This window comes from Topomyia yanbarensis, chromosome 2, assembly GCF_030247195.1.
Source record: "Topomyia yanbarensis strain Yona2022 chromosome 2, ASM3024719v1, whole genome shotgun sequence".
Lineage (NCBI taxonomy): Eukaryota > Metazoa > Arthropoda > Insecta > Diptera > Culicidae > Topomyia > Topomyia yanbarensis.
The window spans coordinates 350557982-350630070 of record NC_080671.1 but is presented as its reverse complement, the minus strand read 5'-3'; the positions used below and the strand labels follow the sequence as shown (position 1 = coordinate 350630070).

The 72089-nt window shown below is 37.4% G+C and overlaps 3 protein-coding genes, 2 long non-coding RNA genes and 1 pseudogene across 6 annotated transcripts; 5 read left to right on the top strand and 1 right to left on the bottom strand.

Moving 5' to 3' along the window:
• Positions 1–15944: 15944 nt before the first annotated feature.
• On the top strand, positions 15945–17853 carry LOC131684233 (splicing factor ESS-2 homolog). The gene is made up of 3 exons (XM_058966925.1): positions 15945–16166; positions 16226–16379; positions 16434–17853. The coding sequence occupies exons 1-3, from the start codon at positions 16035–16037 to the stop codon at positions 17606–17608; spliced, it is 1461 nt and encodes a 486-aa protein (XP_058822908.1). The 5' UTR covers positions 15945–16034; the 3' UTR covers positions 17609–17853.
• Positions 17854–22801: 4948 nt separating this feature from the next.
• Positions 22802–23496, top strand: LOC131681447 (uncharacterized). The gene is made up of 3 exons (XR_009303929.1): positions 22802–23029; positions 23101–23178; positions 23271–23496. It is a non-coding gene; the product is annotated as an uncharacterized LOC131681447 (long non-coding RNA).
• Positions 23497–23749: 253 nt separating this feature from the next.
• Positions 23750–25618, top strand: LOC131680678 (uncharacterized; annotated as a pseudogene).
• Positions 25619–26033: 415 nt separating this feature from the next.
• Positions 26034–27491, bottom strand: LOC131681446 (uncharacterized). The gene is made up of 3 exons (XR_009303928.1): positions 27384–27491; positions 26605–27292; positions 26034–26541 (listed from the first exon to the last, which is right to left on the bottom strand). It is a non-coding gene; the product is annotated as an uncharacterized LOC131681446 (long non-coding RNA).
• Positions 27492–32062: 4571 nt separating this feature from the next.
• LOC131681445 (uncharacterized) lies at positions 32063–51346 on the top strand. The gene is made up of 2 exons (XM_058962240.1): positions 32063–32388; positions 50624–51346. The coding sequence occupies exons 1-2, from the start codon at positions 32063–32065 to the stop codon at positions 51231–51233; spliced, it is 936 nt and encodes a 311-aa protein (XP_058818223.1). The 3' UTR covers positions 51234–51346.
• Positions 51347–60872: 9526 nt separating this feature from the next.
• LOC131681444 (uncharacterized) lies at positions 60873–62857 on the top strand. Of its 2 annotated transcripts, XM_058962239.1 has the most exons (5): positions 60873–61093; positions 61168–61400; positions 61456–61607; positions 61665–61686; positions 62610–62857. In XM_058962239.1, exons 1-5 carry the CDS (start codon positions 61028–61030, stop codon positions 62614–62616), a joined length of 480 nt encoding a protein of 159 aa, XP_058818222.1. In that variant the 5' UTR covers positions 60873–61027; the 3' UTR covers positions 62617–62857. The 2 variants fall into 2 exon arrangements, with proteins under 2 accessions (XP_058818222.1, XP_058818221.1); XM_058962238.1 differs by having other exon boundaries at positions 61665–62857.
• Positions 62858–72089: the final 9232 nt, after the last annotated feature.

The window sequence follows — 72089 nt, the reverse complement described above, 5'->3', positions numbered from 1 at the left end:
GTATCTTTCATTTGAAATCAAGTTTGTAAAAATCGGTAGAGAATTCATTGGGGAATGGGTGTGATATTAGCTTAGGAACTTGGCGGGTTCCCCGGGGGCGTCATGAACTGTCATAGGTGACCAATGTGGTCAAAGCTGCTTTGATTGATCATTAGTGATCCAGACCCGCAAACTAGAGTAATGTTACATCAATTTTAATATGTTTTACATCATTTGAACATCATGGTGGTACCAGTTTGTATGGGAATTTGCTGGGTGACCGCACTCTTCAACCCGTAATTCCGGAACCGGAAGTCGGATCAACTAAAAATTCAATAGCAGCTTATGGGAGCGTTATACCTTTCATATGAAACTAAGTTTGCGAAAATCGGTTCAGCCATCTCTGAGAAAATTGTGTGAGTTTAAATGACACACACACATACACACACACACATACACACACATACATACACACACACAGACATTTGCCGATCTCGACGAACTGAATCGAATGGTGTATGACACTCGGCCCTCCGGGCCTCCGTTAAAAAGTCGATTTTTACAGTGATTGCATAGCCTTTCTTTATATGAGAAAGGCAAAAAGGTGCAAAATCGGCAAAGTCCCAAAAAGTCGATTTTTATAAAAAAAAATTTTTCGAGATAACATAAAATCTCGACGTTTCATGCATTTTAAAGATGTTTGGCATCAAAAATACGAATTCGATTTCTGAAATTTCATGAGGTCCCCCCTTTGAAAAAAAATTTGAGTTCCGGCTTATATGGGAATTTCATATGTGACCGGACGGTTTAGTCTATATTTCCGGAACCATATAAGCGATCCGTACGAAATTTTATAGACATCTATGGGGATATTATAGCTATCATTTGGGACTAAGTTTGTGAAAATTGGCCCAACCATTTCCGGGAAACTGATGTGAGTTCGTAAATTTTGAAAGATGGCCGCTTTTCCCGGGCACTTCCGGAACCGTCTATGGTGGTTAATGTAGTCAACGAAAGTTTGGTTGGCCGTCGGTGACCTAGAACAGCAAATTTAAGTTGTTTGAGAGACATTTTAGCGAAATTTTTACCTTTTTTGCTTTCATCGGAGTATCGGTTTGAATCACAATTTGATATGTGATCGCACGCCACAACCTGTAACTCCGGAACCGGAAGTCGGATCGGGATGAAATTAAATAGCCATCTACGGGGACGCAATACCTTTCATTTGAGGCCAAGTTTAGTCGAATCGGTCTAGCCATCTCCGAGAAACCGATGTGACTGTTATTCTGAATTTAGATACTTCCGCCGGGGCTTCCGGAACCGAGGATGGTGGCCAATGTGGCCAAATAGACTTTGAATGGATGTTAGTGACCTAATACTACAAATCGAAGCAGTTGTGGTCATATTTTGGAAATTTTTTCACCTTTATACATTCATTGCAGAATTTATTAAAATCGACATTTTCTGCGTGTTCGTACTCATCACCCTGTAATTCCGGAACCGGAAGTCGGATCCATTAGAAATTCAATAGCAGCCTATGGGAACATTGTACCTTTCATTTGGGACTAAGTTTGTAAAAATCGGTTCATCCATCTCTGAGAAAAGTGAGTGAGATTGTGTTCGCGTACACACACAGACGCACATACACACACACATACATACACACACAGACATTTGCCGAACTCGACGAACTGAATCGAATGGTATATGTCACTCGGCCCTCCGGGCCTCCGTTAAAAAGTCGGTTTTCAGAGCAATTGCAATACCTTTCTATTGAGAAAGGTAAAAAAAGTGCAAAATCGGCAGTCCCAAAAAGTCGATTTTTATAAAAAAAAATTTTTCGAGATAACATGAAATCTCGACGTTTCATGCATTTTAAAGATGTTTGGCATCAAAAATACGAATTCGATTTCTGAAATTTCATGGGGTCCCCCCTTTGAAAAAAATTGAGTTCCGGCTTTTATGGGAATTTCATATGTGACCGGACGGTTTAGTCTATATTTCCGGACCCATATAAGCGATCCGTACGAAATTTTATAGACATCTGTGGGGATATTATAGCTATCATTTGGGACTAAGTTTGTGAAAATCGGCCTAACCATTTCCGGGAAACTGATGCGAGTTCGTAAATTTTGAAAGATGGCCGCTTTTCCCGGGCACTTCCGGAACCGTCTATGGTGGTCAATGTAGTCAACGAAAGTTTGGTTGGCCGTCGGTGACCTAGAACAGCAAATTTAAGTTGTTTGAGAGACATTTTAGCGAAATTTTTACCTTTTTTGCTTTCATCGGAGTATCGGTTTGAATCACAATTTGCTATGTGATCGCACGCCACAACCTGTAACTCCGGAACCGGAAGTCGGATCGGGATGAAATTAAATAGCCATTTACGGGGACGCAATACCTTTCATTTGAGGCCAAGTTTAGTCGAATCGGTCTAGCCATCTCCGAGAAACCGATGTGACTGTTATTCTGAATTTAGATACTTCCGCCGGGGCTTCCGGAACCGAGGATGGTGGCCAATGTGGCCAAATAGACTTTAAATGGATGTTAGTGACCCAATACTGCCAATCGAAGCAGTTGTGGTCATATTTTGGAAAAATTTTCACCTTTATACATTCATTGCAGAATTTATTAAAATCGACATTTTCTGCGTGTTCGTACTCATCACCCTGTAATTCCGGAACCGGAAGTCGGATCCATTAGAAATTCAATAGCAGCCTATGGGAACGTTGCACCTTTCATTTGAGACTAAGTTTGTCAAAATCGGTTCAGCCATCTCTGAGAAAAACGAGTGACATTTTTGGTCACATACACACACACATACACACACACATACATACATACACACATACATACACACACAGACATTTGCCGAACTCGACGAACTGAATCGAATGGTATATGTCACTCGGCCCTCCGGGCCTCCGTTAAAAAGTCGGTTTTCAGAGCAATTGCAATACCTTTCTATTGAGAAAGGCAAAAAGGTGCGAAATCGGCAGTCCCAAAAAGTCGATTTTTATAAAAAAAAATTTTTTCGAGATAACATAAAATCTCGACGTTTCATGCATTTTAAAGATGTTTGGCATCAAAAATACGAATTCGATTTCTGAAATTTCATGAGGTCCCCCCTTTGAAAAAAAATTTGAGTTCCGGCTTATATGGGAATATCATATGTGACCGGACGGTTTAGTCTATATTTCCGGAACCATATAAGCGATCCGTACGAAATTTTATAGACATCTATGGGGATATTATAGCTATCATTTGGGACTAAGTTTGTGAAAATTGGCCCAACCATTTCCGGGAAACTGATGTGAGTTCGTAAATTTTGAAAGATGGCCGCTTTTCCCGGGCACTTCCGGAACCGTCTATGGTGGTTAATGTAGTCAACGAAAGTTTGGTTGGCCGTCGGTGACCTAGAACAGCAAATTTAAGTTGTTTGAGAGACATTTTAGCGAAATTTTTACCTTTTTTGCTTTCATCGGAGTATCGGTTTGAATCACAATTTGCTATGTGATCGCACGCCACAACCTGTAACTCCGGAACCGGAAGTCGCCATTTACGGGGACGCAATACCTTTCATTTGAGGCCAAGTTTAGTCGAATCGGTATAGCCATCTCCGAGAAACCGATGTGACTGTTATTCTGAATTTAGATACTTCCGCCGGGGCTTCCGGAACCGAGGATGGTGGCCAATGTGGCCAAATAGACTTTGAATGGATGTTAGTGACCTAATACTACAAATCGAAGCAGTTGTGGTCATATTTTGGAAAATTTTTCACCTTTATACATTCATTGCAGAATTTATTAAAATCGACATTTTCTGCGTGTTCGTACTCATCACCCTGTAATTCCGGAACCGGAAGTCGGATCCATTAGAAATTCAATAGCAGCCTATGGGAACGTTGTATCTTTCATTTGGGACTAAGTTTGTAAAAATCGGTTCATCCATCTCTGAGAAAAGTGAGTGAGATTGTGTTCGCGTACACACACACACAGACGCACATACACACACATACATACACACACACATACATACACACACACAGACATTTGCCGAACTCGACGAACTGAATCGAATGGTATATGTCACTCGGCCCTCCGGGCCTCCGTTAAAAAGTCGGTTTTCAGAGCAATTGCAATACCTTTCTATTGAGAAAGGCAAAAAGGTAGTTTCGAAGCTTCAAGTTTTTTTTTTCTGAGGCCCGAAGGGCCGATTCTTATGTACCTATCGACTCAGCTCGATGATTTGGGACAATGCCTGTATGTACCTGTGTGTGTGTATGAAATGGACGCGAATGAGAGCGCGTTTCTCCACAATGGCTGAACCGATCTTATCCAAACCAATTTCAAATGGAAGGCCCAGAACCAAGACAGAATTCTATTAATTAGTTTTTGATTCTTATGTTTAGTTTCCAAGATATAAATGTTTGAATGCGTAAAAATGGTGTTTTGTCCATTATTTTTGCAGTTGAATGTCGAAATTGACGACACAGACAAACACTTTACAGATCTTTAAACAGCTTATACCTTTCTAACGAGCTATAGTGTGTTGAAATCTAACTATTATCAAAAGAGATATTTGACATTAAATACGAATGAAATTTTTTTTATCATGTCCCATAACTAGAAAACATGTAGATTGCTTAATATCTTCGCAGAATTTGATGGATGCTATACACCCTTTGTTTTAATATTGTATTTTTGATGATTAATCCCTCTAAAAGTGAGATATTTTCATAAATATTGTTTTACTGATTGTATTGAAACGTTCCAGATGAAGAGTTCAATAAATAAACTGCGATATATAGTATCGTTTAATTTGATTCGACGTAGTTTATTTACTATTTTCAGCATTTAGTTCACTTTTATCAGTACCCTCCAATACTTTTATAATGCTTGGTATTACGTATATGCGTGGCCTACCTGAGGAACAGTTTTACTATTTATAAAGACGCAGTACTACGATTGGGATCACAGTAGCCGTACGCTTCGGGGGCGACTTTTTTCGTTTCCGTCAATTTTTCTAAAAACGTTAAATTAAGAAGTGATACCTAATGTTAGGTTTTATGAAAGAATTAGCTTACAATCAAGCGAAATTATTGTATATAGTGAGTGAGATTGATGAGATTGAGTCTTTGCGTGCCGCTGAATTGAAGAGTATTTAGACTATATGAATAGGATGATGGGTAGCTGCCAATTTGGTGAATGCTGGTTAAGATGCCTTACGTAGTTTGCAATGAAAAGTCACTGTTCCTGGATGCAGAGCCCTGAGGATGGATTGGCGGACTCTTCAGCACAAGAAGAATGTCAGGCAGTAGTTTTAAACAAGTACTGGAATACAGCTAATAAGTTGATATTTGGAGTTCCCGGTGAGATTTTTCCATTTTTTATTACCAAATTCATCATAAGATAATCTCCCATCGATGATCGTGCTAATAGCGTGGAAATACGATGGCTATTTCGCATCATATTTGCTGTTTCTGTTGACGATCAGTAGATAAGAAATAAAGTAGAACGTGGTAAGATGAGCACCCCTCTATTAAGCATCTCAAATAATATTTTGCCTAAATATAAATAAACATATCCTTGATCAAAGGCCAGTTTTTTAAATTATTAAATTGAAAAATTGCGTTTCGATGCAATTTGTGGCATTTATTAGAAGATATCGATGCCACGAAATAAGGATCAAATAATTAGTTTGCTTGTTTTTCAGTTGAACAAAATTCATCCGTAGTATTGATTTCACTTATGATAAATTCGATTGTGTGCAAACTATGTAATTACAATAAATCAGAGCGAGTAAAGGCGCTATAACCTCGGCTTATTAGCCAGGGCAAGGTGTAAATACCTCTGTCCCATACCAAAAGACCAAAGGAGTGACATTAACCTTCTTAGCCAAGTCACTCCCAACGAATTATTATATCCCTTTTAACTGAAACGATCGGTACGGTTGTCCTCGTTTCTTCCTCTTCTAAGATTCAAAACAATTCGTTAATTAAATTATTCATTAAATGATTAATTTAATTGCCGTCTAATTTTAAAACATCTTCAAACCCAACTCTGCGCAGTAGGCCTGACCGTTTTAATATTTGCGACATATCAAAATACGCTTCAAATATTAACCCTTTCATGCTCAACTTTTTTCTAGTGCATGTAGGATTTCATAACTATTTTTCCTTTAAGGTGGGGAAAAGAAAGACGAAAAGCCATTTTTCATAAAGATAGGTGCTTCCCTCGCAGTGCTAGAAGCCGCTCAATTTTTACCTTCAAATGCTCAATACAATTCTCCTAGAATATTTACAATAGCCCACTAGCGTAGAAAACGTAGCCAAAGACACTCTTAATGGATAACTTTTATCAGTTTTCAATAATATTGCAACATAACGATAATATATGAAAAATTCATTTTTCGTCGTCAACATAAACTGTCCCTGGCAGCACAGCTTCATTGGAATCCAATCAGAATAACTGCAATAACTTCAGTTCTAGAACTGATCCTTGTAACTGTTAGTACAATAGTCACATTTATTAGCCTTACTTGTTTTTGTCAGCAAATCTTGCTTCAATCAAAAGTTATATTTGTTTAAAAAATGTTGTTGTCCACAAAAAATATGAGCATGAATGGGTTAATATTGACAAGAAAAACACTGCAGAATTACTGCAGTGTTTTCCAGGTTGCTTTTCAATACTGGCTGTGTAAGGGTTAGAATAGAATAAAATTATAAAGACGCAGTACTACTCGTAGCTAACTGGCACCACACAAATTACGACACTTTATTCACGAACCGAGAAGAGGTTTTTTCCCCGCGAATCTACATACAGTACGGAGTCTCAAGCCGATAATAACCGGGCGAAATGCTCATCAGACTCCTCCATAGGTGTCGCGGAGTTGGTAGTTTGGACGGGTATCAGGTCTAGGATTCGCTCCAAGCAAGCGATGCGACCTGTAAAGCATATTTTATTAGGTAGTTGTTTAGTTCGTCTTCTAGTGCACGATGACTCGAAAAAGAAAAAATCTTGTTTAGTTTTTGGTTCTTTTTAAACTTTGAGCAGCCGGCTACCGAGAGTATCCTATGTTCCCTAAACAAAAGCAATTTGATCTCCACACAGCCGATCGTAGGAGTATTGCCTAGGTAAGCTAATCTTATCTGCGTAATAGGCCGAATCACTATTTATTGAAACAGTATTTAGACGGAATTTGTTACTTCTTCTCTACGATATATTTATTGGCTTGAAAACTACCGAGTGATAACACATTATACAGGCAAAGATAGCGCGAGATGTTATAAATTATGGAAAGTATTTCTTATTTTTTCATATCGGATTGTTTGTGGAATACAAGTATACGAGCGATAATAACGAACACTGAAGGGAAATATAAAGGATTGTTAACCTGATGCACGGGCTTGTTAGCAATAACGGAGCTTGAAATTAGGCTCATTAAAACAGACGCGGCGAATTTTCAATACGTATTGATCCGTGATCATCGATACTAGTCAGATTAGTCGCCTTGGGGCTAATTTCCGATCAACTATTCATTGTTACGGCAATGTTTTCTCGACTAGATCTGTTCGCACCCTCTCATTCTGCTACTATCGGCAGAAGGCTGATAGCACCCAGTCGTCGCCGGTCTAAGGACCAAATGTCATCAATAGACTTAGACTCGCGTGGAGGCATGAGATAGGAAACTTGTGAGAATTTTATTATCCCACCATTTGGCGACCGTCGCGCCGGTTGCGCTTGCGAACACCAATTAACTTCTGACGACTGACTTGACCGAAAAGACTTTTTAACAATGCGGGTTTAGATCACTTTCACGTACCTCTGAGCGAAAAACCCGCAGCTATTGAAAGCATTTCTAATGCTCTCACTAGAACTGTCGGTCGCTAACCGATTCATTTAAAAACAATGGACCGTTTCACGAGGTAATATCATGCCCCTGCAGCGGTAGGGTCGCAGCGTAAACAAACAATTTTGTTATCATTAAACATTACTTTCGCGTATACAAAGCGCAGCGTCAATGAAATTTGCTTAGCTTAAGGCTAAATCTTTGTTATGTAACTAACTCATGGAATCGAGCATCCATGGTTTTGGGAAAATGATAGAAATTTTCCCAGGATTGGGACTGAAAAATTTGGGGCGCTTCACTGAAGAAGACACTAAATATCTATCCTGAATACTTTAAAAGTTATGACCTGTTGTAAGTTGTTTTCGCCTATTTATTTTCAATAGAGCAATAATCCATTTAAATAAGCCAAATATTATATCGATAAAACGAATTTCGTATTTCATTTTTCTACCTACAGTCACTAGAAATAATCACCGAACAATTCTAAGTTGTCTGGATGGAACTTGATCACTTATCACTTAAAATTTCTTTGCGCGAATCCTCTGGCTGCAAATTTATATCCATCGATCGATCTAGAACATATCTCGGAAAATAAAAAGCCAAATAAATTACTCCAAGCAGCGGCGTAGCCAAGAAGCGGCTTGGGGGGTTTACCATCCCCTCCTTAATTTAATTGTTTTTGAAAAGAAAATTTGTTTGATGCTGATAATAATTATCTGATCAGTACATTGATAACACTAGTTTACAGTATTTCTGAACTCAATAAGCTGGTGGTCATTTTCAATGTAAAATCATGTGCTGAATCCGAAAATCCAAAAAAAAGTTACAGTAGAACAGTTTTACCATTTTTTTTGTTAACCATTTTTGTTAACGACCAATTGAGTCAATTTGTCGGTTCCGACAGCATGAAGTAACAAGTTACTTTAGGCTTGTTCGGACATGCCGTAGACTCAGGTGATTCGCATTTCTAATGCCAAAAGACCCTGACTCCTACGGTAGCAGACAAAAGGTTAAGTCGCCGGTGAGCTCTAAGCTTGCATATATGATCATTCCACGCTTTTCTAAACTTTCTCCTTTCAACACCTTGCTCTCCCTTGAGTACTATGGCTCTAAATATTGAAAAATATACTTCACCTTCCAGTCCCTTGCTAATTAAATGCCGAAAAAACTGTTGACAAAGTAGAACAGTTTTTGAGTTAAACTGAAAAAATAAATTTCACGTTTAAAATAAAAAGTACGTTTAGTAAAATCCGTTAGTTACGAGTTTGGGGATCTTTTTTCCTCATTTTTAAAGATGTATACCTGTTTGGTCAAGATTTTGGGCAAGATAAAGCAATTCTAAAAATCATATTTTAGTGGACCTAAAATCAATGAAATTAAGCCTTTTTCAGTTTAAATCGGATAAAAATTGCAAAAGTTATTCAATTTTTAGTGGAATGGAAATTGTTGAGTCTCTCCTGGTCAACTTATTACACCGTCTCGATCTCAATTTTTTCTAGGTTTTGTTTCATAATATATGAAGAATTCTGTGTTAGAACTCTGTAAAACAAATGAAATGAGGAATTTTGAGAGAATTTAATCTGGGGTAATATTCGACCTGGTTTATCCAAATGATTCAAGTCTTTTGATAATAATAATTTCAGGCTCAGTAAAGTGATAAGTCAACAAAAAATTGGTATTAAACAATATGCGTAATATTTACATGTGTCGTACACAATCGTATATGTTCGAAATTTGGTGTAAACAACACTCTCCAAAATGCCCTGATATAGCGGTAAAAGTTCACTAAAGCTGCCAAAGGTAAGTCCAAAAAGGTTAAAAAGACTAAAAAGTGAAGAGTGGATTTTATTTTCCTTACCTATATACGAAAAAACGATTTTTTTTAATTAAAAGTTTTCTACTGATACATTTGACATGTTTAACTTATTTTACCAAACTCGGCCAACCTACCCCAGCCCTGGGGTTGGTTGGCAATTTTTTCTTTCCGCATTTGTTTGCTAATATCTTTTTTTCCTGATTTTTTTCATGAATGAAAAAAATTACAAATGTACTCAAGGGTTGTATCTTCATGACAGCGCAAACCGGTTTTCAAAAAGTCTAACCAGAATAAGTACAGAAATTCCGAAAGCAAAACTCGGCCAACCAGCCCAGGTCTCCCCTATGTATAAACTCATGACGGCGTAAAATATTAAATGCTCTCACTAGTTTCACAAATGGTGACTTAACCCCTTTTTCATCACGTTTTGTTCTACTAACAATTTATTTTACGCTTTTAAAACGCCTTGAAGTTTGTATTTTGATTTTTTTTTGATGCACATAGGCTTCTACGACGCACAGTGTTTCCAAATAGGCAGAAACGTGATCGAAACTGTTTTGACCACGAAAAAACGATTTTCGAGCTATAGTATCTTCAGCAATGTTTGTCTATAAAATAGTCGCCATCTAATTAAAGTATTAGTTTGGTAATAAGGCTGTATTAGTTTGGTAATAAAGCTGAGAAGCAAATTTTTGTTTGGTCATTTATGAAAGTATTAAAAAAATTAATTCAGCAAAGTTGTAGGGAATATGATAAGAAACAATTTTGCTGAAGAGACTATGTATCTATCTTTTGATTTTAATAAACATTTGCGGAGTTGTTTATGATGCACCCTGTGATAATCACTTTTTTCAAAATTACTTTTCTGCGTGATTTTTTAGAATTTAAAAATGTTCTAAGATTTTGTTCGGCATAAGAAAATACACAATTTTTGTTGTACAAGTTTATTTCTATCTCTTATATCAGTTGAGTTATCATAGTTTTAGTGCCAAAAAAGCAACATTTTGGTATGAAATAACACTTCAATCCGCAACTCATATTCATTCCACAGTCAAAACCATATTCATTCGAATCTGTAAAGCAAACGCTCTCAAATCCAGGGATAACCATGTGTCTTATGCTGTCTCTTGCATGTAAAAACATATATTCAAAAAAGCAACTATAAAACCCTTTTGTAAGCCCATTCAAAAATTATATCACACATTTAAGGGTAAAAGGAAGAAGTATGAAGCATTTTGTTACATGGTGGAGGTAGAAGGGGGAGGGGGTTAACATAGTTTACCAAGTTTTTTGCTGTTGGAAAATATGTTAATATTATTAATGCGATTTTTTGTTTTCAAGATGTGACATCGACCGTAAAAATTACGATGAATATGCGTTTAAAGCCTCACAAATTGTCGTTGACCTGTATGATTGCCAGCGTAGGTACATAAAATCATAATTCAGGGGGCCAAAGTGATGTCGTCTTTCCTAATTTGTTTTGGTCAATTGTCAGAAGCAACCCCGCAATCCATGAACGAAGGCTCACGAAATTACAGAGAGGATCATACTCAACAGTCCTCCAGGGTCAAAACCAATACAGATCTAGTACGCCGATTGTTGGAGAATCAGTTCCCCCAATTCCATAAATCAGAGAATTTCCGCCGAAGAACAATGCTCCGTTATCGGAGCATGCGAAAAATCTTTTGGTCGGGCCATGTGAAAACACAATCACTGAAAGCGATACAAGTGGAGATGAAGACATTTATAATTTCAATCCAAACTAAAAGATTTAAGAATTGAAAACATAGTATTGGTATATTTCCAAGATTTGATTCCATTTTGTAGTTGGTATGCTTTGTTAACCCCTTCCCCTTCTTCTTCTCTACCATGCAACAACATGCTTCATACTTCCTCCTTTTACCCTTAAATGTGTGATGTAATTTTTGAATGGCCTTAAAAAAAGGTTTTATAGACGTTTTTTGATTACATGTTTCTGCATGCAAGAGACAGGATGCGACAAATGGTCATCCCTGGATTTGATAGCGTTTGCTTCACAGATTCAAATGATCATGACTTTGTCCGTGGAAATTTGCGGATTGAAGTGTTATTTCATACCAAAATGTTGCTTTTTTGGCACTAAAACTTTCGATAACTCCACAGATATAAGAGATAGAAATAAACTTGTATAACAAAAATTGTGTATTTTCTTATGCCAAACAAAATCTTAGAACAAATTCTAAAAAATCCCCCAGAAAAGTTATTTTGAAAAAAGTGATTTTCAGGGGTGTATCATGGAAAACTCCACAAATGTGTATTAAAATCAAAAGATAGATACATATTCTGTTCAGCAAAGTTGTTTCTTAGCATATTCCCTACTTTGCTAACTTTGCTGAATACAGTTTTTTATTATTTTCATAAATGACCAAACAAAAATTTGCTTCTCAGCTTTAGAGGGATTAATCACCAAATAAGATAGGGAACATTTTATAGACAAACTTTCCTGAAAACACTATAGCTCGAAAATCATTTATTCGTGGTCAAAACAATTTCGATCACGTTTTTGCCTATTTGGAAACACTGTGCGGCTTACCGATTTTACTGTCCTGGCCCACAAAACTTCAATATACTAGAGTTGAGACATCTAAGTGTAATTGCAAAATATTCTAAGCCGTTCAAATCATTCTGAAGTTCAGACTTTGAGGTTTTAATTCTAAAATAAGTCGTGTTCGGTATCCTACATAATTTCAAAATACAAACTCAAATAGAAAATAAATTATTAATTTTACAATACTTGACGTAAGTATTGGTATGTAGTATCACATATAAGTAGTGATTCGTAAAGTTTGTATTCACATTGTACAAACATAGTTGAGCACTTATACAGTTACAAGATATGAACTTTATGACTCGTGAGGATTTATTTTACAAAGTATTTTGTATCAGAAGATAGTTATTTTCTGTATGATACTTGACACATGTAAATATTACACGCAGTATTGCATACTAATCACTCGATGATTTATCCTTTCATTGCGCCTGAAACTATTATTATCAAAAGACTGAAATCATTTAGATGAACGAGGTCGAATATTACTCCAGATCAAATTTTCTCAAATCCTTCATTCTATTTGTTCAACAGAGTTCTAACAGAGAATCTCTAACATTTTATGAAATGAGCCTTAGAAAACAAGGGTTTGAGACGGTTCAAAAGTTAAGCCAGAGAAACTCAAAAATTCTCATTCTATAAAAAATTGAAGGGGCTTTTTTCATATTGGCAGGCTATAAGCTTCACGAAAAATATAATTTTCAAACTTGCTTCATTTTGCCCAAAACCTTGACTAAAAACGCTAAATTTTCTTTAAAAAAAATAAGAAAAAATTCAACAAACTCGTAAATAACTTGAGAACCATTAGTCGCATCAAAACAAAATGTTCGGACGACCGAAAGAACATACCTGTAATTTAACATAATTATATTTAATGTTGATGCGCTATAACTAAAGATATATGAAAAACATACTTTTTTCTATAAAGGTGAAATTCACTTTTTCACTCTAGCTCAAAAACTGTTCTACTGTGAATTTTTTGAACATCATTTTTGGATTCAGCACACAATTTTACATCGAAATTGGAGGTCACATACTGAAGTTCTGATTTTTATTGTTTTGAATATCATTAGGACCCTTGAAAAATTTTGGGAATGAGATCCTGATCTGTAACTGATCTATTAGTCGTGATCTCACAGTTGTCTAATCGTATCAATTTCGAATACCTGCATGAAAACATTTCAATATAAACTCATTCCGGAGCTCTCAAACCAATTATAATCCCCAAATTGCCTATCCTATCCTTTTTGGGAATGCGTAGAGTTGAAACGAAAACGTAATATGATTAATAGCGAGCATAACACTTTTCGAAATTAGAAGGGCTAAAGAAGAATATTGCGATTTTTTACTTAAATCCACATTGCGACTTTTCAGCCAGGCGCCACCGAGCCGTGCGTTCAATTACGCGCCCATGTAATTTGCATCAGTGCGAGTGAGAAATCATTTTGACGTTTGTTTTTGTTTCGGTCGCACTCAAATGTTTCCCATATAGCAACAACTCGACGAAATGCTAGATTATCTCGAGATAGACAATATTTGAACATTTGAAATATGTCCCGATTTAACCAGCCTAAAATTGTTCACTGTGTCCCACATAAATTGGTACATCCCATTTTTGAGAATTTTTTTTTTTTTGAGGTGCATCGAACTACACCAAATTTTTAATAGTTTTCAAGGGGTTATTTTTTCAACCAAAATTTGTCGAACCACTCCCATGTGTACGACACTTTATGTTAAAAGGGTATCCCAAATAAATTGGTATGCTTAAGGGTTTATATGTTGCGGAATTATCAGCATTTTCCCTATACAATATTACAAAATTTTATTATCCCTAATAAGGTTGTGAATATTATAAAGTATTGAAATTTTTTAATTGTATTATTTTGAAATAATCGGAGCAATGACCGTAGCTATACAACTCAGTTTATTTTTCATGGCTTGCGGTGAGCACGATCTCTCAAATTCCTGAGCTAAATTTCATAGAATAGGCGTTAGTTTTTAGTATTGTTCACAGATTTAACCCACCGAAAATCGCGCAAATGACTCTGAATGAGACCCGCTGATGCCCTAAGACGATTTCGCTAGATTTTCAGAGCATCGTGAATCCGGTGCACTTACGCTGGTGACGAAAGTTTATCGAAGAGTAATGAAAATGATTTTCCCTGACGAAATATGAGAATTTTTCAATATGTTGTTTGACATTAGGATTATAATCCTTCGGTGTTTGTGATTCTGAAATATCGCGTAATCTTTTTTGGTGTTCGTAAACATCGTTTCGAAACTCTATGCAAATGTTTCATAAACATCCATCACACGACCCAAAAGCTTAGCTCGTGTTCGTCAAAAATTAGATAAATTTTTTTACATCAATGAAATAAACAAGAAGCTTCATTTGTCCTAACCGAAGAGCATGTGAAAGTATCGCCCAAATGTCCGCAATTACGATTGTAAACGATTATGAAGCTTGTGTATGCAAACCAGCAACGTAAAGCTTCGTGCTTGAAAATTACTGGAACATAAGCTCCGTTCGAACATTTCCTGTCTGATTACCCATATTATTTTCGATAAAACTCTAACGGTAGGAAATCGGCTTCTTACCCTATTACATACATTTATTATTTTCAAATATAGGTGGCACTCGTTCTAGTACCGCCATTCGCCACTAGATGTCACTGAAAGTACCTCTGAAACGTTCATTAGGCAAACCGAGCTGTATTACACAGCGTTACAGTTGAAGCCCCGTGCCTGACCTGAATGTCGCTGCGCTTTTTGCGTAAATAATTTGTTACAGTGAAAATCTGGAAAATTCAACCAGCGACAATCGTTTTTTCTCTTGTTTAGTGCTAATCCATTATGTCGGAAAAGTGCGCTGTATAGCGCATCATTGTACGAATACAGCGCACTACTCCGACGTAATTCCATTGTTTAGAACCAGAGAAAATACGATTGTCGCAGGTTGAGTTTTCCTGTTTTCAACTGCAACCAGAATAATGTTGCCGAGACTGTTGCTTATCAGCTGTTCAAAATTTCCTAAAGAGCAACTGGTCAACAACAGTCAACAAAGAAGGCAGCAAATGTCTTTCCAGTCGTGCTGGGGCATGGAAAGTAATGATATGTAACCCAGAGTTTTTGTTTCATAAAGCATAATGCGCGATGGGTTCCATAGTGTTATTTTCCGAGCTCCAGATCGAGCGGAATCACATTTGCTGCGCTTTTTGTTTACTAGGCTGTTCTTTAGAAAAATCTTTGAACAGCTTATCAGCAACAGTAAACAAAGAGCACAGCAAATGTCACTCCGGTCGAGGTGGGGCTAAAGTAACGCTACCCCATAAAAAATACTTCCGATTTTTCCACCGTCGAAATCGACCGATTATGCAACCAATTAATCGGTAGAGTGAAAAACTCATATTTTTACAAACATTTTTTTCTGTGTGTGAAGCACATTCTAGACCACCGTTGATAGCGAACAAAAGAGGAAAGTTTTCTCTTTCGTTGAGTGCTATGCACCGTGCCTGGGTAATAACGCTTTCCTCAGAATTTCTTCTCAAAGTGAATTTTGACATTTGGCTTTTGAGTCCTTATCATATATGTTTCTCGAGATGTAGATCATTACTGTCAAATGACTCTCCATCACGCCATCTGTACGCCAACACGTACTTGAAGTGTTCAATTAATATTTTGACAACATTGGACAGTGACATTTCTCTGAAAATAAACAAAAATGATACAAAACCTCTTTTAGATCCCAAACAAAAACGTTTTGTTTTCTCCGGAATATACGTTCTACTGTGTACTTAGAACATGGCAAAACCAGGCGAAAAAGCCCTTCAAGCAATGAAGGAATTGGATAAAGCAGTGGTCGTGTTTAAAAAGCCTAAAGTACCGAAAACCAAGCAGAAGAGAACCATTCTCACGGAAGAGTCCTATCTGGAGGTATATCATCAAATTATTATAATCCTTACAAAAATAAACGCTAGTTGCTGTATTTACAGGAAATGGCCAAAATTATTCAACGCGATTTCTTCCCTGATCTACAAAAGCTGAAAGCACAAAACGAGTATCTAGACGCACTTGCTAGCAATGATATCGTGAAACTAAGGCAGATTTTCTCAAAGTACAACTCCAAATCCCCACTGTTTAGGCAACGTAGGTATTCAGGTAAACAGTTATTATCCCATCTAATAGTAGTCAATTTTCCAGCTAGCCCTGCAACATTCGAAACGCCACTTCCAAGCGCATCGCTTGCACCAGAAGAAGTTCGTTCTGTTCGATCCACTGTTAGCGCTAGTTCAAGTAAGAGTAGCAACAAATCACTTGCAGATAAACACTCTTTAGATAGTTTTCTACAAAACTATACTAGTGAAGATAATGATAGCTTCCAGGAGATTATCGAAGCAGCAGACAGAAAGATGAGACAAAAATTTGCTGTCCTATACGCTGCTGAGGGTGAGAGCAAAAAAAGCTTGAGCACTAGTTTAGCACTACCAAGCATAGAAAGCCAATTTGATAAGAAAGATAAGCCTAAAGAGTTGGATATGTGGACGTATCGGAATAAAAATTACATTATGTACATTCCGGATGGTGTCTCACTGACACGAGCGGAGGAAATCGAGCAAGCCAATAAGAAACAAGAAATTGCGCATGACAACACCAGACTGAAATCGAATCCTTTCAACGAACAGGAAAGCAAACAAGCTATCACAGAAGCTGCTCGATCTCAAGCCAAATGTTTGCCAGAAAAAATAGGTGTTGACGGGAAGTTAGTTGAGGCGTCATTAACGCCAGCAGTTAGAGGATTTAATTTCGTCAAAAGTCCATCGCCCTGCCCCGGTGTCACTGACAGTCCTCTCTTTACATGGGGTGAAATTGAAGGAACACCTTTCCGCTTAGACGGCGGTGATACTCCTCTACATCCTGCATCCGCTGGGCCGTCTTTTCGAATTGCAGAAACATCAAAGCGAGAAGCCCTGGGACTTCAGTTGGCGGAAAAAGCTGCGGAGAAGTCGCGCTCTAAAAAAGCTAAAGCAATTGAAGCAGCACGCAGAAATATCGCTTCTCCAATGATTCGAAACACGTTCGATCGCCTTGCCAGCATGTCTCCCGCAGCTCGAAAACTTGCCTCCAACAAGCTGGGTCTCATCAACAGTCCAAGTCCCTTACGCTCTCCAGGAGCCTTCGGGTCGCTGAAAACTCCTCTGCGCAGTTCTAAATCAAGACCAACTCCGTCACCCGCAGCAATTGTCAGAAGGAAAACACCGATGGTGGCAGCATCCAGTAGCAGTGCAACCGCAGTGCCAGGAACGATAACATTGACGGATAATCTGCTAGATATTCCATCGGCTGCGAAAAGGCCCAAGGCAGCAGACTTTTTTTGAAGTTGTAGTATGTTTATGAAATGGCATATGGTTAACTACAACGCTAGGAAGATCGAACTTAACATGTCGTCGTTACCAAGACCAAGGTTATACGTCGAAGTATCGTTTGTGACGTTAGAAATCACATGTAATTGCAAATTTAAGAAATATATTGCATTGTTCGTCAAAAACGTGCTGTGTCGGAAGACGATATTCATTATTCTTGGTGATGCGCCATGTTGACTGAATGTTGTATACTTGTATGTATTCTAATAAAGGTGAATGGTGTAATGAAATCATTTCCGTGAGGAAAACAACATTATTCGCTGTTTTTTCCTGTTAGCTCGTAATTTTTGCGGTCACTATTTTCGTGCATTTGTCCCATTTTCCCAGTTTTGAGGCATCAGACGAATTCAACGCTTTCCAACAGTAAAAAATATTCCAACAGCGAGAGATAGTTTAATGGCTCAACGGTGTTCTTCAAGAAGCCCGCGGATACACGTTTTGATAAAATTTAGGAAGCATCATCTGGACCTGAGCAGCTTGTAATAACGAGTTAATAGCTGACCACCGCTGCTAAATTTAGTACACCTCGATTCAATTGGAGGACGGATCAGCTTCGAGTGGAGTCCTGATGGGTAGAGTGACGAAAATAAACGCGCAGCAATGTTGCTGTTTAGAGCGAGTTGGGAGGTCCGTTCACTACTCCCACGAACAGAACTGTTACGGCTGACGATCGCTGACTCGATAAATATGCGATTCGAGCTCTACGTAATAACTCTGCTGTGATTATCCTTCATGAGAACCAAATATGGTCGCCAGAGCGCTGTTACCGAACGTCAGTGTATGTTTACTGCGCTTCTCACACAAGCGGGAGATCATTGTCGCTGCTGACGCTTCTTCCGTTGGGCTCAAGAAAACGACAAGCCACAACTTCCCCGACGGAAGCATCGAAGTCGTCCAATAAGGCTCACAGAGCAAACACGAAAGTTGAACAAGGCTACAGTCAACCGGATCGTGAAGGTTTAGCTATCGTTTTCGCCATCACGGAATTTCACGAAATGCACTTTGGATGGCACATTCGTTTAAAATCCGACAACCAGCCTTTGCTCCTTATCTTCGGTTCTAAGAAAGGAATACGTGTCTATACAGCCAGCCGCCACCAACGGTTTGCGTTCAATCTACTGCTATACGATTTTGACATCGAGTACGTGCCCGCCCACAAGTTGGGCGACGCAAACCTGCTCTCAAGGCTGATCAACTAGCACGTCAAACCTGATGATATATAACCAGCCTCAACCTGGAAGAGAACATCAGAGCCGTTGCGTAAAGCACCTAAGCAGACCCACTGCTCCGAAAAGTCTACCATTACGTTCACGAAGGTTGGCCGCAATCTGACATCCAGCGATTCCAAGTCAGACAAGAATCACTCTCCGTGGTAGATGGGCGCATCATGTTTGTCGAACGGCTAGTCATCCCGTAGCTGCACCGCAAGCGGCGACGCCTCGAACAACTCCATTGTGGCCATTCCGGCATGCAGCGTATGAAGGCCGTCGCTCGAAGCTACGTGTATTGGCCTAGTTTGGATGCTCACATCGTCAGCTTCGTCAAGGTATATCAACACTGTGCGACCGCAGCCAGGTCACCTCCTCATTCTTCACCGGTGTCGTGGCCCAAACAGATCACTCCGTAGCAGCGCGTCCGCGTGGATTATATCTGCCGTATTACCTGATCGTCGTCGACTCGTTCTCCAAGTAGCCAGAGATCATCCAAACGTCCCGTATAACCTCGGTGGTAACCATCAACATTTTCAGTGGACTGTTTGCTCGGCTGGGTATTCCTGTTACACATGTCAGAGACAACGGAACCCAACTCATGAGTGCCGAATTCGAAGATTCCTACGCCTCAAACGGCATCAAACGCATCACAATGGCAACGTGTTACCTAACGATGTACAAGGGTCTAACGGTAAAAGCGATTCCATTGCTGGCATCGCAGGGTCCGGGTAATCAACGGCTACGCAAACAAAGAACAACAATCTAGAACATTCAGGTTACAGGTGGAGAGACCAGCGCTAAAAGGTCCTGGTGAAGAAAACGGCAACGAACAGCTATCCTAATCCTAGCGATTCTTCGAAAACTTCAAATACCTGAACGAATCGAAATATCCGGTTTGCTCAGAAGTACAAATTACATTGTAGTTTTTTGGAGCTAGCGTCAATCCGTCGCTAGCTTATTCCTGTCACTAGGTTAGTGTATGCTGAAAAAAATTTAAATTCTTGAAAATAGAATTCATCTCTTCAATTTATTTTCAAGCTCAGGTCAATTTTTAGTTTGAAGAATTAAATGCAAACTTAGGGTTTAAACCATTATGTAAATAAAAGCACACTGAACTTCCGAAGCGGTTCATCACTATTACACTAAGTTGGTATCTTCTTGTGCATTGTTCTTTTTTTGCTCATTTTTATCTCCTTTGACTAGCTCAGTATACGGAAGCAAACAGTACTTCAGATCGTTTTTGAATGAAGCTGCCCGTTCTATGTATGGATCGTGTTAGGAAAAAGTCTGCAAGCTTTCCGCAAGTTGAAGACCTTTCTTAGGTTTCTTAATTCTTCCTCATTGTTTTTAATTGTTCCTTGACTCTTTTTTCGATATCCATAGTTGTAGAATCTCTGAAATCTTCACCTTTTACTGCGTGAGCAAAAAGAAGTATTTCCTCTCTGTGATATTAACTGGTAAGGAATAATGAACGCAGTCTGGCCACAACGACTTTCAGTAAGCATTGAAGTAAGACTCCTTTAACATATTAAAACCTTGTGCGATGAATTCTACGCACTCTCGCATTGTGTAGCCTTTCCATGCTTCAATAATGGATGCTGCTGGCAATTATGTCCTGATGCATCGGTTAATGATGTAGTGTTTGGTGGAAGTAAAACAATTCTTACATTCGGATGATCATGATCAACAGATGGCCTGAGACATTATCGATAACTAGAAGAAACCGAAATGTTAGTCCCTTACTCCGAGATACGTTTTGAATTCAGATACAAAATATATTTGTATCTGAATTCAATAAATATAATATGAATATTTCTAACACAGCCGTTGGGTTTAACATCCAGTGCATGCGATGTTCATCAAAGATTCTATTAGTGATCGTGAGCACATAGCTCTAAAGCAAATGGTTTAAATATTTTATTCTCCGGTGCATTGCCACAAAACAGCAATGTAATCCGATCTTTGGTAGTTTTGAAGCCTTATGCACACTTCTGTCGTGACTACGTAGGTTCGATTTGATCTAGGTGGTAAGCCACATCTTCAATTAATGTTGTGAAATATGCTGGGTATGCTTGGGCGGCTTTTACATCTGCCGATGAACTTTCAACCTTTTCGAATGAGCTCGGGCAACCATCCTTTGCTAGCGGTAAACTCTATTTTTTATTTAATTCACCTTGTGATGGTACCGTATCCTTGAGCATGAGGTACAATTTAAAAGGTTTAGCCAAAGTGGTCTCTCGATCCAAAGGACAGCGTTGGATTGCTTGGCATTACTGTTCAAAACAGTTTCTTGAATAGACATACTGTAACAAAAAATTGTTGGCTGCTCTTACCCGAATCCGAGAGTGAATATATAATCTCAAAGCATGCATTTAAGGGGCAATAGCTCGAAAATGAATGGTGATAAGGATTATGTACGCTTACCTGATAATCACTGGCGTCATCGCCGTGCCCTCGTCACTAGGGGCGGATCACTCTAAGAATGTGCATTGAATTTACATTTAATTTAAAAAATTCATTTTATTTCCATCTTTCACATCAACTTTGTAACTGGGATTAAAAGTCAAAACACCACCACATTCATACTTACAAAAGCGTACTGTATACACGAACGTCGATAAGAAAATGAACAGTAGTGTCACGGCATTATTAAGTTTGCATTTTGTGAGCCGTAATGGAAAATACTAGCAGGAGCCAGGTAATTGTAAGTAACAGCGATTATTATTCCCATTTGCACTTTAATAAATGCCTTATTCTCCTTATCCGCCAGTATAGTTACGATTTCGCGGCGCCGAATAAGACAATCGGTGTAATTAATGTTTTTTTAAATGAATATTCTATATTCTCGAGGGAAGAGTAAAAAAGTTTCTTCCTTCTAATCTTTGCTGTCATGTGTTTTGTGGTCGATGCCTTTATGACCAGTTTGCTTTACTTAAGACTTCAATCAGACGGTATCTCCACCAACGTCCTAAAGTTATGTGCAACGTAGTCCGCGAAGCGAAAAAGTTTACCAAAAATAAATTATGCAAATGGTTTCTACACTACAAAACACCTTGCTGTAACCCGTTTTAGATTCAAAGAGACCGGATAGCTTCTCTGATACTTACGTAACACAGCATTCGAGCCATTAACGCTATTCCAATGTATCAGATTTTCCGGGAAACCATTAAATGACATCATAACCAATCTTTATCGATACTCGATAGTATCAAATGCGGCTTCCGGAAGTCGCGCAAATGGCCCACTGAGCGAGAAGCCGCTGGTTCACAAAAAACGATTTCGCTACATTTTCATAGCAGCGTGCACTCAATGCACTAGCGCGACTGCCGGAAGGTTAAACAACCTCAATAAATTCACCTTCCGGGAGTCGCACTAGTTGCGCCACGTGCAGAAACGTTTTTGGGAACAAATGGCTGCTATTAACGTTACTTCCGAAGGGTTAATAAAAAAATCGTTGCAGAAGCTGTTCTGACATCGCTTGCAACGAACGATTGGACTTATACCTCCTCTTGTGACCAACTAGTTGGTTGGGTGATGTTACGGACATTGATATTAATGCAATGCAAGCTAGGGGGAGAGAAACTGTGGATCGAGCGATAAAGGCGAATACGAAAGCGAAAGAAGGTTATTTTGGTGGATTTGTTGACAATCCGGAAGAATTCGTATTCACTATGGCAGAGAGAAAATGTATCCAAGCTATAATCGCAGCTGTAAAACGACATGGAATCCATTACTTCAATGGAATGAACGATGAACCTGTAGAACATACTGAGAAATTGGCAGCTATTGATAACCTTACAGAGAAGGCTGTGTTAGTTAACAGAATAGTAAACTACTACAATAAGTACGACGTTAAAACATACTTTGAAACTAAATTATTAATTTTCAATCTATTTATTTTCCAGGCAAAATCTGTTTAAAACTTGTCTTTCACGGCACTCCCTGACCAACTTGACGATTCGGTGCATAGCCGGTTCGGGTGGAAATTTGTTAGCATTCATCACGTGTTCGGTTTGTGAAAAGGATGTTAAAGTTGTGAGATATTCGTCTCGTTCATGATCGGTGTCGAATTTCGCTCAACACATAAACACACACGAAAAGAGGTTACGGAATTTGCAGAGCAGAGAACACGATTTCTCGTCAATAACTGAAAATGTGTTATGTGGTAAGCAGCCAACAAATCCAACATACATACTTTGATTTGACGTTTTTATTGATTGTTTACTGCTTTATTAGAACTACCTGAGATTGGCGAAAAGATATGTCAGCAGCAACAGGAACAAACAGCATGTTTGCCGGTCAATTTTGCTTCAGGTGTATATACACTAATGCCGTTCTAGAAAACCATTCCCAAACTAATAATGATTTGCGTTTATCACTATACTAATATTTACAATAATTTGTAGATCGCAATGGCCAAAACTGCATGGAAATCGAGCAACTGTCTTCAGAATCAATGGATTATGATGTGCTTTCGGGTTCAGAATTAGAAGAAACGTCTGTTCAAGACTTCGACCAGGAAAACTGAGGAAATGGGACGATAAGGCCGATCGTTCCATTTCATTTCGAATGGCCAATCAACCTCTGTTAAGCGAGTATAATGTTGTTCATATCAGCAACAAGAATAGAAAAAATGTGGCGAAGGGTATACCAATGTACAAAAAGATATATCTACTTACGTATTCATATCGACTGGTAACTCATGTCATGTTCAATATGCACATTGCTGGTCGTAGTACGATTTTGCGTCATATTTCTGCTAGCATCAGAAAGTGCAAGAAGATGATAATATATAAGTGAACAATACTAGGAACAATATTGTAATTGCATACGATTGTTCGAAAAAATAGGCACAGTTGATGTAACTGGTTTAAAAAACTACATAATGCAGAATAACTATCCATCAGTAGTTATGTTGATAGAAGATGGCACGCGGATTTTACAGCAGGTACAATACGATGCTAGGACCGATACACTAACAGGATGTGTTTCTCCATCAAATGAAAACAGAATTCCTGTTCATCGCTACTTCGATGCCTCAGATGCATACGTAGTAGCAAACCATTTGAAAGATTGTATATTAGCGGACGCAGCGTACGTTCAACTGGCATTACCAATGGCTGTAGGCACAGCACCATTCGTTTTGTATTACTATGGAACGGATAACACCTTTCGATTTACTGATGTTGTGAATCGATGGAAATATACCGAAAAACTATTGGGAACTGAAGGTATAGACGTGATTGGCTACAGCTCCGACGGCGATCCTAAACTAGTCAAGGCTACGGTTTCAAGCGGACAAATTTTTTACCATGTATGGAAATATCAAGATGAGGTCGGTGGTTTATTGTAAATAATGAACACATGCCAGTTTATATACAGGATTCTATCCATCTCATTAACAAAATTCGAAACCGAATTTTGAAGGCAGATATGATGATTGGTTAGTAATTCTGTTTCTGCATATTCGACTTGGTTTTTAAACGCTTATTACACTAACTATTTTTCTTCAGGTAATTTCAATATTTCTAAAACTCACTTGAATGACCTATTGGTGCACTCAAAGGACAAACACGGTCTGACAGCCAAAGATCTCAACCCACAGGATAAGATGAAATTCACTCCTACAGAAAAAAAATCATGAACGAGGAGTTGGTTAAATTTATGGAGGCAAACGTACCTCAATGCGATGGTACCGCCACGATATTGAGATGTATGCAAAATATTCATGAAGTTTTTTCAAATGTCAATCTTTCACCATTAGAAAGAATTTTCAAATTGTGGTAAGAAATTTGCATTACTGTTGGGTTGGTTTTTTGCCAAAACGTCAGTTGGACATTAATTGACATTATTAAATAATAAATGCTTTGTAGGTATGTACTATTTCTTGTTCGTGGCAGGAAAAATTGGTCCAAATCTAAATACTCAAACTTAAACAACTGTATAACAACCAATGCGTATATATGTTTAGAATTAAACGCACATGCTCTCATTTTATTGATTATAAGTTGCAGAGATCGTAATGCTCCGGAACAATCTTTGATATTAAATTTTTCAAGCCAGCCTGAAGAAGAATTATTTCGTGAATTGAGATCAATGACAACAACAGAGCATACACAAGTTGATTTCACTTTAAAAGAGTTTAAAGAGAAACTCCGTCGAGCCCAAATGTTGCTACGCATTGCATATCGTAACAAGCATTTATTAAAGTTTTCTACAATTGCTCGGATGGAAGCGAAGTATACACAGATGTTCCGATTATCGTCAAATGAACAAATGCAGAAAATAGATGAAGCTCAAATCTGCATCAACTATGCTAAACAAACTTGGAATATTTGGAACAAAAGAATTGTACGGTGATTCCTTAAATGTAGGACAGAGATCATTTGAATTCATATGCGCTGGGGACGAATTAAGCGATGATTATGATTTAGATGTATCAGACGGAGCTCAAACCACTGAGGAACCAATGTTGTTTGAGTTTGTTTCAACGGGCGAGAATTCACTTGATGCAGAAACTCTACTCGTCTCAGGTGATAACGACGTCAGGAATCAATCCACTGAAGAATCAACGTTGTTTGAGTTTGCTTCAACGGGCGTGACATCACTTGATGAAACTCTACTCGCCTCAAGTGGTAACGATGATAAAATATACGATGCAGAGAAAATATTCACTAACCTCAAAGGCGAGGACCGCTATCACTACAAAAAGTTAAGCTCACAAATCGCCGAGCGGCTTCATCAAATGGAATAGTCGAACTTGGTACATTGCACAGGGTATAATGGTCAAGTTCTGCCTTATCCTGCGCGGCGTGTGACGTGAGACGATTAAACTCACCTCACTTCATGTGACTTTTCTCACCCGATTCTGAGAGTCGACTCGGGTGAGGTGAGATTCCCCATTGCGGTTAAATGGGCGTCTCACGTCACCCGAAGTGACTTCAGAATCGGGTGAGAAAAATCACGTAGAGTGAGGTGAGATTGGCCGTCTCACGTCACACGCCGTGCAGAATAGGGCCGGTTGATTATCGAAAAAACGATCAAAATTATCTAAGAATTAAATATTATTTAACGCACATCCAGCATCCACAAGTACTGAAAAACAATCATGTAAGCTTAAAACCTGAAACTGTACAATATCTCAAGATTATCAACCACCACGAAAATCTCCGCTTCCGGAATAACACCCAAATCGACCTTCCTTGTCTCTAAGTATTCTATTCCGAGTTGATTGGAATATGCTTCGTAGCTGTCATCGAAATCAGCATCTTCTTCCCAACTCTTTTGTGACCAGTCAGTCGACCGAGATTTTCTGAACGCATTAATTCTCAATTCACATTTTGCTGCATTGTAATATCAGAAGCAGGAAGAAAAGTAATTGTGGTATCCCCACTAGCTATAATATATAATTCATCAAGGCTGGTTAGATTCTGAACGAAAATGCTAACGTTAAACACGTTATACAGATTATACAGCCTCAATTAACTCCCTTCGATAACCGTTCGGCCATACCGAACCATAACATGGATATGCTTGGAAGCGTACTAACTTGAGTGTTGTTTAAAACAGATGAGACAAAACAATATCCGCGTCGCTGGTTACAAGAATCCAGTAGTCCGGTCGGTGTGTAGGAATTGGAAGAATGACAAGTTTACAGCATTTAGCTCAGAATTTGACCTATAATCATTTCACGTAGTTCAAAATCCTTTTTGCTACTGATAGCGTCATCGGATTCCATACCGGATATAATGGGTGTCTCGTCGTGCTTCGAATGTATAGCTCCTGTTCCAAGTTACTCAAGAATAGTAAACACAATGTTCGATTCAGAATGGAAGTCTTGCGCGCTGGTCGTTAGTAGCTGGTATATGTCGATGAAAATTAGTTTCGAGGGCGATAAAATAACAGTCAATTTCAGTTACAACAGCATTCTTACGCTTTCAGTTTGTTGTGCTGATTTTACGGTTACGCAAAGATACCAATTTTAGCAATGCCACTGCCGTTGGCTGAAAGTGTAATCACAGGAAAAGGCACCGTTCGGCAGTAAATACAACTGATCCTACAAAGGCTTCCAAATCGAATTGATCTCCAACAGAAATATCAACGCTCTTTCAGTGTGCCGCAGTCTCACTGATCTGTGACTCTCATAAACTTTAATTATCCCCAGAATGGAACGTTCGACCAGCGATTTGCAATACATAAAATTTAGTGCATTCACGATTTGACACTCTCTGATTCATCGTTTATATAACCCTTCCGCAAGCAATCTCCATCATCGTGAATCAACACAAGCTCCGTTCTCATCACTAGCTGAACCTTCACGTTCTACCCGACTTTGTCAGTAACAATTTCATGCACATCAACCGGTGAAATGATGAATCCATACATAGTTTTCTGGTAGAGCGGAATGTTGGCAAGGCAGGCGTCAAACCTTGGATGAAAAACAAAAGGGAATTCATATTAATGCAAGTAAAACCGTGAATATTGAAGAATATTAAAGATTCTGTTGTTTTATTTTTTACCTGACTAAAGAAAGCAAAAATATGTAAACATCAGCTGTTAAATGACAGCTCGGGGATCTGAACGCACACGACGCACATATTCACACAGATCTACACACTACGCGAAATATATTGCATTTCTAAGTTGATGAATGAAAAATGCATTTAATTTTGTTGATTTATTCAATGCACCACAAGTAATCTACCCCTAGACTAAACGCCAATACAAACAGTACATATACAGCAATATGCAGTAACCAGAGTTACAAACAGTGTTACGAAATTTCAAAATCAGTTACCTATTTCTGCTTGCATTTACCGAAACCGACATTCAGATTCAACGCCTCTCTCATTCATTCACTTTCCAGCTGACTGAAATTTCATGCAGAATCGAATGCTTGAGTGCAGAGGAAATATAAATTCATTCACCAACCAAAGCATTCATTTGTTATTATGTGGACAGTTTCAAGGCAGAAGTTAGCATCTTCTACATTTTCGAGCATAAGGGTATTGCGTAATCTATATTTGGTGCACTTTTGATCAATAATTCCTCTCAGAGCTAGAATAGAAAAAAAATCACTTTGCTTCTGAAACCGAACATGTCCGTACCTGAAAGCGCTGCGTCGGCCGAACGAATGACGATTGAAACGAACCAAAAATTTCATTCATCGCTGCGGGCGTGAATTGAATTTTGTTTTCTTTCAAGTTCAGGCAACGATGTCAATTTTTTTAAGCTCTGGTTACAAATAATCGAAGCTCTATTTTGACGGCTGAAAATGAACCTGATGCGACTCGCGGTGAATAGAAAAAATATTCATGCAAATATTATTCATGCAGTTGAATATCGTACAATATATTCATTTCATTTTTATTTATCAAAGAAAATGTTTTCAAATGCCGGTAAAGCATATGAAACAACAGAGGAATTCCACGAAGATCCGTCCGAAAATCTTTAAAATCGTGACCGACCATCTTAGATTCCAATCAAACTTTACACATTTCACCGTCATGCAAGACTAAATATTTTCCACAGGTAATAAGATTATTTTGACTCAAGAGCAACTTTTCAAAAGGGCGTAAACGTTTCTACATGTATGAATTTCAAAATTTTTTTGTTCGATTACTGTATTTTATACGGCAAAACTATCTGAGAACGAGTTACAGGGAATGAATACTTCTGTCTGAAAAAAATATACACAGAAAAAAATGTTGTGTCATTTTTCAAAAAAACAAAAATTTATGATAAAAATTTAAATTGCGAAAAAAATCATTTTTTTAAATTTTTTTTATTTTGTTACCAAAAACCTAAAGAGAAAAGAAACATTTTGAATGTGATTGCATGATGGAGAAAAAATCGGTAAAAAAGTTTTCCTAACAATAACTTCGTACATGTTTTTAAATTTCATACTAATAGACATACAAAATTGTAATTCTATTACAGAATATAATTCTAAGCACCATTTAAAATCAAAATGCATTTAACAAAAATCTTCCAAAATGCGATAGTTTTCGAGATATTTGAAATTTTGCTCCTTCAAAAACAATTAATTCGTGTAATTATGCTCTTTTAATAAGTTATTCGCGTTACCCCATCAAAAAATGTCAAAAATTTAATGTTTATCGTTTTAAAGACGTAAAAGCAACTTTTTTTAGTGTATTTGGATCCTGGAGAAGCTTTCAATAAAAAAAGTTTTCCTAACAACAACTTCTGACATTTTTTTATAATTCTTACTATTTGCAGTCAAAAATTCAATTTTCTTTTTGAATATGATTCTAAACGCCATTTTAAATCGAAATGCTCTAAACAAAAATTTTCTAAAATGTAGTAGTTCTCGAGATATTTTAACTTTTGTTTTAACTACACATTTTTTTTATTACGACCTTTTCATAAGTTAGTCGCGTTTCTCCATCAACAATAATAGGTTTTTCAAAAGGCCCGTAAACTTTCCTGCAACTTTCTCTTTGACATCCAAGCGATATTGTGAAACATTTTAAAGTTGCATGAAAACAACCAACATATGATTCAGCTATATAGTTTAATCAACAGACCCTATGGTTGAAATATATTTTGGTGCCTTTTACGTTCCAGAGCCTGGGCTACAGAAGATGAGGAATTGACTGGTGCGTAATATATATTATATAGAAATCATATTTACGAATGTGTTTTGCCTCTAATATCCTTTAAACCAAAAGAACGATAACGATCCTAGTGCCTTTTTTCTAGTTACTCTGCCATAGTTGCTTTATTATATCAAATAACAGATTTTATTGTTCAGCAATGTTGAAGTCTATAAAATTTCACGAAAGTTTCTCGTTTACTATGTATCGATATGTTGCTTATAAAAAAGATATAATAAATTTTCCGTATTATATACATTTGACAAAACACTAACGTAAACGATTTTGGGGGGTACATTTGTACCCCAGACAAACTTTAAGCGGGCATTGTTAGGTTGGTGAAATGAAACAAGTAGGTTGCACCTGCTTTAATTGAAGTTTAATAATCAATTTGATTTAAGTTAAAGTTTGCTTGCAGGTAAAATAAACCGTAACAGAATAACAGGGATTACAAAATAGCTCTGGGTTACAAATCTCGACAAACATATGATTACGGATTAAAAGCCAACTGTCAAAATTCTCTTTGAAAGGAAATTCCGGACAAACCGTTACCCGCCAATCGCAGATATTGGTAGAAACAAAAGAGAAAAGTTTTCTCTTTCATTAACTGCTAGGAACTATGTTTTAAACATAGTTCATAGCAGTTAATGAAGGAGAAAACTTTTCTCTCTTGTTTGCTACCAATATAGGCGATTGGCGGGTAACGGTTTGTCCGGAATTTCCTTTCAAAGAGAATTTTGACAGTTGGTTTTTAAGCCGTAATCATATGTTTGTCGAGAAATGTACCCCAGAAAACCGTTCTAGGGTTAATATCATTTTAGACGAGATTTTATATAAACTTTCAAGCTTATTACAAATTTTTGGGATCAGTTTCATTGATTGACCACGTTTTCATTTGCTCAACATTATGAAACATGCAATTATTCCGCCGGAATCAGCATCGGAATCTAAATCCGGAAGATCGGTCGAATCATGTACAAAACTGATATATACATTCTAATATTTATTTTGGTTGTATTTATTATTAGTATTCTGTCAATAAACTTGTGATTTATGATGACGGTTCAACATACATCTATGCATGCCAAACATGACCCCATTCGGCACCGATTTCCGCTGGCCAACCTGGTCAAAAACGGTAATATTTACCAGAAACTGAAAATTGAAACTCTAACACATAATTTGGGTACAGGTTCATATAGATTTGACTAAAAATGGGTCTTAAAATTGAGTTCTAAATCGGGCTCAATATGACCCGCTAACACCTTATTCGTAACTTTTTTTGTACTGCCCTCAGGAGTGTCCGTAAATTTTGAACTCTGTTGAAAATGGATGCTCTTTGTGAAAAAGGAAAAGTCAAGAAATTCCAAACTTCTGGGTGCAAAACCTAAAGAGTTATCGCATTTTGAAAGTTCATTATTTGTCATACTGACCCCAACTCCTAAAGAAGGTTAATAGACTTTCTTGTATATGGTAGGGTGGGTGCTCCTATAGTTGAGGTGTACCAATAGTTGCAGTAGTGGGTTATACGCCTAACTAAGGTACCAACCATCAACAAATATTTTTTTTATCGATTCATGGCACTAAAATTATGCGACAATAAAACTGTTATCCTTGAAATTTGCTCAAATAACTATTGAAAAAAATGATTTTCTTAGAATTTTGAACTCCCTTGCACCTATAGTTGATGTAGCGTACCTATAGTTGCATGTCCCATAAGAAAGCAATGGGATTTGCAACAATAGGAACCGAAATTAGCGATTGCACCACTATTGGTACATGTGTTCCTATAGTGGTACATGCGGTTTTGAATACATAAATTGGTTATTAAGCCATCTTTATATTTTTCCTATGAAGTAGGGACTGAAAGCTTTCGTTTAATGTATTAACATTGCCCATAGGTCTATTAATTAACTTTTTATCAAAAGTTTTCCTTAAGCATGCGACTATTGGTACATCCACCCTAACATATTTTAAGAAGCATTAGTTTAATTTTTTTCTGTTTCAGGCGTGCTTACAAAACAACGTAGCTAATTAAATTATAATTATATTTTAAGCCCCTTCCGAAGAAAAATACTGGCTACGGGCTCGTTCTAATCAATGAGACATCCCACAACTGTAGTGTTGTGTTTATTTTTTTAAATTTTCTAGACCTTAATGTAACCTTCGGTTATTCTACCTATCCCGCATCATGTTATGGAAAATAGGTCACAAACACTGATGTCATCAGCAGCCTTGAACTAGCGAAGAAACTATATCAACTACCGGAGACCCCACCCAGCACTATCAATAAACATTTTTTCGACCTCAACTATAAGTATCAACTCTTCGTGCTGCTATGTGACCACAACAATAGCGAAAAATTGCACAACCATTAGACGCGATCTAAACCAATGCCCAGAAAACACGTTGTGACTTCGGGTAACCTTGTTTGGATCTAATGGCATGGGTAATTTTCCAAGAGAACATATCGGCCAGTATAAAGTCTTTGAACTAGCACGCGGCGCTATCATTTCCAGAAAAGCACACGTGCTGTGGTAAACCGACACCCGGAGGTGAAAATTTGATTCCTCCTACACAAAATGAAAATTGAAGTAATAGTGATATGCAGCCTAGGGCTGCTGGTGATAGTGAACAGCTCAGCGTTAAAGTGTTCCAAGTGCCACCAAAATGAGTGTGAATGTGTACGACATATTCTGAAGGCCTCAACCGTTCCACCGATTTCGTTTTGCAAGATGCAAGTTTGTGAAGAATCGCGCCCGGTAGAGTTCCAACCGATTAAGGACGTTTGCTCGTGCCTTGATTTGGCAGCGGTGCGACCTGACCGTGGACAGAGAAGCGAGACGCCCAAGTTTGCAGATTCAAACTCGTGCGAGTGCGGATACAAAGACAACAAACAGCAGCCAAAGTAAGAAAACGTAAACATACATAATGCTGATCAGTGCTTTGCAAATAAATAGCTAACTATTTAATCATCGTGCAGTGCAGTTAGATTATAATACCTAGTACAACTTCCAATGGGTATTACAAATGTATGAAGGGTAAAACGCAGGACAAAGTGAATTGAAAAACGAATATTGAAACAATGTTATATGACCCTGTTACTACGAAAACGTTGATTACATATTGTGCGGAAATGCCAAACAGACTGTTCCACGTGAAACAATGTGTTCGACGGATAAGATAGACAACATGCAAAACCTTTTTGTTGCCTTCATTTTGTGAATCTACGAATCTTTTCGACAACGTGTGCGATCCGAGGGAAACATTTTTGAAAAGCAGCTCTCTGTTAGATTGTGTCGTCCAACGGGGGCCTACGACGGTCCACCGTTGTACGGTGTCCAATGACTCGTTCAACAGGCATCAAGTATACAAGCTATAATTAACGATTTCCACTCTTTAACGTAAAATGACGTCCCACGTTTTAAGGTCTTGTCCCGCATGGCACAACGTTCCTAAAAATGTCCCGCATTCACAAAAATGCTAATTTTATTCCAAAATAGCCGTATTGTACATTCAATCACTCATAAAAGTTTTGAGTCGTGCTGCCTAATCTCCGAACTACATGGGGAATGTGAAAATTGAGCCAATTTATTCTGATTGTCACGGTGCCCTTTTAAATTTCTGATGTGGGCCAGATCGTGAATCCTTACGAACAGTTTCTCAGTCTTATACAAGTTGTGCAAGTATTTTGTGAACGTATAGCGTTAATAGGCTTCTTAAGCGCGTCCCGCGTTCGTTCTTAAGTCATCTTTACTTTAACGTAAAATTACTACTACCTGAATTAGATCTTCGGAAAGCAGTATTGATCAAAAAGTTGGTAAGCGCACAAGATCTTCGAAAAGTAAACCCGACAACAGAAATTTCAGTTAATATTAAAAATTTGCTTGTTTTGGCCCAAAAGTAGGGTTGCAACCTTTCCGGATTTGACCCGGACTACGGTGTTTGCGTGCGATGTCAGAGTTTTACGTCACTTTGTCCGATCCTGATGAGATGATGGAAAGTTTTATATCTTTTGTATGTAGGACTTTTACCACTACTTGGGTTAAGATTTATTTTGTCCGATCCAACCTTTAATGTGGCCAAACATGAAAAATAAAAACTAGTTTTTCTCCAATAATGAGAAAATTGTTTTAAACCACATTTGCGCGTTGGGGGCACAAAACCTATAACTAAATTAGCTATGGAATTTGCGTTTTGACTTCGTCTCATCAGAATCCGACACTAACTTAGTGACAGAACTAAGCTAGTGTCAGAGTCCCCACAAATAAAATAGTTTTCTGTTGTAGCTTCAGTTTGTCTACCACGCTCGATTAATTTTTCGAGACTATTTCATTCCTTCCCTTTGATAGCTTTCAAAATGTCTGCGCCTTCCTAAAAATTGCTCTTGAATCATTATGATCTGATTGAAAGTGGAAAGTGTTTAGTCTGTCATGCCGGAGAAAGGTGTAAAGTTTCATCGAAATCAAAGTTGGTCGGTCACGATTTTAAAGATTTTCAGGCGAATCTTGGAAGAATTCCTGATGTCAAACTTCAGTTAACTGGACTGTTCTCCACGTTTGACAGCTAGATTTTTGTTTCTGTACGGAAAGTATTCCTTATAGGAAAAATTAACATATTTTTTTTTAAACTTTGCACTTCAATTTAGCAATCAATTTATCTGTTTTTAACTGGTGGTAAAATGAACACGTTAAGTAAAGTCATTATTTTCTAACTAATATGTGATTGAGATACTACAATTACCTTATACGTTTCTTGTTAGGCATGTTTTGTACATATTTGGTAAAAATAATTGGACATACACATATTTTTTCAAACATTATTCTTAATTTCAAAACAGATCCAAAAATGAGACATGTTTATAACGTGTGGGTTAAATGAACATGTGGTGGTGGTAAAAAGAACACATTCTAGTGACCTGCAAAATGTCCTGTATGTATGCAATGTTTAGCGTTAAAACACATTTTCCGATCAATACTGATGTCCCAGCGGATCATTAGCATTGCATACACACAGGGCATTTTGTAGGCAAAAAAACTTGTCACGGAAAAATTGACTTTTCATGGCGTAATATTAACCAATTTACAATCCTGTGGCATAGAAAAACATTTTCAAACACGGGGTTATCCATGAGTGATTAATCTTTTAGGCTCTGTTAGAGAACAGTGAAGATATAACAACTTGAGGTTAGCGTTTGCGACTAATTTTGAGGCTTGGTACTTGGAGTGGCAAGATGGTTCATACTGTCCCCACTAAAACCTCTTCATTTTACCCCTCAAGGCATTTATTTTCAATTTTAACACTACACTTTTCACGTTCCACCATTCATTTTTAACTTTTTACTCTCAATTTGTCATATTTCTTACCATTTTTTTTAAATATTGATTTTTCACTTTCCGCTCTTCACTTTTCACCATTAACTTTTCACTTCCACCTTCGACTATTCATTTTTCTTGTTTCTATTCATGTTGCACTTTTCATGGTATTCTTTTCACTATTCTTTTTCCTCCAACTTGTTATTAACAAATTTTCACTATTGACAATTTTCTTTTCACCCATTATTCTTTTTTAACTTTTCACTTTTTGCTTGTCATTTTTCACATTCTACTTTACACTTTTCTCTTTTTTTCTTTTCACGTTTCAGTTTTCATTCACCACTTTTCACTTTTCATTTTACCCCATACGTTTTTCCCTTTTAAATTTTTATTCATTCATTATCTTTTCACTTTATCGGTGTTAAGTCAGACCGAACTAAGTGACATTGCATTGATTTCGAGAAAAAAACGAGTTTAAAGTTTGAATCGCAGCATCCTCTACGATATAATTCGAAATTTATTTTTGACATAATTCGTGCTTAATATAACATATTTCAAATCTGGTAAAAGTCTAATGCAGCCGAAAATTTTTTTTTATCTAGTGCTATCATTATCTCAATTTTTAAGCTTTTGCGATTTAGTCCGGTATGACTTAACACCGACCACTTGTTATTAATTATTTTCACTTTCCACACTTTGCACTATTCTCTTTGTGCCATTAATTTTTCATCCACTTTACACGTTTCAGTTGCTAATATTCATTTTTTCACTTTTTTCAATGTTCATTTTATTTTTTTTTTAACTTCTCTTTTTACGTATTCCGCTTTCCACTTCTAACATTGTAATTTCACTGTTTATTTTCCACTTTTTACTTTTCTTTACGATTTTCACTTTCCCCATAATTCTGACTGATTCTACTTCGTACTGTTCACCTTTTTTCACTTCGTACTTTTCACAGTTCACTTTTGTTTATTCACTTTTCGCTATTCACTTTTGACCATACATTTTCAACTTTTCAAATTCAACCTTTCAATTTTCTCTTTTCACTTATTACTATTTATGTTTTACTTTTCACGTTTCACTATTAACTTTTCATTATACCCTTTTTACTATTCACTTGTTACTACATATTATTTTTTCAAATTTGAGTTTTCTCTTTTCACGTTTCATTTTGTACTATTCACTTTCCACTTCTCAATTTTCTCGTTTTACTTGTTACGCTATACTTTTCAATTTTCACTTCCCACTATTCCTTTTGCACTTTCCATATTTCGCCTCTCATTATTCACTTTTTTCCATTTGAACCTGAAAATTTTAACGTTTCAATTTCTACATTTATTTCCTCTTTTCACTTGATAGTATTCATTTTTCTGTGTATTTTTCACCTTTCGCTTTTCAATATTCATTTTAAAATTTGTATATTCAACTTTTTATTTTTCTCTTTTCACATTAGAATTTTTCACGATTTTGACTTTTAAATTTTCGCTCTTCAGTTTTCACTTTCCATTTTTTATTTTCCAATATTCACTTATTACTTTTCTTGTTTCACTTTTGACTATTCATTTTTTATATTTTACTCTTCATGTTCACGTTGTATTTTTCACTTTCTACTTTTCGGCTTTCATTTCTAACTTTTCAAATTCCACTTCTCTTTTTACTTGTACTTCCTCTTTCAACTTTTTACTTTTCGCCCTTCACATCTTGTTATCACCACACTTTCCACATTTTACTTCTCATCTTTTTAATTTTCACTATTACGATACATTTTCACTTTTCATTTTTAACTTTTTACTATTCTTTTTCCATATTTCATTGCTCACTTTTAACTTTGAACGTCCATTTTTCGATTTCCATTTTTCTCTTTTCGATTTCCTTGTTTCACTTGTTAATATTCATTTTTCACTTTTTACATTATATTTTTCATGTTTTGCTTTCCACTTTTCACGTGACAATTTTTTCTTTAATACATTTCGCTTTTCAGTCCGTATTGCAATTTTTACATTCCACTTTTTTACTTTCCACTTTTTGCATTTCACTTTTCGTTTTTACTTTTCAACTTTCTCACTTCCTTTTTCATTTGACTCTTTCCACTTGTTGATTTCAAATTTCCACTTTCCTTCTTTCACTTGTTACTATTAATTTTTAATCATTCCCATTACTTTGGCCTTGTCACTATTTAGTATTCACGTTTTGCTATTTCCTTATTACTTGTCACTTCTTATTTTATTACTTGTAACTTTCCTCATACGACTTTCCACTCTTCACTTCTCACTTTTCGCATTTTTCGTTTCACCTTCTAACTTTTTGGTGTTCACTCGTGACTAAGCATTTTTCTTTATCGTTTTTCACTTGACAATTATAACTTTTTACTTTCCACTTTTATGTTTTCACTTTTCAAGTTTCACGTTCCACTTCAGACTTCTCATGTTTCACTTTTAAATTTTCACTTTTCCCTTTTCTCTGTCAAACTTTTACCACTCACTTTTCAACTTCTTACTGTTAACTTTTGACATTCCTCTTTTCACATTTTACTTTTCATTTTTGACTTTCCACTAGTTACTTTTCATCTTTCCTATCTTCATCTTCCACTTTTCTCTGTCCAATTTCCACAATTCAGTTTTCTTTTCCTTCCTTTCACTTTCCTCTAATACTTTTCAGTTTTCCTTCTAACTTTTTGGTTTTCACTCATGACTAAACATTTTTCTTTGTCGTTTTTCACTTGACAATTATAACTTTTTACTTTCCACTTTTAAGTTTTCACTTTTCAAGTTTCACGGTCCACTTCAGACTTCTCATGTTTCACTTTTAAATTTTCACTTTTCCCTTTTCTCTATCAAACTTTTACCACTCACTTTTCAACTTCTTACTTTTAACTTTTGACATTTCTCTTTTCACATTTTACTTTTCATTTTTGACTTTCCACTATTTACTTGTCATCTTTCCTATCTTCATCTTCCACTTTTCTCTGTTCAAATTCTACAATTCAGTTTTCTTTTCTTACATTTCACTTTCCTCTAATACTTTTCAGTTTACTCTTCTCATGATGTACATTTCACGTCTTCATTTTCCACTTTTCACAGTTCACTTTTCAGTTATTGTTTTTCGCCACTTTTAGTTTTTCACTCTTCTTTTGTTATTATTGTTTTTTACTATTCACTTTTCTGTTTTCAAATTTTACTTTTAGGGTGTCTCTATTCACTTTGTATTTTTCACTTGTCACTTTCCAATTTTTACTTTCCACTTTCCTCCTACTTTTGCAGGCGGCAGTCGGCTTTTTTCGTCCTGCAAATATTTTTCCATTCTTATTTTATCGCAAATAAGTACTATTCTTTATTTTACTACTTTGAATATTGCACATATTCTATCGTATGTTATTTTGAATGTTTGTTGAATTGATGGCATTGTAAGGAAATACGTATTCGCGGGGTGATGGCAATCGAGCTGACATTTCTTTGGTCTGAGCAAACTTATCTCAATGTTTGTTTAGTGTTTCTTTGACCAACTAGGGAACTAATCCACATGGCATTAAATGTGCATGGAGAAAACGCATGGTCTTGTTTGAGTACAATGATGACTTCAATCATGTTTGAGGATTGACATCAACATTGACAATTCCCGAGAAGCTTCATAAACTTCCTACCAATTTTCTTCAGTCATATCAACACGAAGAACGAATACTTAGTTGGCATGTTCATTAGTTTACTTTTAGTTCATTAAATCATGGTCAAAATGTATTTTTTCTCATTGTATTAAGTAATTACACTAGATTATTAATTGCCATATAAGCCATATTTCATCATGAGCATATAGCTTGATTTTTGTGTTAAAACACATAAAAAAGCGGAAGTCCTTTCTTTATTTCTTGCACCTTCTGCATTTTAGATTTTCTATTTTTTCGTACTAATTTAGCAAATAAATAAAGATCATACTTCATGTCTACTCGTAATAAACTATCTTGCTTCATTTTCTAGTAGTTGGGATTATGATAAAGCACGCACGCGTGAAATTAATGCTTATTGAACACCGTTCATTTTTTGCCTTTCTCAATAGAAAGGTATTGCAATTGCTCTGAAAACCGACTTTTTAACGGAGGCCCGGAGAGCCGAGTGACATATACCATTCGATTCAGCTCGTCGAGTTCGGCAAATGTCTGTGTGTATGTATGTGTGTATGTGCGTCTGTGTGTGTACGCGAACACAATCTTACTCACTTTTCTCAGAGATGGCTGAACCGATTTTCACAAACTTAGTCCCAAATAAAAGGTGCAACGTTCCCATAGGCTATTAAATTTCTAATGGATCCGACTTCCGGTTCCGGAAATACAGGGTGATGAGTACGATCACGTAGAAAATGTCTGCAATGAATGTATAATGGTGAAAATTTTTCCAAAATGTAACCACAACTGCTTCGATTTGTACTACTAGGTCACTAACAGCCATTTACAGTCTTTTTGGTCACATTGGCCACCATCATCGGCTCCGGAAGCCCCGGCGGAAGTATCCAAATTCAGATAACAGTCACATCGGTTTCTCGGAGATGGCTGGACCGAATCAACCAAACTTAGTCTCAAATGAAAGATGTTGCGTTCCCGTAAATGGCTATTAAATTTTATCGCGAACCGATTTCCGGTTCCGGAGTTACGGGTTGTGGCGTGCGATCACATAGCAAATTGTGATTCAAACCGATACACCGATGAAAGCAAAAAAGGTAAAAATTTCGCTAAAATGTCTCTCAAACAACTTAAATTCGCAGTTCCCGGTCACCGACACGGCCAAACAAATTTTCGACTTTTCGACTTTTTGGGACTTTGCCGATTTCGCATCTATTTTCAGTTCTATATTACCGTGGCTGTTTTTTCTTTTACAAAATTTTAGAACTCGAATAATGATTTCTTTTCTTGTATATATGTCATGTCATGTATAATAATAAAATGTAATATATGCACTTTTTTGTTCATTTCGTTTATTTGATAGGCACAAATGCGTTAGCTTGGCGGTGCCAAATTCAAATTTTTTTACATTTTGGATATCTTAAAACTAGGAGGTTACAATGTTGAAATATTTTTTTTATAAAAGAGAGAAATTTTACAGCTATTTTAAGACTAGAAATAAGATTCTATATACAAGAGAGGGGGCAAAACATTTTTTTATGAATATTTTTAAAACAAGTGCCACATAGTGGCACTCCGACGCTGATCGAAACTTCTAAAAACGAAAAATAAAAGAGAGGGGCTAAATAATATATGCATTTGAAAGCTTTTAATGAATATAAACAACGCAAACATTCTCGTGTTCATGATTGAAAAAGGCACAATTGCACCGCTAGGTGGATTAAAACAGGTTTTTTTAGGGAAATTTAAACTAAACAATCAGAAAAGGTTATGAGGCTGTATCTAGGGACTAAAGAAAAATATTTTAAGAGCTTCGGTTTATTAAAAAAAAAGAAAAATATTTGTCCCGATTTTGTCAATGCCCCCGTTTTATCAGCCCAAAAATTTACCAAGAGGATGATAAAAACGGGTTTTTACTATATAAACAGATTTTATGTTATGAGCCGTCATAGATAAAAAATGGGTCCCACTGCATCTTATTCTTATGTAATATTTAATATATTCTTGAAATAATAGAGTATCGTAATAGCTAAAGCTTGGCTGCCAAAAAGTGCTTCAGAAAACAGAAATTTTTGATGAAAATAGTGCAAATTTATAGAGGAACCCGAGGCTATTTGGACCTGCCTAAGTAAAACGCCCTTTTAGGTGAACAGTTTGTTAGTTTGAAACCTCAGCTACATTTTGGTGCCATAAAAGTTCATTTGCACTACTCCATGGCAGCACTAGGCGACGATTTGCAAAATTCTACATTCCATTTGCAATGTCGGGGTAATTTGGACCTCCCGACGCAGAAATTTAGACCGTCAATTTTTGTTTTATTTGATTTTACTATGAATGTATGTTTACCTATTAAATATTTATTAGAAAAACTCCTTAAGGGATGATCCATAAATGACGTAGCATTTTTTGAGCGATTTTTAACACCCCCCTCCCCCCTCGTACCATTTCGTCACAAACCTGTAAATACCCCCCCAGATAATTACGGTAAGGGGGAGCCCCCCCTTGTCCCCGCAATTTTTTTTAAATTCTATTCTATTCCCCTTTAAAAAAGCTACGTAGCATGACATGAGCTCCTACCCCCTGTCGTCACACATCATCACAAAATACAAAACTCCCCCCTCCCCCATATAATGCTACGTCATTTATGGATGATCCCTAAGAAGCAAAAAATGCGTTTCAAAAATTTTATCTGGTTAGTCACAGCTGTCATGTATTTTCTTTGCTGTGGCGTGTGCAATCGTGTACGTAGCCGCTGAACAGTGGTTGATGGAATAGGGGGTCCGAATAGCCCCGTACGCTCATTTCGCACAAAAGTGGTGAGCGTCTTGAAAATATCTGTTTTTTCATCCAAACAAAAATCATTCCATAAAATGTAGCTTCAAGCATTCCAAAATATTTACCTGGTATTTTTTCACATTTGTTAGTTGCTTTAATCACGGTTTTACCATTATAATGATTTTTGTTTCGAGAGTGGCCATTTTACATGTAGTATCTCCTTTTTTTTTAAAAAAAACAAGGAATTAGATTCAGCTGTCAAAATTAATGTTATAGAATAGCAGTTTCGCAAATATGTACGACAGTCAGAAAGTTTTGCGATTTTCTGAGAAATCGGGAGGTTCGAATTACCCCCATGGTGCTAATAGCTCCGGATTTGAATTGGAGATAGTTATGCGAAAAACTTGTGAAAAAGTGATTATTGTTTCCCATTTTACGAAATTCAATCCAGGGACTTTGTCACTTCCACGAAGCTTTTAGTTTCATCGTAAGTGACCATAGTTGTCAAATCATGATTAATTGAGTGTCATTGAGCCTGAATCACAACTACAAGCAATTTATTTCAATAATTTTTGCGCCATTTAGATAGCTAGATCAAACAAGTTTGTAAGGAAATTTTATGAGTGATTGCAACTTCGATCCTAATAAAATTTAAAAGATGCCTATGGCCGTGTTACACCTTTAATTTGAGTATAATATGGTGCCGAAATCGGCCCAGCCATGCCTTAGAAAAATGAGTTAAATTGATGGGCGCATACACACACATGTACAAACATTTTCCGAACTCGACTTACATGTCTAGTGATGCCATATGAATTAAATTCATTAATGTTTCAGAAAGTCGAATACTGCAAAACACGCGAGCAAATTCTTCTCTTCTTAGCACGGAAAACCATTGTACTAGTTCTAAATCAAATGTTCGAGAAAACAACATCATTCAATAACCATAGGGAGCGTAAAAAGTAAAAAGGAAATCAGATAAAAGGAGTTATAAAAGTGACAAACAGCCTGGTAAGATCCATCCAAAATAACATATTCATATATTAAAATCAAATAAATACACCAAATGCGCACATAAATAACTCCAAACCCACATTACATTTTCCTTCCTTACTAACAAAATCTATCCCCCGTAATATCTATGGAGATTGCGTAGGTTCCCGTATCCTTTTAAAAAGGTATTTGAGTAACATTTCCTTCCCTCCAGCGACCGTAAGACCGTGGCCAGCCGTGTAGTGAACTATACTATTGAACAAAAATATTTCACTGCATCAGCCACCAATGATAAATACGATCATTTTTGCTTTTGCTTACACATTGTATCAGAATTAAAAGATAGGGAAAACTGGGTCAATCTGGACCCAGTAAGGGTTAATGAGTTATAGAACTGGAACGTGTCAACTGATTAACAAATAAATAAGTTTTCCTGAAAGCCTGATCAATTGCGCACATTTTTTTCTAAGGCGACTTTTTCCGATCTTTTACCGTATTGTGTATAAACGGTACTGCGCAAAAGTACAGGTCCGAATTACCCCAACCTTGTTCCAATTCGGACCAACCGTTTCTTATCGATTTTTTTTTAAAATAGCAATGAATTCATATTTTGGTCAAAGCTATTCTTATTTGATTTTTACTAATAGCCGTAAGCTAAAAGGCGTACTAAATGTTTTTAAACCGGACTAACTTTTAAACCGGTCTAAAATATTTGGTAAGCTTTAACCAAACGATGCTGTCATTTATATGGCTGCACTCTGATCGGCGATACACGACAATGTTAAAAAACAACAAATTCAAGTTAAAGAAAATGAGTAAATTAGACAGCATGGCGAATTATTTTTCATTCCGATATTTTTTTGCAGTAAAATAGCTTTTCTACGTCATATGTCTCGTTCCATAGCGTGTGACAACAATTATGTCAACTTATAGCCGATATGTTTCAGAACTTAGAACTTTAACTTGTTGGATAGTTGAAAGTTTGCCGATGATGTACAGTATTTTGTAGTGACATAATATTCAATGCACAAAAAATAAATAAATTGGTATACATATGCATGTTTTCATTCCGTTTCAATACGCGCTCGTCGAGTTTAAGGTTGTTGAACCATCGGTTGTAACTGGTACCATGATAGTTATTTTAAGCTTTGATTAAAGGATTGGTTGAAATATTTCAATTTGAATTCAAAAATAACTGTGAATGTCATTCTAATTGAACACGATACCTGTCGACGTGGGGGAGAATATTTATACTCGTTTCAAGCGAATTTTCACAAGTTTGGAATAAATAGCAATTATAAATAAAGATTAGATCACACTCTGCGAATTAAAATTGTACACGTTTTCTCAGCGAGGCCCAAATAAAAAGTAAACAAAGGTCAAAAAAAAAATAAACTGGCAGAATGATCATTTTATATTCATAAATGTTATATATCATATTTTTGTTTGCACTGTGGAAAACGGAGATTATAGATATATTTCTATAATGCATCAATACAGATTGGAACGATTTTATTTGCTAACAAATGTTCTTATAGCGATATGCAAAGAGAAAAGAATCAAAACAATTCTTATTGCAGTTCGGTTTCTAGTTCGCAAAAATAACTTTGTTCTGAATATGCGATTCGATTTATACAAACGTGCTCTACTGCAACCCTTTGATGTGCAATTGGAATCAAGCGTGTAGAGAGAAAGAAAGAACGAGGAAATCGAAAATGCGGGTAGATATAGTTTTACGGTGCATGTCTTTCCTACCTGATAAAACTGCCTTATTTATTGTCATCTTTATTGTGAGCAAAGAGAGCTATATTTATCCAGAAGAAAACCGAAGAGAGGATTTAAAATAACGAAGTATGCGCAAAAGGAGCATGACAATTTTTTTTCATATGTTTGTCTTCTTCCGCTAACATGATACTACCATTTGCATTACTGCGTTCTGGTCGGCAATGCACGACGATGTGAAAAAACCGTACGATGAGGTTAATTGAAAATTCACTGTTGATGCCATTTAATAGTCTGGTGTATTTATATTTTTAAAACAATTTTGGAATCCTCGATTTAGCTTAAACAAAGTAATATTAGAATTATTTAAGATCCATAATTGGCTAAAACGTTATTTTGCTGTTTTGGTAATAATAGTGAATACTATCGAGCTTCTCTAACAATATATTTAGTAGTCAGACAGTTCAGCCAAATGTGATTATTTCAAATTAAATCAAATGATTATAGAAAAATAGTGGAAGCTTACCTCTTTTAAAACGTTTGTATTAGTTGCTGTTCTACAGCACATAAAAAATGCCATATAAAATTATTTATTTCCTTCAGTTAATTATGTGGTCCTTGAAATAGAAATCTGACATTTTAGCCTGGTGGGGCTTATTATACCATCTTACCCGACTATTCCACTAACCATGCATATAGAATTAGGCAGACCTACTTGGCTGAAAATGAAGTAAATCAAATTATCAGCACGATTACCTAATCAGGCCTGAAATACCAAAAGTTCAGTAATTGAGCTGAGAATTTGACAATTTCAAAAGCTGATTTTCAGCAAAGTAAACCTGTCAAATGGGTTAAATCCAAATTGCTGAGCTTTCAACATCTTGGATTGCTAAAACGTTCAGTTCAACTAAATTTGGCTGACGTCATGCCAAAATTGAGAAAGCGTCAAATCCCGGTTACAAAGTAATGAATTACAATTAATTTTTTTCCTACAGTCGGCGAACTGTGTGATAATGAATTGACAATTATAACTTTACAAATTGAACCTGATGCTGGATGCAGACAGTGAATCTTCAGGAGACACCTCGACAAAATGCGGTGTAAACCATAACTCAAAATATCCTGGACCAATCGTTTTGAATTTTGCACAGTTCTTCTTCTGCACATCATTAGGTAGGGTGATGAGCCTATTTTGGCACCATTATGGAGAGGGTCGCACTATTTTTTGAACAACTTAAAAAGAAGCCATATTACCTATAACCTTTTTCAGAATAAAGTATCAGTGTACTGTTTCTTAAGCATCTGTATAATGCTTATTTGGCAGAATTGTCTCAATTTTCAGCATAAATGAAAATAAATGTTCTATTCTGTGCATCTATTCCCACCTGAACGTTCCAATTATCGCCTCATGGGTGTGCCGATCAGGGTTGCCAAAATTAAATCTGTATTTTTGTCCTAAAAAATCTTTTCATCTGTATTTACTCTTTGAAAAATCTGTGTCGATATCTGTATCGAATCAGTTGAGTTCTTGAGAGAGCGAACCATTTCAAAAGTTGACATATGGATAGTTATTTAGAATTGACAGCTGCGATGACCACAAGTTGGTAGAGGTGTGAACATTTGTCGATATTTTAAAATTAGTTTTTTTTCTTATTACATTAAGTATGACAGTCATAGCCTCGAAAAGTAAACATTCACATCATGAAATAACCCAAACAAATCTTTACACAACACGTCATCGTTTCCCATCTTTATCCCTTCCATATTTATCCCTTAATTTTGTATTGAAAAGTATTGACAACCTCAATTAGGTACAGAAAATGTTTCCACCTTTTCATTCTGCATCATGAGAAAAATTTTAACCATCGAGCTGTCAAATTTAACTATCGCTCTGTCAATTTTAACCATGCTCCAGAGCAGGGTTATTTTGCAAATAACTTTTGAAGTGTCAGATTTTAACTAAAAGTTAAAAATTTCACCAAATGGTTCACAGCCTAAGACGACCAATGTAGCTGTCTAATTTTCGGACAAAAAATTGAGAATTCACAAAGTCACAGAGCATTACAATTAACGTTTCTGGAAGTAGACTTCAGCCAGGCGTTTGCTGGGTGCTAACCTGAGTGCATTACAAACTTTTACCTTTCAGAATGAGCGACCACTCGCAAAAGTGAAAATATATTTTAATTAGGCTGTGCACGCAGACGAAGTCGACATAAATAATGACTTTTACTGTGAGCCGTGTTTACCAATACTGCCATTAAACTGTGAAGCAATGTTTGTAAACACGGCTCACAGTAAAATTCATTTTAGGTCGATTTCATCGGCGTGCACAGCCAAATATAGAGGGCTAAGCTGAGAGAGACACAGAGGAAGTATTACTGAAACTAAATTTTTTTTCTAAAATAGGTTTTGTAACATCACTTCTCAAAAATCTGTATATCTGTACATACACGCAAAAATCTGTATATCTGCACATACAGATTCTTGGTCTGAAACTGGCTGAAAAATCTGTATAAATACAGATTATTCTGTATTTTTGGTAACCCTGGTGCCGATTTCCACCTCATCGAAAAACAATCTAGTTGAAACGCAATGCCTCATATTTCATTTGCGTCGATTCTAACTAGGTATCCAGATCATGGACGCCAACGCGTGATTTGAAAAACGAATCATTCTGCTTTTTTCAGCCGATCAAAACAAACGTAAACATCACGCACACGAAAGAAACTCATCAGCTGTTAGTAGAAGAGCGCCCAGAACTGCGCATGCAGGAAATAACCATGCGAAAGTTAACAACTGGAATATAAAGTTTCACATACACATTACTTCCTCCTGATCCAAATTGTATGTGCAGATGAAAATAAAATATCTGCAATCAACAATTAGTTGAATAGCTTGAAATAATTGATTACTTATACATGAAATTGCATTACAATATATTTTCAAGTTCATGTTTTGGGTTGGCCGCACTGGTGATTCTTTTCTGTACGATGGATGCAAAAAAGTTTGTTTTGATTGTGGTAGTGTATCGGCAAAACATGGCAAAATTATGACCGCCAGTATTTAATATTTTCCTATTATAACACTAGGCATATCCTAGTGTTTGACGAGTGCTTTTAAAGTGAAATAATCGTAAAAAGGTTCTCCAGCTAAAATAAAGGTATGTATCAGTGCAATATTTAATATATTTGTGCCGGAATAACGAGATATGAGGCGGTAAATGCTGGCTCGAAAGTGTTTATTTTGCTAAGCGCCGTTGCGTCCTGTTTCGATTCACTACGCGAGTGAGGCGGATCAGCAGATATTTCAATAAGGTGATTTTGTTTTAATTAAAAGTTGGATTTAGTGGATAGTTCTGAATACGTATGTGCACAACAAATAAAGAATATAACTTGAGCTTATTTTTGCACACCTGTTTAGCCAAATCGATATTGTCATTGTCTCATATGCTTGGTTCGAAACCAAGGGGTACGAAATAGGGTCATAATAGGCTCTAATGCCATAATAGGCACATCACCCTAACTACAAGAGGTACGAAATAGGGTCATAATAGGCTCTAATGCCATAATAGGCACATCACCCTAACTTGCAAAATTCTTAATATTATAATTTTCACATTAAAATGTTTATAGTTTTTTAGCAATAATCGGACTTTGGCTTCAAAGTTATACGAAAAATTCGACAATCGATCAAAAAATAAAAGCTCCCTTAGATACTTGTGGAATGATCTGAAAAATAACTTTGCAAATGTCTCAACGATTGGTCCAGTAGATTTTGAGTTATGATGTACACCGCAAAACAGTTTCCGCCATGGCACCTGACTGAATAAACAAACAATCTTTGTATCGAAAAAAAGATCAAAGAATACAATTTTTGCTGATAATACCTTACACAACCCCTTTAAGTTCCGACACGATTTAGGCGATTCTTCCGTATTCAACTTTTTGCGTAATTTTGCCAAGCCATCTGTCCAGTCTCTACTTTCACAACTCTTTCATACCATGTGCATATCTGTTCTATCACTAAGAATTAAACGACAATTTGTTCTACAGTGGAAATGCTAATCGTCCAAGATCTGATGGAAAATTATAAATAGTGAAACAATGTAAGCAAGCTTGGATATCATTTGAATAAAGATCAAAATGAGAATATTTGTAGCAGATTGTTTGCCGTCATATGTAAAAGTGTTACTTAGGTTGCGTGGCATGGCTTTATTTACAATCTTTTATTCAATCTTAGTTTTGAACTCTTTCGAATGCAGTGAAAATATAAATCAACTGCCAATTGCTTAGTTTTGCTTATTTTGTTTCTTTTCTTTTGATTGCTCTTGTTAAAATAACAAAAAAAATTGTGGCACATTAAACAGCTTCAGTCATTTTGATAGCCATAAGTAAACTAACAAACGAAAACAGTTTTTAATGCAACTCTGCGAAATTATTCGACTTCTGCTAACCTGCACTATAACTCTTCGACGTGGCGTTTTGAAATGAGCGTGTAGCTCCTTATAGATAGAACGATAAAGAATATCAAAAAATGGCATATAAAACTCGAGTATACCTGTTTTTCGTACGGGATAAAACTTGCTTAATTGCCATCATATGGTTTGTGTGCAACATGGACCATAATATTGCACATAAAGGTCGAAAAGTTTATTCAAATTATTGAGATGTATGCAAGAGGAACATGGCGGCCTTTTACACTGTTTTCATTTGGCTTCAGGATGCAGCCATTTATGCAATGACAAGTACTAACGTCTTAGACCGGACTAAACTCAGGGCTAAAATCAAAGATAATACCGTGTGGCGGTACCAACTAGATTCAAGCTTACCGCTATAAATTTCTAACTGTGAAATGAAAAGTTCTCTTTGATATATAAAACTCTGTAGTGAATATACAATAAATAGTAAAAGCTTGTTTTTCGACTTACACATTTTTCAAAAAAAACGCCCTGAAACAACATTCGCCTAGCGCACGCACACGAAAACTGAGAATCGCAAAATTTTTTGAGATAGAACAGCTACATGGCAGCCATGAAAATGATATGTTCGCTTTTCATAATATTACCATAGCTCAGAAACAGCTGGGGGCCGAATTGGCCAGCGGTCTGAATTGAGCCACTTCCCTCTACATTTTTGGCTGCAGATTTATCGCAAAAATATATACTTTTGTCAATTTGCCTACGTTTCGAAAACATAGTCCTTCATCTTCAGAGCCAAGTAGGGAACATAAATTAGTTACAATTTTTTCATAACACAAAAATGTTGTTTATTTTCTCAAGACTTTCAAATATGATCTACGTTAATTAGAGTATAACATTGGGTTTGTCTTCACAAATGCCTCTGCTCTACACAGAAAAGCACTAACTATTTCTACTAACCTTAAAACAAGAATTTTGTTTGACCTAGACAATTACCTTACAGACATCAAATTAGATTGGGCATATTGCAGACTAATGGTAGATCTTATGATATAAATAGACGGAGAAATAGCAAGATATGTATGAACACGGATAGTTACCACGAACTTGAAGATGGAGGCGCCGATGCGATTTCAAATACTACAACTGAGATCTGGTGTTCAAATTAAGATTCCCGTTACTAATGAAACATGTCGAAGTTTTTTCCAGCTATAGACAAAGAAGTTCACGCGATAAACACGACTTATAATTAGACCACACTTTGTACTTACGAGGATCAGAGTACCACGTGGTAATTCTGTAAAAAGCATTTAACGCAATTAGAAATCAAACTGCCGGCATCTGTGGTTTACTCCTAAGCGTGACTGCTTCTCATCCCAATTATTTTAGGCTCAATTCCAACCAAATTTTTTATGTGGAAACACCTAAGTAACGTATTCAATGTGTCCTTGTGTGCATGTGTGTCCATGGAAGGAAGTCGAGCATCCAGATAGTGGCGTCGTTTTTCTGGCATCGGTGACGCGCATTCAGTTATGCCAGAAACCGACGGAAAATTTACATAAATAAATACAACAAAAACACATACATGTTGAGCTATACCCCAACCAACCAGCATCGAATGTTCAACATACCAGTACATCCAGTACTTCTAAAACCTACATCCAGCACTATCACTGATGGAGCAAACAACATTTATTTCATTATCGTGCTATATCATTTTAGAATATATTCCAAGTTATTATCATAGAATGAAAAACTACGACTAGGCAGGCTCATATGGACATGATCGAAAGGAAAATATGCTCAGGGTTCGTCGTTTCAATTACAAATTGTTTTTTCACTAGTTAATTTTATTCATAGAAGCTTCAATAATCTACATAACATCGAAAGATCCAACTGCACAAAATAAAAGTTAATTTTGTTGTTTTTATAACTTCTATCGTATCACCTACTCTTACGGACACTATATGTTCAATGCTAGATTTCTCCTTAATGGAGAGAAATTTGGTTAAAAACTATTTTTCCCCACTAAGGAGAAACACGTTTTAAACCAAATTTGGGTGTTAAAGGCACAAAACCTAGAACTAAATTAGTTATGGAATTCGCGTTTCGACTTAGTGACAGGTCTAAGCTGGCACCGGGTCGACGGTAACTCCAAAAATAAAAACCCTATTTGTGTTTCTGAGCAAACCCCTAGTCCTGCGTGAGGCGAAGTCGAATCGCAAATTCCTTATCCAATTCCCTATATGTTTCACAAGTCTGATGACATCTTTTGATTAGTAGTATTTACCTTTATCTTACTTGATTACAGGAAATATTTCGCCGATTCCGTCAGCCAGCATCTAGCCGCCATAGCCGCTAGGAAGAAACAGGTCTCCATCTCGGAAACAGACCTACATTTTCTCGGAAATGCCATAAAAGTGACGCCGAATGCGAAACCAGCGCCAAACATTATGGAAGAACGATTACACAAATTCAACCGACAGGTGATTGAGCTGAAGCCTTCGAAAAAGAATCGAGTTTACCATCCCATATCATCTGAGGAGGACGAATATCCATGCGATCCGAAACAACAGTCCTATTCGGACATTTGCTACGACAAAGTCAACGATCCAAATCCGGTGTTTGAGCAAATTAAACCATACAATGAACCATGCGAAATATGCCAAGAAGCTTACACCAAGGAGGAGAATCATTGTAATTCTGAACCTGCTGAAGAGGAGGAAGATAATGACTACGAAGAGGATAACTACGACGATGACGAAGAAGAGGATGACGAACATCAGCCAGAAACTGTGACACCCGAAACAACAATTGGGTCGCCAAGCAATACAGTCAAGAAACGATCAATCAATAGTTCCTGGCAGAATCCAATGGCAAATAAAATGAACGAGAAGAAGAAACCTGCAATGAGTAGCTAGTAGACTGTATATTGTATAGAGAAAGAACAATACTCTTATTTATATTATTGTGTTACAATAAGGCTAACTCGTGTGTTCAGTGCGAATATCTATAATCAAATCAACTTGGTGCAATTTCAGGTTTGAGTGTGTATGTGAAATAGTATGAGGTACATGTGAATAAGAGACTGTCTAAATAGCGATCAAATAAAACATTCAACATAACACAGAAACCCTTTTTCCGATTCTTCTGGATTTGTTTAACACTTTCTGAAAAAAATGTGCGATACTAGTAACCGCTAAAGATTTGTTTTTGGTCTGTGAACACATTTAACAAAGATCCGAAATTCAAACTAGACTCTAATAAACTGGAATAGTACGTATTATTTTCCCATGGATATAAGCTAACTAAATAATAGGATCACTATACAAAAAAAGCTGCTATTTTCTTTTATATTTTTAGAATTGTTCAAAAGTCTTTGAGTATATCTTGAGTCCTAGTGTTGAACGATTTTGCGTATCGAGTGCCCAAATTTAAATATTATTAATAATTTTGGAAAGAGAGTATTTTTTGCGAATAATTTTGGCTCTATTAGGGGGCTGCCATACTATTTCAATTAATTACTCGGCCTTCAACTGATGGAATGCGTATACATTAGCATACGTATACATGCTTCGTTCCTAATAACCAATATGCGTCACTTCATTGAACATAATAACGTTAAGGTAAGGCCCCGTCCATATGGAGGACAATGCAGTCAACGTTAAACTATACGATATGTCTCCTGATACACCTGATAGTGCAATTCGTAGATTCATGTCGCAATACGGCGAATAGAGATGGACTAGACGATTCAGTTTGGAGAGTGAATCGTGTCCGATTCACTCACTAAACGGAATCGACTCTTTTGATCGATTCAGTGATTCATTTCAGAACTTTGAAAAATGTTTGAGATGAAACGGGAAAAATGTATTTATTATGTGTTTAGGGGGTGAGTCTACTTAGAATAGTCGGTTGTATTAATACCTTGTTCATGCAATGACGAAGAAGATGATTCGCAGGACTCTGATGACTTATGAGCATGTTGGACTATAATATTTCAAACGTTTATTAATTTCGCATAATTGTTCATTTTTCATGCTTCAACAAATAATTTATTGAAACGCTAGTCTATTTTACCCTATTTTTAGAAGTTTTTTCTCTTTCGTTTTCCGAGGCTTTAAGAAAAAGTAGCCTATCGATTCGCCATCAGTAAATGTTATGTTGTAACACATATATCACTAAACTCATTATAATACTGTTTTAGTTGGATTGCATTGTACTTTGACGTTTCGGCCCAACCAGTCGCTCCTAAAGGTGAGTGCTGGTGTCTTCGGAAAAGTTACTGTATGGCACCTAGACCTTTTTTGCTTTGTTCAATTGTAGTAGTTCAAAATTTAGTCGCTAGGCGAAGTTGTTAGCAACTTTTTAATCAAGCTAGATAGAAATGTGGTATCTTCGAGAAAGTTGTAGGTCCTATCTTTTCAAATTTATCTTCTGGAGATGCAAACTTTGTAGATCCTGTAGAGCATGATTTGGTTAAAGAGTTTACTTTCAAAACTTGTAGGACCTAAAAAGTTAGTATCTTTCGAAGCTATACTTATTATTACCTGATATGCAACTTTGTCGCAGACACCACCTTTCTATGTCGTTCCATTAAAAGTTGATAATAGCGCCACCCTAGCGACTGAATTCTGAACTAATATGGAATGATCAAATAAAGCGCTAGATGTTAATAGCAACATTGCTAAAGACACCATAGCTCAAAAGACATGGAAAAGACGTGTGAATTGTGGGTCACCCCCTTTGGGACGTTAAATATCCCCCGCCGATTTACGATAATTCTCGTAAATTGAGTCAATGAACTACTAAAAAATGTGTGTTTTTACAATAAAAGCAATGCTAATTTGGAAGTGCGGAAGTTTTTTTCCATTTCCTGTAAAAAATGCAAAATGTTGGTTAGCCCCTTTTGGACGCTAGCCATTCAACTGTCAAAAGCCCACTTGACCTATTCAATAGTAATTAATGTACATGCAAACGTCCACGAGTCCAAATTACCAGAATGATATCAATTGTTCAGCTCCGGATCGATACAACCTGAAAAGTGTGTGTCGAAGAGACAAATGAGAATATGGTCACATAAACACCATCTCTGGTATTTAGTATAGTTATTATATTCATAGTTAGGCGGAGACACTGAGTGGAGCCAATTGAACATGTCAAATGCCGGAGTCAATCGAGCATGATGTCTCGCTTCTTCTCTTTGGATGTATATGGAAAAGATATTGTGATTATGGTGATAATATTTCACTTTTTCCTTGTGTTATCGAGCAGAGAAACGAAAATAAACAATATATTTTCTGTAATTCCGAGAGATATTGGCACAAGTATGAAACTACATGATATCTTCTAATTCGTTTCGCTAGACGTATATGTACAGCTCTTAACTCACGACGTCAACAATGAAACTATTAAGATAGTGCTTCAACATTAGCATGAAGTGCCAGTATTTTCTTCCAGAAATAAGAGCTGCCAGTTTTCCGGTGTTTGTATCCGCCTAACTATGAATATAGTAACTATAGTATTTAGGGGCTCATTTGAAAAACATTCGATTTAGAGAAAATTTTATTTAACCTGATACCCTCGTTTAGACTTTAGAGACATTAGTACATACGTTTTGCCAGCCATCCCGCTCTGCACATCTAAGATAGTTTTTATATGAACTACGAGCTGACCTGCAAGCCCTTTAGTCATCACGCCGACGTCGTTTTCAATCTATTCTTATATGCTTCTTCATTCTTTCAAACTCAGGCCTCCACCAGGGGGTTCCCATAGTCTATTGAACAGTACGAAGCGGATAAGCTTCTTCAAAGCAAAGTAACAGAAGCAGACTGGAGTGGAGAACACGCCAGTTTCCGTTACTCCAAAGAAGACAAGATCCTCGCCAGTAGACGGAAGACCAGGCGGGCCCAAAAGGCAGACGCTCGAGGATGCAGTTGCTGTTGCCGAAGAAAAGGGAGAAAGCTAGAGTTCCGTTGTAGATCGGAAGGAGAAACACGGGAAACAGCAGAAGCAGAAGGAAGATAAAAAAGGGAGCAGAAGAAGAAAGAAAAACCTTCGGCTCGTCAGAAGGCGCCAAACAGAGATGCACTGATCGTCGCAGCGAACGCTACGACAGCCAACACCGCTCTTCTCTAGAAAGTGAGAGAGGACCCAGAGCTAAAGGAGTTGGAAGAGAACGTCGTTAGAACGAGTCGCACTCAGAAGGGCGGGATAATCTTCGAGCTGAAGAAGGATCCTTCCGCCAAGAGCTCGACCTATCACGAGCTCGTTGCTAAATCCTTGGGTTGTAAAGCGAACGGGAGACCCCTGTCGCAGGAAGCCGTAGTCGAGTGCAAAGGTCTAGACGAGATAACGACCGTAGAAGAACTGAAGGGTGCACTGATCGAGAAGTGCAGATTAGATGTACCATCGACTATTCGGTTTTAGAAATCGTATTGAGGCACTCAAACTGCAGCGATTCGACTACCGGTGTCCGTTGCCAACAAGCTGGCGGAGACCGGCAATTTAAAGACGGATGGTCGGTGTGTTCACTGAGGGTTACTCCGCGAGTTACCAAGCAGATAGAGCGATGCTTCAGATGCTTTGACCTCGGAAATCTGGCGATAAATTGCACAGGTCTGAACACTGTAGAAAATACGAAGAAAAGGTGCACGTTGCTACAGACTGCACGAAGCAACCAAGGTGCATGATCTGCAAACCGGAGGACGGAAACGACCACACGACGGGAAGCTTCAAATGCCCTGCGTACATAAAAGTGAAGGCAGGCCAATGATGATGGAGATAACGCAACTTAATCTCAATATTTGCGACATTGTAGAGCAACTGTTGTGGCAGTCGACAACAGAAACGAAGTACGACGTTGCAATTGTTGCTGAGCCGTATCGTGTTCTTCCCGATAACGGTAACTGGGTGGTGGATAGAGCAGGGATGACAGCAATCCAAGTAAGGTGCACTTTTCCTGTCCAATAGGTGGTGAATAACACACACGAACGTTTAGCGATCGCCAAGATCAACGGTGTATTCTGTAGCTGCCCCAAGATGAACACCAGTGCAGTAAAATCGGATGCTGGACGCACTAACCGACTCGTTAGTAGACCGAACACCGGTTGTTATAGGAGGAGACTTTAACGCTTGGGCCGTGGAGTAGGGTAGCAGGCTGATCAACGTAAGTGGTTACAGCTTGTTGGAAGCCTTGGTAAAACTGGATGTGAGACTGTGCAACAAAAGTTGCGCTACCACATTCCGTAAACATGGTCGAGAATCCATCATCGACATAGCATTCTGCAGTCCTTCGCTGATAGATATCATGAATTGGCCAGTTAGGGAGCAGTACTGACACATCGTAACCATCAAGCGATCTACTACACCATTGGACGGCGAACTTGTACGGTAACACCGATAGTGAGGACTGGCGAGCGGAAGTGGAAAATAAAGGACTTCGACAAGGACCTTTTTATGGAAGTACATCATGCTGACTGCATCACTCCAATTCCGAGTGCCGATGAGCTGTCGGAAATAATAGGTAGGGCATGTGATGTAACAATACCGAGGAAAATCGAGCTGAGGAACTACCAGCGTCCGGTGTAATGGTGGAACGAAGCATCCTCAAGGCTGCCTGCGTAAAAACTAGAAGACGCGTTCAGAGAGCAAGATCAGAAACAGTAAGAGAAGAGTGTAAGGTGACATTCCAGGGCGGCTTTTAAACACGAGATAGTGCTACGCAAGTCTACATGCTACAAGGAGCTGTGCTGTGTGTAGACGCTAACCCCTGGGTCAATGCTTACCATGTCGTTATGGCCAGGATCAAGGGTCCAACGACGCCAGTCGAAATGTGTACCAACAAACTAAAAATTATCGTGGAGGGTCTTTCCAGAAGCACGACCCAACCGCATGTGAGCTTACACCGTACGTGGATGCAGACGTAAATTCTGGTGATAATCGAGTTCCCAACGACGAGCTACTTATAGTAGCAAAAGAGCTGAAAGCAAAAAAAACTCCCGGACCGGATGGTATCCCCAACGTGGCACTAAAGATTGCGATCCTGGACATGTTCCGTATAGTCCTACAGAAATTCCTGGACGATGGCTACTTACCGGATAGATGGAAAATCCAGACGCTGGTGTTGCTGCCAAAACCAGGGAAAGCACCAGGAGATCCAGCATCGTATCGACCCTATTCCTGCTGGATACTCTTGGTAAGCTCCTGGAAAGGGTCATCATCAACAGGTTGACGACTTACGCTGAAAACGGACTATCGCAGAGGCAGTTCGGGTTCCGTAAAGAGATATCGACGGTGCACGCCATTCGCACAGTCATCGCGAGCACGGAGAAAGCATTGAAGCAAAAGAAAAGGGGTAATCGCTACTGCGCCGTGGTAGCGATAGATGTGAAGAACGCATTCACCAGTGCTAGCTGGGAAGCGATCGGCGCGGGCGTAGCGTTGCACAGAATGCGGGTTCCAGACTATATGTGCAAGGTTCTGAAAAGTTACTTCCAGAACCGAGTACTAGTCTAAGAAACGAACATGGGGCAGAGGTCGATTAGGGTCACTGCGGGAGTATCTCAAGGCTCCACACTTGGTAATGCTCTGGAATATAGTGTACAACAGAGTGTTAATACAGGAACTGCCCAAGGGAGTTTAGATCGTCGGCTTCGCAGATGAAGTTGTCTTTACGATAACAGGCGACGGCAGAGCCAATAGGCATAGTGGAAAACTAGATGACTAACGTCAAGTTGCAGCTGGCTCACCACAAGACCGAGATAGTGCTGGTCAATAACCGTAAAAAAAATCCAGCGTATCGATATCAGCGTCGTGAGACAATCCATCGCATCGATGCGTGCGTTGAAGCACCTGGGTGTGATGGTCGACGATCGATTAAATTACAATAGCCATGTCGACTATGTATGTGAGAAGGCTGCGAGGACAACTAACGCATTGACAAGCATCATGTCGAATAACTGAGGAGCAAGAGGTAGCACGAGAAGACTCCTTGCGATACTGAGGTATGGCGTACCGGCGTGAGCTGCTACGCTGTATTCAAAGCGGAACCGGACGAAGTTGACAAGCACGTTTCGCGTAATGGCTGTTTGTGTCGCAAGTGCGTACAGAACAATATCGCTGGAGGCGGTACGCGTAATTGCCGGGATGATTCTTATCTGCATTACTCTGACTGAGCACGCGGAATACTACTAGTGGAGAAATGTACCAAATGCAAGGAGACTGGTTCGAGCGGACTCGTTGACTAAGTGGCAGCAAGAGTGGGACAACGCGGAGAAAGGAAGGTGCACTCATCCCAAATGTGTTTGCTTGCGTACCTAAGAAGCATGGAGAGGTGAACTTCCATTTGCCTCATTTTTTGCGGGCATGGATGCTTCCGGAAGTACCTGCCTCGGTTTGTACACGCTTCGTCACCCCTTTGCAGAAGGCTCCGGAACACGTGGTCTTCGAATGCCCTAGGTAGAAGAAGTCCGAAGATGCCTGGTATAACAGTGGACAATATCCTTGAAGAGATGTGCCCTGACGAGCATATCTGTGACGCTGTCAGAGTGGTTACAAGTATACTCTCTGAGCTGCATAGAAAGTGGCGAATGGACCAACAAAGTAGCGTCATTGGCTAGAACGCTGCCGTGGAACCACAAATAGGGTTTCGGTAGAAACTCCGCCGCCGAGAAACTCTCCGACGGTGTGGACTGGGTCCACCACCGGGAACCAGTTGAGTAGTACGCGACGTAGAACCGGGTCGTTGGGGCGACAGTGAACCGTACGTCAGGCTTCACCGACATCGCCGGATCGACCTCGACACCCTACCGGGTGCCTCGTGTGTAGGCTAGATCCACCGAATAATTAGCAGTGTTGTTGGGGCGCCAGCGAACCGGAAGCTACGCTCCACCCAGAATCGCTGGATAGACCTCAGCACCTACTAGCTGACCCTTTGAGTAGGCTAGGTCCACCGCCGGGGACTAGGGCGAGTAGACGAAGCGGGAAGCAATCTGCCACCGAGGAGTGGTATCTGGTATCGGGAGCAATCTGCCACCGGAGAATTCACGATAAGGTAGATTCGCCGCCGTGGACTAGTCGACAGAATCGTGACGAAAAGGGGAGCTAATTGACTGACGAAACAAACACCTGTACCGAGAGAAATTTTGTTTCAGTCAGAGTAGGATAATATCCGAGTTGATATCGATAAAGCTTGGAGCTAAATGGCTCAAGGATGCGGGTATCGGTGTCGGGAGAAATTTCTTCGTTGGAGGTATATTGGGCGGAGTAGGGTGAGTTCACCCTGCACTCCACCCGGAATCGCTGGATGGACCTCAGCACCTATTGGACGACCCGTTGAGTAGGCTGGATCCATCGCCGGGTACTAGATCCAGTAGATCGGGACGGGGTGCTAAATAGCTCACGGAAATGAACATCGATATCGGGAGAAATCTACCGCTCGGCTTCGGGAGAACCTCTCTCGGCTGGGCATTCTCCATCAGACTAGGCTAGATCCATCGTCGAGTACTAGGCCGAGTAGTTCGCGAACAAGATTTTTGTGGAGTCGGGAGCTGAATGGCACATCGGGGAAGTGGAGCGAAATGGAACGAGAGGGAAACCAAAGGGCTTAAAGAAGTTGCGGTGTTAAATGACACCGGACAGGGAGCTAAAGGGTTCAAGAAGTTGTGGTGCTAAAACCAAAGAAGAATCGGTATCGGGAGAACTTCCTTCGCCGGCGTAGGATACTGACCTCGACACCTGGTTGGTTTGCTCGGTGTCGGTAGAACTTCTCTCACCGAGGAATTCTCTGTCGGGGTAGGGGGGGGGGTCCACCAACGGGTACTAAACCGAGTATTTCGCGAACAAGTCGGGAGCTCAACAAGTGAATGGTGCTGAAAGGTGCAAGAAGGGAGTTGCGGTGCAAAATGGCACCAGGAAGCCGAGTTGTGGTGCTGAATGGCACAAGGGAGCAGAAGGGCTCGGTGAATTAGACAATCTGAAGTTTGCCGCCCAGATTGTTTTCGTGGGGGAAGAGCACTAAGTCTCGACTCACAGCCAGCATTCCGATTGCCATAAAAACCCCTCCCAGAAGCAATATCCCAAGGTAGTTCCAGGGAAGAATCAGGCTCTGAACAAGAGCAGTGGTTTATTGCGGGTCGGGTGATGGCAGCCCTAACCCGTTTCCTGAGACGTTAGGGTTTTTGTACATTTTTTCCTGCAATCTCAGGACTTTCTTGGAAGTTTTTCATTACTCTATAAAACACACAGACATTGTCTTAAACCATTTACCAAAACTAAGTTATTTTGACGTGAAAACGCATATTTTTGGCATTTCATCAACAAGTACTTGAACTTTTTTGTGTTGCCCGTAATGCTTCAATTTATAAATAGCGTTAATTTTTAGTTTTAGGTTTTCATTAAGACAATGTATGTCAGATGAAATTATACCAAAACAAATAAACAAATAATGGCAAACAATGTAAGTAAAATATCCATATCTTGAGAAATAAATTTCAGAACCAAAATTTTTTTTCCAATATTCTATCCGAACGATTGGGCTACCATTTGAAACTAGTATGGACAAATTTCGCGCCAAATCGTATTCAGAGTTAGCAGCACCCTCTCAGACTCTGTTTTTCCAAAAATGATCTAGACTGTCTTTTGAAAAGAGCCAAGCTTTTTTCCCATTTTTTTTTTCAAATGGCTATAGTCTAAAAATGACCAATCCTACAAAAAATGTTGTAGGAGTGGTTTTCACAAAATTAGTTAAATTTTCGAATAAAAATTGTGGAAAAATTCTTCATTGACTCCTACATTGAACAAAATCGATTTTAAAAATTTAAAGTCGATTTACAAAAAAACCATTTTTGATTTGGATGAAATTTTGTTGTGTTATGTTCCTTACCTACCATCAAAAATTCAAGTTGGGCACTTTTGAGGAAAAAAAGTTATTTGAAAAAAAAATTTTCGTTGTCCAAACTGATTTTTTTTTTCAGTGTATTTTTACCGAAAACTAGTCTAGATCATTTTTGGAAAAACAAAATATGCAAAGTGGCTTTTTGTGACAAATTCTTCATGTACAGAAAGTTTCATTAAAATCTGAGAGGGTACTGCCAACATTTGTTCGAGTTGGCCGGAAATTCGTCTATGGTTGAGATTGGTCCACTCCTGAGAAACATACTTGAGTTTAAGGAACGAACATATACGCACACATTCTCTCTCTCACACACACTACTGCCACTTCGTCGATTGAAAGTCAATCCCATGAAGTCATTCAATGAAATAGTTTGCCACCCTCACTAAAAAAACGAATTAGGGATCGTCTATGCTAGTGCATTTGCAATGTTTCACATCACATATAAGCATTATGTAACACTCTGTTGCATAATGCTTATATGTGATGTTCTGTCTAGCATGAACGTGGTTGTCATAAACAATGTTTATACACATCAACTTATATATTACCAAACACCCAACCACAATTGCAAAAAAAATCAGTAAACAATCAAACCTTCACACGCAAAAACCTGCAGATTTCAGCAAAAAAATGACCTGTATCGTAATCAAGTTACAAAGTGTGCTAATCCATACGTGATATTTACACGCAGCAAAACTGAGTCAGAAATATTCACTCAGTTGAACTGTAGCATGCCTTCTCTCAAAATAATGATCACATTCATTATAAAGCTGATATTTTACGGTAGACCCTGACCAGTGTCTAAAATTTTTGTTCATTATGAACAAATTGTTCATTGTGGTTTGTTTAGTGCTTTTCACGACTGGGTGGTTGTCGGAAGCGAAGGTGAATTGTATATGTTTGCAAATCGAAGAACAGAATATGGACATGTTTCATTAGCTGTGTTTGCACATTTTTAGCCTCAAGGATGCCCTAGTTGTGGATCACCTCACGAAGAAGTGAGTGAGAAGTGTTGTAACAATTGTGACCTATGTCGTGCCAGCTTTGAAGTAGAAAAACCACTAGGACCGATTTGTCCACGATTCAAACATCATTCGTATAATGTCGAACACATAAGGACTCCCTGTCGGGATGAAGTGAGGAAAAGGCACGATGCAGACATTGAAATCCCTCTTGACCCTGATTGTTTGCGGTGAGTACGATGGTTGGTGAATCAATCACGCATGTACAAAATGTATCTTTTACAGATTGACCAAAACATATTATAAGGTGAATAGACCTCCTCCATTACCATGTCCTGATCCCTTAGAAGAGCTTGATTTTGAAGTGCAATCGCCAACGGTGGAACAGAAATGCAAGGAGCTCAAGTTAACTGCTAGCGTCGATTACGACCCAAGGCGTAAGTAAAAATCTATCGTCTTCGGTAATATTATACAATCAATTTCCATATTTTCAGATTGCCAGTGTGATTGCAGCCGGTACGATAGTTATAGAAACTCATCTAAATCAATCAATGAAATAACCGATAAGTATAGTTGTAAGCTACTCCAGCGTGTTAAGCGTTCTCGGCTTAAGTCCGAAATAGCTAGAAAATTTCAAGAACAGTTCAATTTAACACGTAATTTAACAGTCATCCCTTTATTGAGAAATCGACGAAAACGATCCTTAGACAATTCTTTGATCAAAGAGGGATACGTTTGTCGGTGTGTCCCCGAGAGCAACAGTGCGAGCTTATTTGGTGACAGCTCCGTACAGACTCAAGAACCAACAGTAACTAGTTCTGCTTCTGACGTATTTTACGAGGAACCAGTCTATTTGGGTGGTGCGCAGCCTCCTTCCTACCAAGAGATGCGTGCTCATCTCGATGGTACACCACTTTCCCGAGCGGTAGATACCGAGGAAATGATCAGAGAATTAGCAGTAATCTATTATGATATTTATAAAGTTAGCTCTACACGAAACTATTCCATTCCCCTGAAGTACGGTACCAAAGACGTTCACGTCGATGGTCAAGGGTTGCGAACGTACGATATTCACCCGGTAGCCGGGCAGTACCAACCGTCGGCGTTCAACAACTTTGTTAGTTTTGCAAATCAGATGTTTGGTCATCTCGTGGATTCAGAGCTAGCTGCAGCCAAATTGTTGGAATCAATTTTACCCAATGGGCCAGCAAAATGGCTCCAGCAATTTATGGGCTCACTTGTCAGAAATAAACGACAACATGAGGTTGAGAATCAAGATCCTATTTGAAAAATCCTTCATTATTTTATTTTTAAAACTTACTTTCGCACTAACAGACATCGTTGATTAATCAAATAAATAATAGCAGAACGAACTGGAAAATATACAGAATGTACTTTAACAATATTATCATTCTAATAAAATAAACTCTATATTTTAGCAACTGAGTGACATACGTAACCAACAGAAACCTACCAGAAATAGTGCAACGTTAGAATGTTGTGACCGAACAAGTTGCATCAATACCGACGAAGAACCACTGCACTGTTATCTTTTTATTTAATCATTCTAAGTCATTATGTATGAAATATAGTAAAGTTATACAGTTAATGGAGAATATGTCTTATTCAAGTTGCTTCCATTTCAAGTTCACTTTCTTATTATAATAAAGTAAGAGAGTAGGGGAGACCGAGGAGGGTTGAAACAGTTTTTTGTTTTTATTAGATAAATCAACAAAAACTGTCATTCAATGATTGCTTATTCTTAAATTTCCTACTTTTATTTATGCTTTATCAAATTGTGTCAGAATGAATGGTACAAATCAATAACAAAGCATCAATAAATTGATTTTTGTAACAGTGTTCTCTTTGTTTCAACTCTTCTTGAAACAGCAATCAATGTAAGATGAAACTAGTAACATATTATTGTAAACATTATCAAACAGTTTTCTTAACCAACAAATGTTATAAATTGTGTCATTTTTATTCATTCATACTAAGATAATTCCTTAAAATAACATGAATTCTTATCATATTTTCACAGTGTAGATTTACCTATAAATTGACACTTTTTTGAAAATAATGTTAGATTTTGACAACAAATGCAGGAACTTCTGCACTGATCTTAACAATAATAATAAAAAGAAACTTTACCTAACCATTAGTTAACTATAACTGTAGAATCAAAAAAATTTATACCCACTTTTTTATTGATTTGGTTATGTTTTATTTTTCAACCACTTCCCGCAGGACATTCTGCATTGATTAACCCTTTATAAGGCCGTGAAAATTGAACAAGGAATCAATACATAGTATAATAGAAATCAAAGTTTACATCATTTAATACACGTACGTATTTTTTCCTTTCGAAAATAATAATTAATCTTGGTGGCAATATATTTGCCGCTATCGTAGACAAACATTGTATATACTATTTTTACCTCTGCTAGTAGTACACGCAAAATTTTATTTATGCATCGATAGCATACTTTTCCATCTGCCTCTCTTTTCGTCTGATATAAATTTTATGCATTGGACATATTCGGTCTATCCACTCATTGAATGCTTACTAGAAGCATATGCATGAAAATGCATAAAAATCACAGCAGAATAAAAAAGGCGGGAATAGAAAGTTTGCAAACTATGCACATTTTTTTTCTCAGTGTACATCATTATGCATAATTGGCCCGTATCAGATTGGAGAATGTCCATTAATTATAACATGCAAAAATTTGCCCTTTTATGCGCATTCTCATCAATGAGATTTTGTGATATTTAAAATTTCGCATGGATTATTGAAAAAATGGATTACATAAAGTTTTCAATTTGGCATCTACCATTTTATCAGTATGACAAAATTTGTAGTATTTGCTGTTTTCTCAATTTGAGATGTCGAATAAATTTTATGAAATGATTTACTTTATTTTTCATTTTTACAGAAGAACGTACATGGAAACTTCAAAAGATATTTTCTCATAGTGACAATTATTATCCTAGATGTGTCGTGTGAATAATTGCTTCAGAATAAATAGGAAGCTTGTTCTCAACCAAAATGACCAAAATAGTTAAACAGAATCGATATAAATTGTTGGTGGCAATATAGTTGCCACTGCCCGCAAAGCCCAAAAACATTGGTGGCAATCGTCATTTTGGGTTTGTTAAGGTCAAAAAAATTACAAAGTCTTTTAAATTAGGATATGATTGCTATAGATGAAAAATATATTGTTGCCGTGTAGTTATCGAGGAGAAAAAAAATAGAATTGTTGGTGGAAATATAGTTGCCACTGCCTTATAAAAGGTTAAAATGGTTGATACGACAAAATGATACGATCTATGGCTATAGGTGATACGGGTTTATGAAAACAGATAATTTGGTATCCATATTGGTAGTATTTGGTTCATTTTGCATTATGGTCACTTCGCTCCATGCTTCAGAAGCTGATACGAGTAAACAAATACATATGACTATAAATAACCTACAACTTATAAACTGAGAATGTTGATCACTATTGGCAATTCAGGAAAGAAGAATCTCATACTAAGTTCACCATCGAGGAGAGTTGAAATAAAGTAATTCAACTCTCCTAAGTCGAAAAGTAAAGCTTGATCCACAATTTACATTTTACAATATATACATCGCAACGATGAAAAGAAACGTATACAATCCACAAATGTTAACTATAAGACTACATAAGTACGATATTGTCATGATCCAACACTACCTAAGAACCTATTTATAATAATTTGAAAAATATAACGAAAACTTACTTTTGCCCATTTTTTGTTGTGTTTACCGCCTATGCCTAATCACTCTTTTAGAGGGGTCTTCTATTTTCATGGTTTCAAAAAATCGATTTTTTTTCTTTGTTTAATTTCAATCTATATGTATCTGAGAATACGCCACAGAAAGGATTTGGCGAAAATCATATTCCTTGGCATGTTTCTGGGAACCGAAAGGTACCCATCTTCGGCCGTTTCTGAGATACTAAGCGCGGCGCACCTCGATGGTGCTTGTCTATGGAAAAATCATTGTTTAAAGAATTTACCGGTCCATTCTTGACGGTTTATATATATGTGAGCATCTGTGAACCGTTTCTTGTTTTTTTGGCGAGATTATCGTACGAAAGAAAGAATGCGTGGAACATATTGAGAAGCGTATGGGAACGAGATTACGAAAACTGAAGAAAGAAAACAAAGGTATCAGTGGAAAAGGAAAAGTTGACGGACAAATCAATTGGCCAGCCTACAATATTTTTTGGGCTGGCGATTCTGAGAACCTCAAATTCTGTAGAAAATATGCGAACTACAATCTGGGCTTCCCTCGAACACTGCTCGCCATCGAACGAAAATCCCCAACACCCGGCGAGGATAGTCGGCGCAAGTGGCGTCAGGCCGAAGCAAAAGGAACTTTAGAAACTTTCTAACATGTCAGGATCTACGAAAGTCAATCACCCAACAATTTATTAGAAAGATGCTTATGAGCTCGCACTCAAAACACCAATGAGTCTAAGAATAGTGAAATCTGTGCCATACCGCCAAAATACAGGCAGGCGGGTGGTGAATTTTGTGACTTATTTGGCAGTCAGTATCTTCAACCAAGGATTTTCATCGATCTTACAAGCTATGGAGCTGATGGGAATTACATTGGGGACTGAAGCTGAAAGATGTGCCACTCGACTCAACGGTGAACATATAACTCGTTCTGAACGCAAAGTGTCGCGGCAAAACAGGGCCGAATTCAACAAAGAGAGCAAAATGTGCAAAGAGCAAAATGTGTGTGTGTCAATTTGTTTTATTTTAATGGCGTCTAATAGGCCAAAAAATAATGCAAATATTGAAAATTTTCACGAATCGATACATCACTTTTACAAATTATAAAATAAAAAGATCCCTCTCGTCTAAACATAGCCAACGTGACTATGATCATAAAAAATATGAGTTTTCTGATTGCAGATTACCCAATTTGCCACAACTTTACTTAAGCGGGACCCATGCAGTTTCAACATCAATGAAGTTTCAAGGTCGCGAGATGTTTTTCTTTTCGTCTTCAAAAGTAAAATTGAAAAGTCAAAACATGTATCTTCAAAATAAAAAAAAATGTATCAAATCCAATGAGTAGATGCTTTACAATTTATTCCCAAAAAAGTGCTCAATTTTAGGCCTCGTGAGTAGAAGACCCCCGTCACGTCGTTGGCATGTATTGGAGGATTTGTGGGCACGATATAAATATAACAAATGCAATATTATTGAACCTCTAACGGTATTGTATCGCTAGTAATGGGCACTGTTTCAACTCTCCTCTGTTTCAAATCTCCTCCGATTCCCCTAATTCTATATCTAATAATTGAAATTTATTCAACTAGAATTACAAGGGTAAGAAAGAGAAAAATGAATCGATCAACTTGTGACCCGATCTTTTGTTTGTTATACGTTTGTATATAGGTAGAAAGGAGTCTTCTCAAAATATATTTTTATATGCTTTATTAATACGATTTGGCGTATTACCGTTTCGGCACAACTCTCATGGTAATTTATTTTGGGGTATTTGAATCGACGGCTATTCTGTAACATTGTTATTTAAAAATAGAGTTTAAGCGATGTATATAATAAAGTAAATAAATAGCACAGACGAATATTAAAAAAGGGGCATACATAGGGTATTAATAAATATTAAAGTATATGTGCACTCCAAGACAGAATAATATTAGACATTATCAAAACAAAACAAACAAAATAGGTTAAATAACAAACACGACACACCACATATGATTTTATGTATTACCAGAGGCATTTAAAGTTTGCACAAAAATGACTAGCCAACAATTGTTTTAGATTCTTTCTTAAAATTTGGGCCACTACGAGGTTATTGCAATGCATCGCTTCGTCTGATACTGAGAATAATTCCTGCTCAGAACTCGAACAAATAACGGTTTATTCATGGGGCTTGTATCAACAGACGATGGCAATCGATTGATCAAATGGAAGTAACATATGTGATGAATAGTATCAGAATGGTTAGATCTCACTATTAGATAAAGAATATGAGTTTTTGACTTGCCAACTTTGTTTATGTGATTCAGAAGATTATTCTGAAAAGTTCTTTCAAAGATTTCAAGTTTCAGCGATGAACAATTTATTACGTAAGTGATAATTTTGTAATCAGATAGCATATTACAGAAAACCATGTTTCTACACCGCTAATAACTCGTACGGGCCATAATTACCGCAAAAGGCGTATCCAGTACCTCAAAATCAACCGCACGCATCATAAACGAGGGATAAAATTTATCGCGTTTGCATATAAGTATTTAAGTTCCGTTATTGCTAATATGTATTTCCCTTCGGTAGTCGTTATTATCTGTCGTATAAGCGTATTCAAACAAAAAATTTGTCATGAAACATAGGGAATACTTTCCTTGACCTCCTAATATCTCACGTTATCATAACTAATTGTCCATATTATTGTGCAATCCTTCTAAATCATTATCACAACACGATGCAACTCACATGTCGGTACGAGGCAAACGGCTCACTCCACTTCGTGTCACAATGGTGTTCTCGAATACGTATTTTTGAGAAATCCCGATGCGATTAATGCGAAGTTGTAACCCCGGGTGATTTTAAATATGCGAGAATTTTTATTTTGACGAATTTAATTTAATTTAACACAAATAACACATTTAATTTTGAAATTCGAACGTAAACTTGCTATTATAATCATAACTAGAACTCCTTAACTGGACCGATGTAAGTCCAACATTGAATCGACGTCCGGTGTTGGTTCCAAGTTGGTGCATCATTGGTCCGATGTTAATCCGATTTGATTCGATATTTGTTCTTTGTTAGCACTATATATATATATATATATATATATATATATATATATATATATATATATATATATATATATATATATATATATATATATATATATATATATATATATATATATATATATATATATATATATATATATATATATATATATATATATATATATATATATATATATATATATATATATATATATATATATTCTTTTCTTTTCATTTTTCTTGTTTTTCATGTCTATCAAATCGGTTCGGTTAACTATCATTTAGTAAGTGAAATGAAAGATGACTAGTTGATATTAGTATTGAATTGAACTTGGTTCTAAAGAGTGATAGCTCATAATGAGAGAGTATCGACTGACACTACTGAAATTGTTCAGCTCTGGTAATATGTACCAACACCGTTATTCATTTGAAAAGGTTCAGTGTGCTGTCCAGATAGAGAACGAAAGCTGCGTTGAGCATTAAAAATACATTATAAAGCCACAAATCGTATATGTGATATCATGATTTTTTTCATGAATTTGTTAACGGATTTTCTTCCGTGCAACGAACTTCGTTAGTTGTATGCCATTATGACTAATCGAAAGCTAGTAAATTGAGGGACAATGACAACAAAGTTCAAAGAACAATCACTCTGCTAACAGATCATGTGTTATTATTGTCCCACTTGTTTGATAATAAACCGGTATCGCCCGAACGCATGTTGTACAAATATCTCATTCGATCAAGTCGGGAATCTGTTGTCTTCATGATTCAATAAACCTACTACTGGACTTTTCACCTTCACATTTCTCGCTTGGCAGTTGATTTGCAAGCAAACAAAGATGCAATAACACTGACGGGGACCTACCAAGTCGGTTGGCAATCGATCAATATTATCACAAACAGGAATAAGTACACATGTTGAAATTTCACGTATTAAAACAATACCTAGGTTCAAAGTACAGTCTCGCACACAGCGGTGTCAAACGAGCCTCTATGTAGCGTTCCACATGCGAGAATTTTCTGCTTCTTCAATCAGGAATCAGAATATATTGGCTCAAACGGCACGTTCCCCGTACATAGTCGGGGATTTGTGCCTATGAACGAGATAAGATTTGAAATCTGTGATTCAAACATCAATCTTACTGCGATAGAATGCACAGGAATCTGCACACTAATTAATCCTGATCATTTTTCAATCTTGATGTTAACAAGGAGAGATTTTCAGAATCCCAGTACAAAATAAATGACTTAGTTCTTTTTGATTTTAGGTTGGATGTACTGATCAAATACTTCTGCGGGTATTGTGAAATTTTTTCAGTTTCTTGAGTTGCAGTATACCACCTTTGTAGCTCTACTGATTATCCAATTCTGGCCAACATCACCAAACGTATTCATTTGGTTTATTCTATACAGCTTCCAAGTTTTCAATTTGTACGACTTTTAACGCCCTGATGATATTAAGTTTAAGGAATCTTTGATGTAGGGTAATTTCTGGGGAGATGCTGCGTCAGGAGATGCCGCACTCTCTATGTCTCGTATATGGGGTCACTTTTATACGATAATATGATATTGTGAGATTGTCCTTCGAAGAATTACAACACTGGAGATGTAAAATAATCCTTATTATTGACTCACGAAAATTTTATTAATGATTATGTGAATCCAGCTGCATCACGGAGCGTCGAAAATTTTTCAGTTCCACATTTAAATTTCGTTTTTTTTTTAAATTGTTCGATTTTTTCTTGGTAAATTATGTATCGGTTGAATAGCTGGGACCTTTTAGAAGGCATTCGTACCATGAGTACAGTCATCCATAATTTCAGAGGAAAATGTCGTCGTGTGGCATCTCTCCCCTACAATTGGAACAAATGCCGTATCAAAATTGCCGCACATGATGGCGGAGGATCCATAGCTAAAAAGTATTTTTTCACTTCGGAATGTCAATAAATACACATTTGCGTTAGGTATAGGCTCTCTATAAGGTATATCCACAAACTAACGGACCTAACACAGTGACATATAGGATTATGAGTCTATTTATGTATATATTTAAAGGGCGATATGTATTTAAGTATTAGTTACTTCGGTTTATTCTTTAAAGTCACTAATTTTCGTGAACGCATTGATTTGTAGTGATGTCAATATTGGAATAAAAACGAAAATTTCAAGAAAATTATGCATTTTTTTAAATGAACCTTTAAAGCACAAACCTAAGTTATATAAATTAGTTTTTAGGAGAAACAGCCAAAAACTGCTTTTAAACGAAACCGTTGCACAAGAATGCGAAAGAAAAATATTTTCAAAAATTTAATAAAAACTGTTTCTAGAAATGGTAGTACCCCCTTAAGAAAAGTGTAAGTGCAAGCCGATTTATAGGTATAATCAAACTTCAATACAAACTCAGCTGAAGACACCTAATCACTAAAAACATCAACGAGAGCTAAAAAATACTTTTGTTCACCATTTTTCAGTTTGTGACCAGGGTGCGGCATCTCACCCGCACATGCGGCATGTCTCCCGCAATGACCTTTTTTTTTAAAATGTTTGTGAAAATTTGATGAATTTATTTTCATGACAAAAACCATTTCACAGTATTTTAGAAACTTGTCGCAATTGATAAAAATGATTTCATCAAATATGGAATGTTTTACTTTGATGCAGGATCGATTTTTAGAAATGTGCGGCATCTCCCTAAATTACCCTAAGTGGTGTAAAAACAAATCCGTTTTAGTATGCGTAGAAAAATATGTGTTCATTTCACATAAAACCTTTATTAAAATGTGAAAATAGAAAAAGTTACTGGGAAACTATCGACGAAGTTTTTGAACACATAAGGATTGATTCTAGTAATATCCTAATTAGGACATACTGGCCACTGAACTACACTAAGCGCACGTCATAGATAGATGACACGGCAATGCTGGCTGTTGTGCTGAATATACTAAAGATAGTGCGAAGTAGAAATGTTGGTACTGAAAGTAAAATATGTACGAATAGTTTTCGAATGGGAATAAATTTGTTTTTTAATGCGACTGAAAGCTATAAAACGATTTTGATCTACATATTTAAACTAAATAGAAATCTTGTCTAACAATATTATATCATTGTAAATAAACTTGTGGCAAACCAAAGATAGCAAGTTTATTATTCTTTAAGAATGTTACTATGTTTTAATTGCCGCAAGATTCTATTGTATCGATGTTATTGACTATTTTCGGCAATTTTCTTTAAGAATGTCGAACTGACGAACCAAACCAATGCAGAACCCCTATGTTTGAGTAATGTGGGCGCAATGATAGATGACCGACTGAACTTCAACGCCTATGTGAACTATGCTTGCGAGAAGCCGGCCAAAGCTATAAACGCTTTACCCAGAATCATGCTGAATAACCCCGGGCCAAATAGTAGCAGAGCTGTCTTCTGTCTAGCGTATCATCGTCGATACTGAGGTACGGAGGCCAGCTCTTGCGGCGCTGCAGACATAGCGGAATCGAGTGAAGCTGAGTAGTACGTTCGGGCTCATAGCCATGCGGGTCGCGAGCGCGTACGGGACTGTTTCATCAGAGGCAGTCTGCGTGATCGCTGGAATGATCAGTATTGGCATGATCCTAGTGGAAGATAACGAACGTTTTCCTGTCTGGTCATGGTTTTTTAAGCAGTACCTACATCGGTTCTGACACGCTGTTTCCCCCCTTTTATCGGTGTGCATAAAGTCGAAGAAACATCGGTGCATGTGGTCGTCGTATGTCCTAGATTCGATGCAGCGCGAAGTGAGATACCTCCGCTTAACGTAGAGAATATTATTGCAGAGTTGTTTCGAGACGAGGGCACATGGAATGCCGTCAGCAGACTAGTGAGTAGTAGTAGGCGAGTATCTCCGAGAAACACCACCAAATAGTTTCACGTCGGTTAAAAATCCTGCGAGGATGACTGTAAAGGTATGCGAGTCAAGTCTCGGCATCTCCGGATCGGTTCACGTCTCGACGGGTTCCGGCGTTGGCGATGGTCCTGGGGTCGGCCAGTTACGCAGCGAGGGTTGGATAGCGTACTCAACGTACGCTTATGCAGAGGTGCCAACGGTCTGAAGGACAGCTGGGAGCTAAT

Bases quoted from the DNA above. Each gene is read 5' to 3' on its own strand.
- LOC131684233 (XM_058966925.1), top strand. From the start codon at position 16,035: ATGGCAAAACCAGGCGAAAAAGCCCTTCAAGCAATGAAGGAATTGGAT. The intron at 16,167-16,225 runs GTATATCATCAA...CTGTATTTACAG, and splicing joins CGGAAGAGTCCTATCTGGAG to GAAATGGCCAAAATTATTCA. The intron at 16,380-16,433 runs GTAGGTATTCAG...TCAATTTTCCAG, and splicing joins ATCCCCACTGTTTAGGCAAC to CTAGCCCTGCAACATTCGAA.
- LOC131681445 (XM_058962240.1), top strand. From the start codon at position 32,063: ATGAAAATTGAAGTAATAGTGATATGCAGCCTAGGGCTGCTGGTGATA. The intron at 32,389-50,623 runs GTAAGAAAACGT...ACTTGATTACAG, and splicing joins GACAACAAACAGCAGCCAAA to GAAATATTTCGCCGATTCCG.
- LOC131681444 (XM_058962238.1), top strand. From the start codon at position 61,028: ATGAACAAATTGTTCATTGTGGTTTGTTTAGTGCTTTTCACGACTGGG. The intron at 61,094-61,167 runs GTGAATTGTATA...GCACATTTTTAG, and splicing joins GGTGGTTGTCGGAAGCGAAG to CCTCAAGGATGCCCTAGTTG. The intron at 61,608-61,664 runs GTAAGTAAAAAT...CCATATTTTCAG, and splicing joins CGTCGATTACGACCCAAGGC to ATTGCCAGTGTGATTGCAGC.